Below are 72,089 nucleotides of genomic sequence, written 5' to 3' on the forward strand. Positions count from 1 at the left end.
AAAGCTGTTAGCTGTTTTTTGAGGTTTGAGCAGAGGGGAAAAAAAAGCTAACAAAACTAAAAGGGGGTGTGGAGGGAGGTGGTGGAAAAAACACATCGAGATGGCTGCATACAAGAATAACAAATTAGCTGATTCCACAAAGCCACCCATTTGGCTTATAATGATTGAGTTTGGTGTAACTAACCATGGGGAGAGGAGGGAATCCATCTTCTGAGAATATTTCTCACTTAGCTTAGTTGCTGAAATCTCCTATTGTGGCTCCCAGGGAATCAGGGAGTATGATAAGAAATGTGTAGCAATTTTACACTTCTCACACAATGCCACTGATTCCTGGCCTGGTATGCTTGCATATGTGTGTGTGTGTGTATGGGGGGGGGGAACGGGACACGCAAAGGAGATATGGAGGATAGAATCCAAACAAAGGATGTGTAAGCAATTTCATTTATTTTGATAAACCTCCTTCCTGCTCTGGAGCATTTTGCTGCCTTTGTCAAAGTGAATGACAACAATTTGGCCAACTCTCCCTAAGCCACACTCTACAGTGACAGGCAAATTATCAGAGGCCCTGCACTCCTTATTATCAGAGGAGAAGTCATCAGGAGGATGCGTGGAAGATCCCTCTCTCCTGTCACTATTTGTCAGTGGGACAAGGGCCACTGCTATGGGGAGCTGACAGGTAATTTCAACAATAACAATTACTCCTATTACTGGTGTCATAAATAATTCGCCCAAGGCATGACAATAGCAAAGCTTTATAATTCAATGCCATATAAATAAATGCCAGCAGGTAACAAGTAATTTAGCTCCAATCAAGCCATGGCCCCGGCAGTAATATTGTTATTGCAAGAAAATGGAAAATTGAAAAAAAATTCAATATGGTAATGAATTAAGAAAGGGTTCAAGGGCTGGAGAAAAGCATGAGCTTAAAGCATGGTTTATTTTAATTGAGGTGGTCTTCATGATAACTTATTTTACTATTGCATACAATACATAAAATCATGGCTTAGCAGACTTCTGTTTGGAATGTAGATCAACATGAATACCACTTTCATTTCATATAATTAAATCATTATAAAGAATATTTGAAAAAGCAGCAAGGGTCTGTGTACTTTCTAGTGGGTGTCTCTGCTAGTGGTGGTGGTGTTTTATTTTAATTACTAATACTATCTAAATGTAAGTCACTGCTGGATTCAGTGCCAATAATTCATCCTTACTGAGCTGTGGATGAGCGTAAAACATGCATTTTACATTCAGGATATGATATTTTTCCCCCTGAGTTCTGATTTGATGAGAGTAACTGAAATTTATGTTTACTGTGAAGATACATAATAAAATGATGCTCTTTCTTTCAAGATCCCATCCTTTTCATAAGCAGGCCAATCGCCTCAGAGTGCCAATATTAAAACAGAGCAATATGACTTAGGCATGTTTACTCACAACATCCACCCAATTCCTCCTTCATAAGAGAATCTGAGCTTGCGCTGAAGGGAAGCCCAGCTTCATTACCGCATGTTGATCCAACCAATTTGCAATTTTACTCTTTGACCACTAAGACAATGTGGCATCAGTTTGACAGGAGTAAAAGAATTTGAAAATCTCTAATTAGAAGAGCTGTGGAGCAATTAACGCATGTCAAATTTCACTTCATCAAGTGCCACTCTAATTTTCTCACTAAAAATTAATGGACTTTTTTTGTATCGCATGTCCCCTCAAGGCAATGTTGATTCAAATCTGCTCAAGATGCAGTGTTGCACAGCTAAGCATCTTCTTGATTACAATCCGACACACTTCTAACTGCTTTCATTCTCACTGCCAGAGATACTTTGTCAACAGTCAAATTACGCCATGCTGATAACAATGCATAATGGTGTTCCTCAAAGGAGGCACTTGTCATGAAACTGTGTTTCATAAATTACATCATTTTCTTTTATAAGATATAGCACTGCTTCAAAACAAACTTTTTAATGCTTCCTATAGCAATTGTTCCATATGTTTGCTGTTTGAATCAGTGACTTAATATTTAATGATGCAAAAAAGGTAGCTGTTCAAAGAACAAAATAAAAAAAATCAAGAAGGATTTTATATTTTTCATTCCCTCTCCAAGATAGATTAGATGTAATACCCTGTAATTATACAATGTTTATTGAGGAAAAGGTACAATTACCGTAGTGCTTAGAACAAGCTTCCCTGTTTTCTTGTGATGTCAGTGGCAAACCTTCTCTAAACAAATGGTGCAAATTTTGGTTAAAAACTATAAACATAGTAGAAATACTTCTTCCAATGGACACTATGTAGATTCCAAAACAAATTTGTTAAACAGGAACATTTACCAGTTTTCACAAAAAGAAAACAAAACCCCAGATGTAACTGACAGACTGTTAGCATGAGTGTGTGTATATTTGCATATTAGTATGGCAAGTGGAAAAAATAAATGCCTCAACTTTGTTTTTTAAAAGACAAGATATTTATGACTGAAATATAACTGAAGAAAAGATTTAGGAGGGGTAATTCTATTCTTTGACTAAAATTGATTCACAAAGGATTTAGAATATTTTCACAGTTATTTACACCCCCCCAATTAAAACATGTCTGTGTCAAACCAATAATTAGCAATTAATGCTATAATATACAGCTATATTGCAAATGTCAAACATTTTTTGCTTCTTGTAATTTTAACTATTTTATATTTTTATTATAGATGCATCTGAGTCTAAGTTTTATAGTGCTGGAACCTAATTAATCTGAATGAAAATGAACCACTAGATAAGAATTCACATTTTCCTCCCCCTTCAACCTTGCAAAATTAATAACATAGTGTGATTTTATTACATTGCTTTGCAATTCAATTCTGCTTTCAATTCTGCAATTCTGTTCAGACATTTTCAGACTTATGTGGATTCACCTAGATTTTCTTTTGTCCCATTTCTGGCATAGTACATTCACAGAAAGCAGATCTCAACACAAACTGCTGAAGCATTTAAAACTTCCCGAGGGAAGGAGAGGTGGAATAGTATCATAAAAAGTTAAGCAATCAAGCTCATAAGAAACATTGCCTTTTGATTTGATTGGTTTACCATATGCTTTAAAAATGTCTAAACTCCGGGATTACAGAAGAAATGCAATCAAAACTGCACATCAAAAGATGGTATCAGTAGAATACCACATGCATTTAAATAATAAGCATGTTTGCAAACTGCAAATAAAAGGGGAGGAGAACGCAAGGGGAAAAAAAGGGAAGATCACTGTGATGCAACCCAATTTTATCTTCAATATTTTGCTTTTGTTTTCAAAATGCTCAATAAACAATCCATAATGCATCCCTCATCAACCCCAAACCATGAGGGCTCGGCACTCAAAGAACAGGAAACATATTCCATTTTCCTAACAGAAGACAGTTCATTAAGCTGTGCCACATCAAATAAAACTTTAATTTCTCCAGCATCTGAGCTGCAATGAAAGCAATTGATGAAGATGAGCCATATGGTACTTCTATCAGCAAACACATATTGCTCATTCCCCAAAAGTTTTCTAATTCTGCTCCCCAGGCCTGTGTAATATAGATAATGTGCTCTGAGAGCAGTAAGCATGAGCTATCTGGTGTACACTTCTAATACTGTATTTAATGGGAAATAATGAATCATAAAAGCCTGCGGAAGATGGCTTTTGCTAACCTAAATCTCAGCTGTAATTTCATTGTTCTGTGCCTAAGATGCTGTTTGCCCTTTCCAAACAGCAACTGAACGTAATAATGCAGCGGCTTCAACCTGCAAAAGATCCTTCTTTGAACCAGGTTTCATTTAACTCTTGCAGCTCTCATGATAATAATGGAAGAGTGTGATTAATGCAAGAGGATTGCATACTATGAAAATATTATACACACATATATTTATACAGGTACTTTTTCATTTGTAGCTCTGTGATTAATATTTTTAAACATTCCCACTCCTCAAGAAGTAGATAATTAGAAGAAGAGAAAAAAACCATAGCAACTGATATTGCAAAAGCTAACATTTTTCTAACATAAACATACATTTTTGAAAAATGCCTGTTTAAAAAAAATATCCAGAAGATGAATTTAAGCCCCTGAACAAATTAATTAAGTTAAAATGAAATGATACACTGTTTATTCAATGATCAGCAAAATTAATTTAACATTTTAACTTAAAACCTAAACCCAAAACTTAAATACAGAACTTGTCTCTCAGCTGGTCTGAAATTAAAATATGATACAGGTAAAGATTGAGAAGATAAGGATTCCTAAGCAAAATTCCACTTAAAATAATAAACTTGGCATGGCTCAATAACGCCTAGAGTTATACTGAGGCTTCCTGAGAATTTTCTTTCAGGGATTTCCTGCAATATCCTCCGGCCAGCATTTCAGTCCTCTTAAGTGAACCCAGGACCAGAGGCAAGGGCCGTTCACGTTTGGAAAGACACCTTCATGGTTGAGCTTGGCGTTATCTGAACCTCAAACGGTTCAATTAGAAGGAGAGACTTTTAAAAGTTAGGGAATTGCCTCTTAAAAGCTTATTAAAATCAGCATGTTCCATGTCTGTTTTTGAATTAGCTTTACTGCCGTGATTGCCTTCATTAACACAGGCTGTTTTGGGCGCTGCTCTGTGAATGCTCAAGTCTCTGCTTCAACCTCCAGCTCCCTCCTACCCTCCCTCCTCATTCTCAGGAGTTGTCAACTTAGAGAGCCTGCAAAACCCAGCATCCTTAATCCTTCCACAACAACATTGACCCACAAATGAAATCCGCACACCAGAGCAGCAGTAGATTGCAATGGCTTCAGAAAAACGGGCAGAAATAAACTTGATACTCTCCAAAAAAAAAGAAAGAGAAAAACCATCTCAGGCCGCCCCATATATGTCCATGTCTCCCTCTCTCTAGCACATGGATGCTTTTTGTGAATCTGACAAACAAGGGTTGAAGCAGAGCCGGATGGGTTGCAATGACAATGGTCTACAGCAGTGTAAAACAAGTTGGTGGATAAAAAGGTGCTTTTTTTACCCTTTTATCAAAGCTGTTCATCTTCTAGCTGCAGGCAGCATTTCGCTGGAATTGCAGATATTTCTCTTCTTGTCCAGGCGCCTTTGTTTGTGCATCTCATTTGCATCTATTTATCTCCAGCTGAGGGTGCTTTCTGCTCATTAAGGCCTCCCCTCGCATTATTTCCTAAGCCAGCTGCTGAGGAGGGATTTCACCTGTGGTGCTTGAGAAAGAGGGGTGGGAAAGAGGGGAGGGGTGTTTTTTTTTTAAAAAAAGAAATCCACGCACAAAACAACAACAAACTGCAAATTCTCCAGGAAGGGGAGAGAGAGAGAGAGGGAGGGCCAAAAACAAACAAACAAGGAAATCTTCGGATTCTCTTCCCCTCCGGAATGGGCACCATTTGTGTTAAACAGCCTCTTGCAGTGATAAATGTCTCCTTGGGTCGGGGGTGAAAGTTGATCCGAAGGTCAGGCAGTAAAACAACAGGCAAAGCAGACGCCAACGCCGGTTCCTTAGCTGTCGGTGGCGGTGCGAGCAGGTCTCGAACCCTTCTCCACCTCAAATAAAACAGGGTAAAAACCTGAAGTGGAGCAAGCAGGCGCGCCCCCCGAGGAAAGCTGCCCCGAAAAGCACCCATCGTATCGATATCGTACCGGCAACAGGAAACAATCGGGGCAGCTCTCAGCCCAAACAAGGCGAGCTTCTATTGTTTCAAAGAGCCGGAGAATTAATCCTACTTATTTATTTAAGGCGTGTCAACTCGCTGCCTAAACCTGTTTCACTGTCAAAATGCATAAAACGTTTATGGCTCATAAAGTAGAGTAATTCATTTCCATGTTCTTTGTACTTTTCCTCCCCTTTTCTTATCCCCCCCCCCATCCCTCCCTTCCCCGGGCAGAATGAGATAGATAGACCTTGGCTTGAAATGGGTTGCAGCCAAATGGATGGTTGCATGTAGCCACACCATATGAGAGGGGGAGGGTGGCAAAATCATTGAATTGGCAAACTGAGCTCAGCACAAACAATAAAAAAAAAAGAATAGGGTGACTGCTAAATCATCTCCACTTTAGATTCATTCATGGAGACAGAGCCTTATGCCACTGGGTTTTTAGCCTGGTTTCCAGTAAGGAGCTGCACAATTTCCAGTAAGAAGCTGCAAGGGCTATCAGAAAATGTAAAATAAAAACCCATCTAGGTAGAATTTTTCTCCTACAATATTTTATTCAACCACTTTGTCCTATAGTAGTTACCCATTTGATCTTCAACTGGAAACTTCTCATTTTTTTGCAACTTATATTTCTAGCTATGTCCAAAAAAGTTTAATCTTGAATTATTTAGCTCAATTTTCAATGGAATTGGTTTGATTTTCCATGGAATCATGCCAATTTGAAATAAATAAGTACCTATTTAAGGTTTCTTGCTTTCACCTTAAAGTATATACAAATATGTTTAGAGGCATTGACATGAAATAAGTACATCCAGTTCAGCCTACTCTTTAGTTTGTTTAAAATAACGAAACAGTTTGGAATAAACAAACACGATTTTGTTTAGTATTTCATTCTAATTATTCATCAGGATATTGTAAGGCTTTCATTACATTATTGAGTTTTTTGTTTTGCATGTGATGAAAGTTTGCAGGCAAAAAAGAATACCTTTTCCCCTTATAAATAGTTTTAATAATTCTTTTGAGTATAATTAAGACACTGAGTTCTAGTCCTGTTTTAGGCATGAAAGTCTGGATGACTTTGGGCCATTCTCTTTTAGCCCAACTCACCTCACAGGTTTCTTGTTGTGGGGAAAATAGGAGGAGGAAAGAGTATGAGGTGTAAAATAATAAAGGTGGGAGACAAATAATAAAGTTACAGTGATGGATGAGAAGCAGATTACAGCTTTGTTGTCTCAAACATAAAACTCAGAACTGATTATCTGAGTGTGTAAATAGAGGACAAATTGTAAACAACTGATTTTCAATGCAATTGTACCAATTTGAAAGAATAAGTAACAATTCATTTAAATTTGCTTGCTTTTACCTTAAAGTATTGTATATACAAATAAGTTTGGTGTCATTGACATAAAATTAGTATATCTATTTAAAATTTGAAAAATGGAATAAGCAAACACCATTTATTCCTCATAATAGTGTAAAGCTTTCCTTACATTATTTGCAGTTCTCCAAATTAACAGTCCATTTCTGAATTCAAATTTTAGTCACTTTTCAGCTTTTGCCATTTACAGGATTAGCTTATTTCAGCCCATATTATCTTGAGTTCAATCTTGATTCACAAAGCATCTCAAACACTAAATATAAAATGTGCGGTGGTGATCAAACCACAGATCGTATAGAGTTTGCAATTGTACACTGTATTTCGACTGGCTTCCTTATCAAGAGGATCTGTTTTTAAGAGAAAGCTATGCATCTGAAATGCATTTGAAATTTATACTGTGATAAAGCTGCTTCTCTCTTTTTGAAGATGGCCTGAATAACTTTACTAAACTATTTTGGGTTTCATTTTCTGCTAACACAATGCACCCAAGATCCTGAGCAGATTTCTTTTCCCAATCTCTTTGTATTTCTCATTTTTCTTTGCCTCTAATCTAATCACTAATTCTTTTACTTGGTCAAGAAGTTAAAAATGTTAAGTGCTAGCAGTGCCTCCTTCCTCCCCCTCATATCTGTCTCTGTTTATGGAACAGGCCCCGGTTTCCTCCTTTCCTTGTTCAGCTCCAGGTCTTCAGGTCAGGAGACTGTAAATACACATAGCACTGCCCCAACCCATAAATCTGAGCAAAGGGCAGGCATATATATTCAGATAAGCAATGTGGAGGGGAAAGAAAGAAAAGACAGAACAAATAGTGTCTGTGGAACAGCAAGCACTATTCTAGAAACAAAATTAAAATGCCAACAATCCCCTTTGTACAACAGAGGAAAACAACTCTGGTTACTGAACATTGGCTTCTAAAAGATGCTCTTGGAATGATCACCTTTTCCCCTCCCGTGATTTATATACAAATCAGTAAAAAAAAATGCATTTTATTACCCTGGAGACAGTGAAAATAAACAAAGGCATTTCACTTACATTCTAGCATGCTGTTATGTTCTAGCGTTTCCATCTGCAACTGGAAGGTTTTGGCTTTCAGTTCCTCACCAATGCAAAGGGAAATAAAAGAGGCACATTTTCCCCCACTGTAAGATATCTACATTTACAAAGAATCAGGTTAAACTATTATGAAATTGATTTTATCAATTTCCCCCCCCTCCCATTAATTATAATGGCATCAAATATATTTCACATGAATTTTAGCAACATTGTACCATGGATCCCTAATACTACCTCTCAGAATGCATGGAATCTAATGATCCCGTTGCTGTGAAAATCTGTATGCTGCCAAAGGAATCAAAGATGATTCCTTTGGCAGCAGCTTCTACAGATACTGCATCCTGTAGTATCTGTAGTAGGCTATCCCCAGCCTTCACATCCAAGGAAGTATGCTTTCTTTGTTAGGATTGAACTCAAATTATGGACAGTGAATTAGGTTTGAATAAAAGCTGCAAACATTTTACAAATAAGAAATCTAACTACTAAGTAAAACCTATCTCTGTTACCATACGCTGTTGACTACTCTTCCTTGAGCAAAGAAAGAATGCGTAGTTTCCTCCCGCACAAATGTACAGAACTTCACAAAACCTTTCCTTTTTTCTTTCTTTCTTTTTTTGTTTACGCTGACATTTCCTCATTCTGTGCTGAGGATCACTTCTCCAGTTCTCAGATGTGTGGTGTAAATGGGACCTGATGTTAGGGGTCTTTCTTTTTTCACTTTTATTCAGGTGAGGTGTAACATACTGCAGATGTACCAGTAACAGAAGCCCTTACACAGAGGGCCATTCTCTTCTTGAGTTGAAAGTTTCAAGTACTCAACAAGCCTCTGCAAAAACTATAGCAGAAAGAATAATTATTTTAAAATTATTCTAAGGCCAATTCCCTCTCTTTCTCTGGTGCTGTTGCATGAAATAAATGTAAATCAACTGTCTTTAATGATGGCTGGCACTGGCAGATAGTTGAATTAAGGTTTTTTCAAGATTGATTCACTGATTAGATTTAGAAAAGCTTTTTCATCCCGCCATAATACTTCATGCAAAGTCAAATTCAACTGCTGGTTTTCTTAAAAGTATTACACTCTGTTTAATCGGGTTTGCTCCCAGGAAATTAAGAGTTTTATCTTAAAACAAGCTTTTGTAAAGGGAATTAGTATGAGTTTGGATTAATACTTTAAATGAAATCCTGTTTTCTTTCTGTCATCAATTCAGATAGGGAAATTTTATTTCAGTAACTCAATAATCTGAGATAATTAGCTAATTTTAAAACTTCTGAAACTCTTGAACTCTTTAAAACATTTGAAACTCCTAGGCTTAGTTTTGTTCCAACTGTAACATTAATTCCTCTGATTAAAAGCTTAAAGGTTTGCTTAAATGCTATGATAGCAAAATACCTAGAAGGGCAAACAGAGACAATGTAATAGCTTAGATAAGCATGTAAGATATATTTATAGGAAAGATCACACCAGGATCAACAAAGACACGGGACAATAAAGGGTCTTATGGTATCCTTCAGTCAAATAAAATATATTACAGGTAGTCCTCGGTTTACAACAGTTCATTTAGTGACCGTTCGAAGGTGCAACATCACTCAAACAAGTGACTTAGAACCGTTTTTCACACTTAACAACCGTTACAGCATCACCATGGCCAATTGATCAAAATTAAGATGCTTGGCAACTGACTCATATTTATGACCTGTCATCATGCCCTGAGGTCATGAGATCACCTTTTGCAAACTTCTGACAAGCAAAGTCAATGGGGAAGCCAGATTCACTTAACAACTGTGTTACTAATTGAACAAGTTTTTACATTCACTTAACAACTATGGCAAGTAAAATGGAGCAAGACTCGGTCCACTAGCAATGAATATTTTGGGCTCAATTCATTGCTCTTTTGACTTCTCTCCAGATTGCAAGACATTAACATTATTCTTGTAACAACTTTCAAGATAAATAAAGGGGATCAGATGGAAAAAGCCATGGCAAAGGCTATGATGAAAAGATAATAGCAAGAGATAACAAGCAGTAGGACTGCCTTATTGGAACCACTTTCAGCTTCTTCATTCAATCTCACAGTAATAGAAATTCATTTAATATGAATAGGCCAATGGGTTGAGACATGAAAGCTGTTACAGGGAAACCTTGACTTAGAACTCCTTTTTAAGTGATTGTTCAAAGTTACAATGACACTGAAAAAAAGTGTCTTATGACTGGTCCTTGCACTTACGACCATTGCAGCACCTTCAATAGTCATGTGATCAAAAAAATCTAAGGCCTTGGCAATTATTGCATGTTTACAATGGTTGCATTCTCCTGGGGTCATTTGATCACCATTTGTGACCTTCCCAACCATTTCTGACGAGTAAAGTCAATGGGGGAAGATGGGTTTGCTTAAAGCTGTATGACTCACTTAACAACTCAGTGATCTGCTTAACAACCATGGTGGACAAAAAGCTTGTGAAATTACCCCCCGACCCATTTTATGACCTGATACTAACTGTATTACCATAATAGTTGGGGACTACTTATATTCAACAACATCTGAAAGGTTACCATTTGCTCCTCCTGTGATAAGATTTTGCCCCAGCAAGCAAATTATAGTCAGGCATATGCAGGTCTTCGTGAGAACATCCCTTAGCCCTTCTGGCTGTTGGATGTTGTATTAAAGATACAGTGTTTGAGCAGGAAGAAATCCAGAACACATAATGCAGATGAACTAAAACTGATTCATCCCTTATGCATCTAGCCAGGGGTGGACTCCTCTAGGTTTGTCCAGGTTCGGGTGATCCTCTGCATGGTTCGATGAACCACCAAATCCCACTCTGGCTGGCCATGCCCACCCCTCCCCTCCCCTCCCAGGAGTCCCCATGCAGCCCATTTTGGATGCCAGGTAAGTGTAAGGTCCAAGCGGAGGCTCAGGGAGGGTGAATAATGGGCCTCCCGGAGGCTCCAGAAGGCCAGAAATGGGGCCATTTCCAGCCTCCGGAGAGCCTCTGGAGCCCAGGGAGGGCAAAAATGCCTCCCCCCCATGGTGCAGGAGGCCAACTAGGCTACGCCCACCATGGCCATGGACACCCCAACAACCAGTCAGAGAACCCGTTGCTAAAATTTTTGAAGCCCACCCCCGCATATGCTAGTTGCTAGACCTATAGCAACTGTTACAAATAATCAGAGATTTTACATTGGTAAAAATATCCATTTTTAAACACTTAACTTAGTAAGTGAGAGAATTTGGGTATTTAAAAAATATATACAGTCCTTGAATTATGACCATTAATTTAATAGCTGTTCAAAATTATAATGGCACAGAAAAATTGACTTATGACAGGTCCTCCCATTTATGACTGTTGCAGCATCTCTGTACTCGCATGATGAAAATTTGAGTACTTGGCAATCAGTATGTATTTATGACAGTTGCCATGTCATTGGATCACCTTTTGCAACCTTCCCAGGCGGCTTCCAACAAGCAACGTCAATGGGGAAAGACAGATTTGCTTAATGATATGATTCACTTATTGACCGTGGCAAAAAGAAAAAGTCATAAAATTGGACACAATTCACTTAACGTCTGCACAGCATAGCAATGGAAGCTCCGCTCTCCATCGCGGTGTGTGGACATGGTTCTTATATTGACAGATAATTTGTTACCATTTTTTAAAGGGAGTAACACAAATTGGCCTGTAACTATCAGATTCCTCTGAAACTGCCATAAGAGATTTCAGTGAAATGTAGAAGTTACAAAAGTTGACTGGATAGCCATAAAAATGTTCAGGGTTTATCAAACGCTCACTAAAACCTATCAGTACGATTTAAAAAGCCTGCACCTGGAGGGAGATCTGACTTGTGGGATATCTTTCCTTGTAAGATTATCACTACTTCTTGACTGAAACCAGGCTTGACAAAATACATTGAGGAATCACTTTATTTTGTGACATTTCAGCTTTTAAGGCTGCTCAGACCTGAGAAACAGAGAGGTTTTAAGCTGATTCTTAAAATCCCTTAGAAAGTATTTTCTCTAAGAAAGTAAGTTTCACAAAGGCCTGGTTTTCCCAAATCTCCTGGCAAGATGGAAAATCCTGTTTACGCCCACAGATGTCTGTTACAAAGAATGCTTTCCACAGTTAAATCCGACTTTGTCCTCTGAACCTCAATGGCTGTTCCTCTGGAAAAAAAAAGTACTGTTCTCATTTTAGCCAGACCAGGGGACATAAAATCCCAAGTCATAAATCTGCATGCTATCCCAAACTGCTGGATTTTCCATCTGCAATTTTGGAAAACAGAGAATAAAAAAGATTTACACTACTTCATATCTAGCCATAATCTCCCAGCTCCCCTTGATTCACTAGCTGAAGGGCATCTTCACATCATTGATTTGGAAACCAGATATTTTGAAAGCATTCTGTTGCTAATCCTAAACTTCACACTTTCTCATGACATAAAGCCTTTTGGGAAGATTAATTGTATTGTCTACCATCAACGGGTACTGACTCTTTTCTAAGATATCTGTGACATTCACATTAACTGTATAGAATATATAAATTTATCCTTATAATAATGAGATATCGTCTCTTGCTTTTACTAGCTTATATTAATGCAGAAAGGTCCATATCCACCTTGGTTTTACCTCCTCTTGGTATTAAAGGCAGGTATTCACTAAAGTGTTCACAACTTGCATTTGATAAGATGAATTCTGATCTACAAAATATTGTGCTACAATAAATATTCAGTCTTTTAAGTGTCATGAGATTGGATTACTGCTGTATCCTTGAGGAATTCAGACTCAGTTACTCACTTTTAGTCTGTTATGCTCCATACATGGGCCAAATGGGATGACATTGAACAAAATCACCTTGCCATTGATAAGAGCAGAAGTCTCTTTACACAATCCTTTGGCATTTTTTTCCAGGGTGGACAACTTCTGGATTAACTGGGATAGGCAACATGGGTGAAAATGGCAAGAAAAGAAATAAGCCACTGGTGGAAGGAGAGGGAATATTTTACATTGCTTTGTTCTGACCAAGGTACACCTATTGCTATGGGTCAATACTCAAATGGAAGTGCCCCATCATACATAGCTCAGTTCTCATTTAAAAAAAAGAAATTTTCATTGGGTACAATAGATATTGTAAAAATGAAGGACTCTACTTTCCAAGATAGTCAAGATTTTTATTTGTATTAAATCATAACAGGCAGATTGCCACTATTACAATCCTCTTCCATTAATATTACTTTTAGGAAAGAGCTAAATATCTTCCTAAGTGGGATGGATTCCAGACAGGCCAAGTATGTCAGACTTACCATAAATGTAATAGTAGAAGAGGAAGGAATGATTCAATATCTGTGTGTATATGTTTGTGTGTGCACATTTTTAGACATTCTACGGAGAAGAAATGAAGAAAGGGAGTGAGGATCCAAACTGGGACCTTCTTTGCTTTAGCTCTTTGGATAAATGGTTATTCTACCCGTGGTTTCAGAATCAGTCATTAGCTTTTAGGACCAATATAGGGTTCACACCCTTCCCCTTCATCCAACCTAGGATTTTCTTTCTAAATCTGAGTCGTTGAGATACACTTTGTTTATCTACAGATAGTATTTTCTCTAAGAAGAATTAGTTTGCACAGTTGTAATTTTTATTTTTCTTGGTGCATTGGCCCCACAAATTCATATGTACCAGCTAGTGTGTTTGTCTTTTCTCTGACAAGGTCTTTTTTTTTAACCAATAGCACAGCATGGGGGTAAGCATGAGTTCTTCTCAGACTGGGAATGGACCTCTACTCCTGATGTTCTCTCAAATGAAATTCATAAGCTCTTTCTGTGTGTGTTTTCTCTGTGCTTCACCAAACTTTGCAGAAGCTATCATTTCAGGGAGCTTTAAATATGAAATAACAAATTTTACTACTGAATGCTGTTCATAAGTAACATTGTTTATTGTTTGTAGCTAATAATTTTATGTTTTTGCTTTCTTCAACTATTGACTGTTCCTTGTTTCATTGTTATTTTAATATACTTCTTAAACCTCTGTGTTTTTTTTAAAACAACCCCATGGAGGCACCTCGTTAATTAAAAACACTGCAAAATGCAATTTAAAATAATTTAATTATATTAGATAATTCAGTCATTGTACAACTAATGTTAATACTGTGTTTCCCTGAAAATAAGACAGGGTCTTATTTTCTTTTGATCCCCTAAAATAAGCACTTGACCTTATTTTCAGGGGGTTCTTATTATTTTTGAGGTGCAGGAGGCAGCGAGCATGGTCACCTCATGGGTGCTGCTGTGTTGCAATATTTTCAGGGAGGGCTTATTTTCAGGGGAGGGCTTATTTTAGCACATGTGCTCAAAAGCCCGATTGGGTTTATTATCCAGGAAGGTCTTATTTTCAGGGAAACAGGGTATTTTTTAATATTTAGAAGGTTAAAAGATTCTGAAAAGTTGTTTGTAACTTAATGTTTTAAATTCAACATAATATGACACTAAACAGATATTGAAATGCTACGTAACAAAAAGCTTGAGTAAAGAGAGGTAATCTGGGCTAACACCAAAAGCTGAAAGAAAATTGTACAATCCATCATCATTAATATCAGAATTGGAAGAGACCTTGGAAGTCTTCTAGTCCAACCCCCTGCTCAAGTAGGAGAACCTATAACCTATGAACCATTTGTCCAGGCACACGAGGCATTGCCCTGTCAGCTGGCCAGTGCATGCATGACTTCGGCCTTCTTTTGAGGCCATTTTTCACACTTTCATGCTTCCCTGAAGCCTCCAGAGCACAAAAAAATGGCCCTATGAGGAAACTGGAAGTTTGGGAACATACTTCCGGTTTACTCGTAGGGTCGGTTTTAGCCCTCCGGAGCTTTCAGGAAAGCCTCCGGAAGGCCCTTGAAGGCTCTGGAGGACGAAAAACAATAGCAGTAGACTTATATACCGCTTCATAGGCCTTTCAGGCCTCTCTAAGCGGTTTACAGAGAGTCAGCATATTGCCCCCAACAATCTGGGTCCTCATTTTACCCACCTCGGAAGGATGGAAGGCTGAGTCAACCCTGAGCCGGTGAGATTTGAACCGCTGACCTGCTGATCTAGCAGTAGCCTGCAGTGCTGCATTTAACCACTGCGCCACCTTGGCTCTTGACATCCCTATGGATAAACTGGAAGTCACGCATGACTCTCTGCACTCCCCCCACTTTTGGCACGCGAGCCATAAAAGGTTCGCCATCACTAACCTATACTATTTCAGATAAATGGATGTCTGGTCTCTTCTTCAAAGCCTCCAGTGATGGAGCACCCACAACTTCTGGAGACAAGTCATTCCATTGATTGATTGTTCTCATTGTCAGGAAATTTCTCCTTAGTTCTAGGTTGCTTCTCTCCTTGGTTAGTTTCCATCCATTGCTTTTGGTTTTGCCTTCTGGTGCGCTGGAAAATAAATTGACCCCCTGTCCTTTGTGGCAGCTCCTCGAATATTGAAACATTGCTATCATGTCACTTCTAGTCCTGTTTTCACTAGATTAGACATAGTCTAGTTTTCACCTTCAGGCCTTTAATCATCTTTGTTGCTTTTCTCTCCACTCTTTCCAGAAACTCAATATAGCAGTAGACTTATATACCGCTTCATAGGCCTTTCAGGCCTCTCTAAGCGGTTTACAGAGAGTCAGCATATTGCCCCCAACAATCTGGGTCCTCATTTTACCCACCTCGGAAGGATGGAAGGCTGAGTCAACCCTGAGCCGGTGAGATTTGAACCGCTGACCTGCTGATCTAGCAGTAGCCTGCAGTGCTGCATTTAACCACTGTGCCACCTTACTGAACCATTACTGAATAGGGAAGACATTCTACAGACACTTTTAACTTTTGATTATTACATTAGATATCTTGTTTGTTCAAAATATTCACAGCATTTTGCATACTTTTAATAAAATATGATATTAAAAGTAGATGATGACAGTAGTGCTGATGGTGTTTGGTTTCAATGAAGGAATGGCTCTTGTTAAAAATAAGGGATTGCTAGAATTAGAAGAACACAACTTAGATTCAGGTGGCATAGTTTTTTATCTTTTCATTTTTTGTTTTTCCAATTCTTTACATTTCTATATTTTTAATCCTGTAAAATAGTCTCAATAAAAGTTGTACACATAGACATGCACAGAGCAATGCTGATGTTTTGATCTATCATCTTAACAAAAATTCCATACTTAGACTGTAACCAGCGGTAGCTTAATGTTGTTAACTCTGATTAATACTTTCCCAAGCTTCCAAGATAGATATTTATTTTTGTCCTATATTTGCTACCTGAGAATTTTTACATGAACATTATTCTTATCAAAAACTTCCATGCACAAGTTTTCTATAACAAAGAACTTTGCATTTCATGACATGGGATACATCTCCCAGAGTAGAAACACACACACACACACACACACACACACACACACACACACACACAAACAAACAAACAACCCCACACAGATGTTTGTCTGTCTAGGAACTGTCTGAAAGTTTATGGAAGAATTGCACTAAAATAAATTACTTACAATGCCAAGATTGCCTGCAATCCCAGATCATAATATTGTGATCTCCTTAAATCCCTCCATTGCATCAGCTTTCAGTATAATGGATTGAAGATCCATACCTTCATTTTGAGGTAACCCCCCCCCCCCCCTTCAATATTCTTAATATACTAGGATTAAAAATGAGGCTTCTAACCACCTAACCACCACTGGTGGGATTCAAAAAAAATTACTACCATTTCTGTGGGCGTGGCATGGCTTGGTGGGCATGGCTTGGTGGGCGTGGTCAGGGAAGGATACTGTAACATCTCCATTCCCTCCCCATTCAAGGGAAGGATACTGTAAAATCCCCATTCCCCCAGATCAGCTCTGACTCGGGAGGCAGAGAATAGATGGGGGCGGGGCCACACAGAAGTGGTATTTACCGGTTCTCCGAACTACTCAAAATTTCCTCTACTGGTTCTCAAGAACTGGTCAGAACCTGCTGAATACCAGCTCTGATACCCACATAACTCTCTACTCAGGCTTAACAGGAAAAGGGATAAATTACTGCCAGTTATGATATAACCTACTCCATTCTGCAGTTGTTCATTCTCTTTAATAATTTTACACACTATCCCATTTAATCCCCAAAGATTCCCCATTTAGATAGCAAGTATAATATAACCTTATTAGACTTTTTCAAAGAAGAACAAAAACTGTGGGAAGTAAATTGTGATTTTGATTGCTGACCAAGTTGTGGAGCAGTTGAGAGGAGGTTGGCTTGTTTTTAGGGATTACTGAGACTTTCTGTCGCCCTTTAGATGCTGCTTCCTTCTTTTATAATGGGAGAGAAGAGAAAATAAGTGAGAGCAAGAAGAGATCAAAAAGGAGTCAGGACAATATGAAACACTGGGAACAATAGGACTTCAGAAAAGTAGTATCTTTGTTGGTCATATTGTGAGAATAGACAGTGTAGCTAAATTGACCATAGGTGTTGAGTATGGTGGAACCCATTTTGAAGGTCACATCAGAGATTCAGATTTGTGCTTCATTCAGACAAATGAAACATGGAATGAATAATTAGAAGTGGCAATTAGGGGCCTAGTACTTTACAAATAATCTCAACTTGGTGTTTTAAGTACAGACAAAGTGGACTGTGTCCATGCATGCATTTTTAAACTTTCAAATGAAAACCTGATGTGAAATTTTAAACTCTTGAAGTAAGAAAAATCATTGTGGAAAATTGGTACACTTGAGAAAGTCTACAGATGCTTCTCGTACAGATAATGCATTGAAACATCTTTAAATATAAAATGGGATTAGGATTTCTTCCCTAAACCAGTTCAACCAAGGGTTACTTTTAAGAAAGTACTCTTTCTCTTATTAATAGCATCCACCATAAAGTTGTTTTGATCCTTTTATTACGTAGTACTAATTAAAAATGCCCGGCAAAAGCTAATATTGAGCTAATGAAAGACTAATAAAATGAATTTCCAAATAGCATAGCTCTGTAATCAATTATCAGTTTTCTCCTTCCTTTTTCTTAAAAGGCACATTCATTCAAAAGAATAAGATGGAGTCATCTGGCTATAAGCAAACTGAATCTCTAAATGTTAATCAGGCCCAGATTTATCACTTCTATAGTAAAGGGTTTAATGAGGTGCAAATCTAAATACAAAGCATCACTCTGGGCAGGTCTGTAGATTGAACCATTTGTTATTCTAAAACCAGCATCTGTAATATATAAAATTCCTGTGACTTCCCATATGCCAGTTTCTGAAGGATATTTCAGAAGATGGAAATGAAACTTGGGTGCGTTGTATAAGTCCACGGTTCTCCATGGCCAGATTAATTTAACTAGTCCTGAAATTAAATTATAATTACTTTTGTTGAATGTATTCTGAAAGCAGTTGCTGATCAAAAGTTCAGTTCAATTCAAATTAGATTTATTGTATGTATGTATGTATGTATGTATGTATGTATGTATGTATGTAATTTCTATAGCTGTTCAACTCTGGGTTGCTTACAATTCTAAAAGTTTATAAACAATTGAAAAGCATTTTAAACACAATACAAATATGTAAAATAAATATGCCCAGCAGCTAAGATATTAGTTAGCCAGTTAACAGTAAAGCCCAAATATGAGGTCCTTAACACATTCAGCATCCTAAATTCTGGAACACGGCCACATTTTTAAAGCCTTATGAAAAGTCAACAGGGTTGAGGTAATTCTAATCTCGGAGGGAAGATATTCCACAGGGCAGGGATACTGCAGAAAAAGTCCATCTTCTAGTCCCTGCCACTAACATTCCTTACTTGACAGGTTCTGTAACGTCCTTAATCTGCCAGATCAAATGCTTTTATGTTTTTAAGCTGATATTTATATGCTTCTAATCTATTTACTAAAAATACAGTCTTTTTAGCATTTACCAGTTTTATGTATAGATTGACCCATGAATGTACCAAGACTTTGGTGTAGTAATTAAAACTGCTGAATCAGAAGCTGGGAGACAGTGAATTGTAGTACTATTGTAAGCATGACAGACAGCTGGATGACTTTGAACCAGTCATTTTCTCTCAGATTTATATAGAAGACACTGCAATGCACTTCCAGAAATGTTCTTAAAAAAAAACTTTCATGAAGTTGTTCCCAAAGTTAGGAGTGACTCAATGTGCTATAATAGCAACTACAGTGAACCTTTTAATACTCTCCTTTATAAATGTATTCATATTTTTATACAATTTTCCTACAAAGAATGCCATATTAAAGCAGTACAGTATATTTTAATACATATACATTATATATTAAAATGACTAACGTAATAAAAATAACGATGAAATTAAAAATATTTAACCTTTTTTCCATACTTCGAGTCAAACAATAAGGTCTATATGAAGCAATAAATCAAACTGGTGTTCCAATTAGTGGTTCACCGACAAAAGGGTGAACGACAAAACCGCGGTGACAAAACCGCGTGTTCTAAAGCGCTCCGACGAATGAGCGCTGAATCGCACTGACAACAGCGCATTCATGGTTCAAAGTGCATTTTTTCACACACAGGTAACAATGAATTACAATACATAAGTAAGATAATCAAATAGAATCTGTTCCCAGATCCAGAGAATTTAAGGACTTGTATTACTTTTTTGAAATTCCAGACAGAGAAACTCAGAAATGAATCCTAATAATTTAAATTCTTTTTAAAAAAAATCAAGCTAAGCATTGGCATATCATGCCTAAAAGACTATGGCTTCCAAAATATAAAATTGGAAAGGGAAGATCAGGAAAATATCCGAAAGCAAGAGAATGTTTACAGATTAATGCTCAAACTTTTCCCAATCTAATTTTCCTCACAACGAGCTTTGATGTTTGACAATCTGAAGTCAGAAGCAGCATTTTGGTAATGTGGAGGCACAAAGTGTGGTAAAGTACAGAATACAGGTAGTCCTCAACTTGCAACAGTTCACTTAGTGACAACGGCACTGAAAAATGTGATTTATGACCATTTTTCATAATTACGACCTTTGCAGCATCCCCATGATCATGTGATCAAAATTCAGATGCTTGGCAAACTACTTCGTATTTATGAACCTTTCTGTGTCCCAGCATCCTGTGATTATCTTTTGCAATTTTCTGACAAGCAAAGTCAATTGTGAAGCCAGATTCAGTTAACAACCAGGTTGCTAACTTAACAACTGCTGTGATTCACTTAACAACTGTGGTAAGAAAAGTCGTGAAATGGGGCCAAACTCACTTAACAAATGACTCACTTAACAATAGAAATTTTGGGCTCAATTGTGGTTGTAAATTGAGGACTACCTGTATATGATACTTCCAGTGAACAGGTTTTATTACCTGTTTTGATTTTAAACAAGCACCAGGTGCTTCTTCAACATATATGTCTTTTTTAAAAAAATACCTTCCCTCTGAAATGAATTCATGATATTATTTTGTAAAAGTGAAATCAGAGTGTAAGTAATTTTTCCTGTCCTCACGGTGCAATTTTTGCCTGTTTTAAAAAAAAGAATTGTGGATATTGTATGGAATATACTAATATACAGCAGTTGCTACCATCAGAAACATTATTGCCCAGAATGTAGGTTCATGAATCAGAAGCAGTGGGATTGGTGTATTGCCAAAAGTAATAAAAAAGGACATTAGGTCCTGTGCTATACCTTCACTTGAAATTCAGATAGTTGTCTTGAATATAAGAAACTGGGTGGGGGGAGAGGAGGGGCTAGTTAATTTTAGAAATGATAATTTAGAGAAGCCAAAGCTTGATTTAGTCACATCTGGAGCCCCTTTTAGTAATAGTTTTACAATTTTACACATTATCTGGGCTTCATTATTGAAGTTTCAACTGAAGGAAAAACATGGTAAGATTACATAGTATTTGTCTCTTGAAATTTAGTGGATAATTGCAGAATTTTGGCAGCATGATATTGGTGTGTTTTTGGAAGAACATATGGAAAGCTCTGGTTTGCATCCCTACTTTAAAACCTGTCTTAATCCCAGCATCATGAGTAGCCTCCTACAGTTCTTCAGAAAATTGGCAGGTTGTTCTGTGATCCCAAAATCCTCACACATTGTTCCAGTCTGAGGCCACATGATAAACTTGTTGGTGAACATATTCTAAGTCCTAAGGCTTTTTTTTCACAGTGCAATAAACTAAACTTGCTGTAAAATATATTCTGTTGTACTGATACAATATTTGGATTGGGTCCAGATTGAGCCGAATTTTCTCAGCATTGAATTAGTATCTTCAGTTTAAAAAGTCTGATCTTTCTCACTAAAATATACAATGGGAACTACTGTAAATGCAACTAACAGTTTAAACCCAGCCTTTCAATTGCATACTATTTGCATTTTGTTTTCAGAATTATATTTGTAAAGTATAATTTACTTTGAAACCCATATATGTATACATTTGGAATATTCAGAACTAACAAATTATTGTTGCACAGTTGTTCCCCTCCAAAAGGCTTAGAGTATTTTGTTACACAATAACATACAGTATAATATGAATTGTTTAACAATCAAAATATTAAACCAACAAAAAAAAATGCATGTTTTAAAATATACAGATTAAAAGGAAATCCTTTCTCATTTCTAAACCAAAGGAAGAAAGAAAACTAGGAACAATTACTTTCATCTCATTCTATTACAGAAGTAGGGGTACTGTAGCCTAAATGAACATATTTAACCACACGTTTCTGGTTTTGGGCTTTCTGTAGATCACTGTTGCTTGAGACAGTTACTTTAACCAATAACAGCTACTCTAAAAAAGAAAAAGAAGAAGTAATTTTTCCATGCCAGGTTAAGTGGTTGTCAATTAGCTCTTAGTTACTAATTGTTTATCCTCCACATATAGCTTAAGCTTATTGTGTTTTTGTAGCACAGATTCAGCAGCATGTTCCTTTAGCATTATTTTATTTTTTATTGGAAAATTAGTATCCAGCTTAACATTGCAAATGTTAAGATTTGCCACTCCTAATCTGAATTTCTCCAGTTGACTTGGGTTATAAGGTCCAGAATTCCGCAGCCACATTCTTTCAACAGACCTAGAAGTAGCAAACTCCGAAAGGAGTATAGAATTAGAGTATTCCTCCTATGGAATGTAGCTAACAGTGTGACTCCACTGGATCTATTTTTGTAGATCTTCCCCTGCTTCCACAACTGACCAACACTAAATGTTGTATCATGAGCGAAAATGGTTCATTGGAAATGATTGATGGTAAATGTAGAGATAATGAGTTCTAAGTGTAATGATTACTTTCTTAACATTTGTCTTGTTATACTATCAAATAGATTCAAACCTGTATTTCTGGAAGATATAGAATTAAAAGAGGAAAGAATCTCCCTGGTAATTCTTGTTTATTATCAAAAAATTTTTGTACAGTATGTCAAAATATTTATTTTTCATTCTTTTCCCTTTCCGAATAGCATATGGCTTCATTTACTATCCTCAATTACAGAAGGTAGGATATGGAAGACATTAGTTTTAACCATTGTTCTTGTTACAGAATAACCTAGTGATACGTACCACATGCTCTGCAATATGAAACTGCTTTCAAAGGCCCACGAGGACAGTGAGGAACAAAAGAGATGATAACTGGGGGCTTTTCTCTATTGTGGCCATTGGAATGATTGCTTTTATAGTAGCTTCAACACATGAAAGTACTAAGCTATCCTTATGAACATTTTACCAAGTTGGATTTTGTTTTTTTTTAAATGTGTTTTACTCTAACTAGTTAGTTGTTTCACTGAATTTGTAAGAATTGTTGCTTCTTTGGAGAGGATCAGGTTTACAAAAGTAGAGGCAGATAAAATGCAGGGTGAAGAATTCTTGTGCAATAAGGCATTTGCTCAGCTCTGGAGTGATAATTTTTTTCTCTCTCTCTCCTATTGTTTGATAGGGAAAATAAGCAATTATTGAAGGATAAGAAATCTGCTTATCCGTTACAGATGGATAAACCAGGAACTTCTGTACTCCTTCAGCAGTATAGATTTTTAGCAGGGAGAAATTAGAGAATTTATATGATTTGATTCCTCACTGGTATTTGGATGGATAGTCTAACATAGCCTAAAAATGTATGAATTAGCTGTAAAATGGAAAAGGAAAGAATCAGGAAATTGGAACTCTAATAGGAACAATTTGTAATTTACACAACAGTGACAACTACTCCAAAATGGCTATGATATTCAACACCTAAGGCTTTGCAGCATGGAACCTGTGGCAACAGAACATGAAATAATCCAATTAATGAGGAATCCTATATGCACAGATTTAGTTCTCAGCTATTGTAATCTCTCCCACAGTGGAATCTAACAAGAAAGAAAGAGTGAAAGAGGGACAAGGGACTTGTCCAGGCAATCACCAAGAGTCAAGATTGACTTGAAGGTAAAGAAGGAAGAAATGAATGAAAGAAAGAAAAATCTAGTTAAAATAGTTAAAAAGAGCAGAATAATGTTTAAGTCCTATTGAGCTACTTGAAACACACTGATTATCTTTGTCAACTCATTCAAACCCAGCCCTAGTGCACATATAACTAATTTATCTCCATTGTCAAGGAAGGCTAAGAGTAATGGGAGTTGTAGTCCAAAAGATTCAGAGGATTTGGTGAAAGAAGGTTATAGTATTGTGAGGCCCTTCTTTAACTAAGTGAAAAGTAATCAGGTTTATGCTGAGTTAAGTTAACCCAATCAATGCATTCTATTAAGTGCTGGCTTTGAAAGTGATTCTTTCTCTTTAATAAGTGAACTCTATGGGAGAAGGCAAACAATTCAGTGTTTGTTTTTTGCTCTACTCCATAGCATCCTTGTCACTATTACAGCTAAATTACTTTTCTTTAGGTGGTCTTTAGCTTCAGTTCCTCAGCTGCTAGTCTGGAAGATCAGGAGATGTCACTGAACATTTGCTGAAGTTCCAAGAGAAAAGATTTGTGATTCTTCTGTCATCATAAACTTCTAGCTTGAATCACCTTAGCTTCAAGGCAGCCAACCTTCTTGATGCTACAACTCTGATACAAAGGCAAGTGAAAAAAAAGTTCATGGGGTATATTGTACCTCTAAATGAGGGTAGAATGAAAGGGGACTATATTAAAAAGCCATGCTTCTGGCCTTTAGCAGATCATGTTACTTTGTCATGATTCAGTTCCATTGCACCTTGATATTGGTGACATCCAACATGCACATCTATTTTCTTGCCCACTGTGTAGTACATGATAAAACATTGATTTATGCCATTGCCTTGATGAACTTGATCAGAACAACTTATGAGATCTTTGTGCTTGTGTAATGTGCATGTGCAGACATATGCCGTAAAATATTTAGTTAGAAATATATTTTTCTTGTTGTTTATATTTCCTCTCTATAAACCTATCCTGCTCTAGAGTTCATGTCCAAAGTTTCCCATTGTACTTCAGGGTGAAGTAGGTTTTGAAATTAGCATTGCATAATTACAGTATTTCACAAAGTCAGATGAAATCATATCATGAAACAATGCTCATGGTTGCATAAAATGCATTAACAAATCAAAACTTTGACCCCTGGGAACTCATAAAACTTCCGATATAAATAACTTTGAAGTAAACTTCAAACATCTGAAAGCTCAAACACAATCAGTACTATTACTGAGAGCAAAGCTGCATTTCCTATTCTCAGTGAAGATCAAAGCTATCCCATAAAAAAAAGAGAGATTATTCAGGCCTTTCTGCCAGGATTGCATATCTGTTTTCTAGGCATGAGGCAAACAGTTGAAGCTGTCAACAATATAGTAGTATCACTACAGCAATAGCCACTCCCAATTCAGAAATCAACATGCATCTAAATGGAATGAAGGCAGAACAAGAGGAATCTGAATCAATCTCAGCCTTTCTTTCAAACACCAAGGAACCTTCCTTTTTGTGAAAGATTCCAATGAAAGACTTGGAGAATCATTGTTATGTGGACTTGGTGCTCTAACAATTAGAATCAAGTTTTAAGAGGAAACATTCCATAGAATCATAGAGTTGGAATGGACCCAGGAGATCTTCTAGTCTAACCTCCTGCCAGTGGTTGGCTGCAACTGGTTTAATAATTGGTTTGGTGAGCACATGTGCGTGCAGCATTCAAAACTGTCCATTTTAAGCTCTAAAGCTGTTTTACTCTACTGCAGAGCTAGTGAGTAAAACAGCTAAGGCGCAGCAATTCACTGTGCCATGCGAATCAGCTGAGCTGAAAAACATGGAAATATAGGATAGGATAGGGCAGGGGAGGGGCGGGTGAGTGGTGCCAACTGCTCACCTGAATTGCCAGTTTGCCTGAACCGGTCCAAACCGGCAGCAGCCCGACACTGCCTCCTACCCTCATCCCATCCTGGAGAAATGGCTATCCAATCTTTTCTTGAAAACTTCCACTGATAGGCCACCCATGATTTCTGGAGGCATTCCTTAAGGGTTTTGCAGTTAGGAAATTTCTCCTTATTTCAAATATGAATCTCCCACTCAAGGTTTGGATTAGCTGCATTCAAATTTTAATTTTGTTTAAAAATATCTCAAAACAGTAATTGTTGTTTTTGTATATTTCTTTTAATTTGCTTTGTTTAAAGGGCAATTTCTCAAAATGAAAGTTTGCCCATGTGTACATTTTGTGAGCCTACATATTTGTTATACTCAATTTAGGCTCACATTTTAATTGTTTTCCTATATATGGTTCAGTATAGATTTCAGAATGTCAAGTGAAGTGATCCAGAATGTCAAGTGGAATGGTCCAGTTATATATGAATTTTAGTCATTTGATATTTGTGAATTAAAGGGGAAACTATTTTTTTTTGACATTCCTTCACAGCAAAGCTTTCACTGAAGTACAAAATTGTCATATGCTTTTTCATGTACAATGATTCACATCATTTTTTAAAAAAATCTCTTTTGGTTCCTTGTGGACTGCTTACCCTCTTAAATGTTTCTTCTTAAAGTGGAGTTTTTCTACAATAATAGCAAGGTTAAATTAATCAGCTAATGATGTCCCAACAGATCATTTGCTCCTTGTTCACATCTACACCTGTTTTTCTTATCTGTATTATTGCTTTATTCACTAAATTGCTTTCTCAAGCTGTTCCTCCCTTGTTTCCCACATTACTTGCATAACACTACATTAAGTGCCAAATTTAAAGGAAGATTAGATGAGCTGCCCCATTGCTACCATGGACACTATAGAGTTTTCTCTGCCTCTGTTACTTTTGAGATTTCTAATTTTACCCTGGGCATTATTGCCTGTCAGGTGCATACACAACCCCTGCCAAACCTCTTACCAAGAGTCCCAAAACAAGATGAGCATTGCACTGTAGCTAAGTAGTTGAATTTAATTTGTATTTTTCACAATTAACTCACTTTTTAGCTACCTTCAGTTCCCCATCTTTCACTGTAATGGGACTGGCTCACTAGCAAAAATTCAGACTATTTGTTGTTAGTTGTGAAGTTGTGTCCAACCCATCGCAACCCTAGGGACAACTTTTCTCCAGGCCTACCATCCCCCAGAGTCCATTTAAGTTCACGCCTACTGCTTCAGTGACTCCATCCAGCCACCTCATTCTCTGTCGTTCCCTTCTACTTTTGTCTTCAATCTTTCCCAGCATTAGGCTCTTCTCCAGTGAGTCTTTCCTTCTCATTAGGTGGCCAAAGTATTTGAGTTTCATCTTCAGGATCTGGCCGCCTAAAGAGCAGTCAGGGTTGATCTCCTCTGGGACTGACCCGTTCGATTGCCTTGCAGTGCAATGGACTTGCAGGAGTCTTCTTCAGCACCATAGTTCAAAGGCCTCAATGGCCTCATTAGCACTAGGACTGTCTCACTAGCAAAAATTCAGAATATAATTAAGTGAAAAGGCATCATAGTCAAACATTTCTTAAAAGACAAAAACAAAGACACTTTTACAAATGAATGGGAACTAAAACTCAGAACACATCCGGGTAACATGTTTAAGAAGTTGATTTATGTCTCCTGCTGAGTCTTACACCTGCAGTTCAAGCAAAACCTAAGTTTGGTGTCCCACAGTGTCTACTTTATTAGGTATGAAAGAGTCACAAGAAGCCATGTAATTAAAATTGTAATTAACTGGAAAGAGAGAGTGCCACCTGAGTTTTGAGAGGCTGTCAGTTTTATTTGCCTTACAGCTCTTCTTCTGGTCTCTGATATATGTGAGATACTTTTGTTTTTAATTCCAATCCTCTTTGCTCCTATTTCTTTCTCCCTTATTGCAAAATCTCTCATCAAAGTTTTTGCTATCTAAACTGGAGTTACGCAAAACTCAGACATCATCAGGCCTTTCATACTATGATTTTAAAAAACACCTTTTAACATACTTACCTATGTTTATCAGGGTGTATTTTATGTACATTGATTTAAAAAAAAGTGTGTTGGCACTGTAACTTCCAGAATTCAGAATGGTTATCATGGCAACAGTGGGAATTCTGGGAGCTACAAGTTGATTATTTATATTTGTATTTATTAGTTTGTCAAACATATACAAGATAGCAGGTATTAATATAAACATGGACATGAATGAAAGAAATGAATACAAACAAATGGGGACAGTAGGACAAGGATGGTAGGCACGCTGGTGCGCTTATGCATGCCCTCTTTATGGACCTCTTAGGAATGGGGTGAGGTCCACGGTAGACAGTTTAAGGTTGAAGCTGTGAGGGTTAGAGGATGTAACAATGGAGTCAGGTAGAGCATTCCAGGTGTTGATGTTATGTTTTATGTAATGTTATGTTAGGAAGGCACTGGGCTAATTGTGCTTCAATGTATGGACCAGTCTACATATCAAGAAAATGCTATGTATAATCATACAATAAATGTCTCCCATATTCAAAATAGTCCCAAATGCTGTCTATCAAGATTTGGATCTTGATCTATTTCTAAAATGTTGGAGTTTTCTTTAATTATGATTTCTGCCAGTTTGGATATTTTTGGATATGTCAGATATAGTATTGAATTGATTTCCAGGCAATGCCTTGTGAGACAATGAAATTATATTCGTGTTTTGCTAGCCAATTTTTTCAGAACACATATGAAACTGATCATAAACAATAGATTTCCTGCCTTGATATAATGTATTCAAGGAAGCAGGCAATAAAGTCCACAATGAATTACTAAATGCCATGTAGACAGCAGTTTATTATCTTCCACATTTTTATTTTATAAATGTATATATTTCTATTCTAATTTTGGGGAAATATCTGTTATGCCAGAATACCAGTAGTATTCCTTATTTCACAAAGTATTACCTGGAAATCATCCTGCTGATAAATAAGTCTGGAAAGATACAATCTACAATGGTCTTCTATTACTTAAAGTCAGAATAGTGACAATTTGAAGAACCAAAATATGAAAAGACTGTGCTGACTCAGTTTTTGGCAATCCATCCATCAGTAGCGTCTAAGGAGAATGGAAGAGGAAACTATTTCTAACACAAAAGCATATGACTGATAGTAATTGGGAGAGATCTATAGTTTAGACTTGGTAGCTTAGTTCCTTCTATTGCTTCCCAGGATGAATGAGCATCATCAGCTCCTTGGTATAACTGCTTTGCTTTAAGCTCATTGACAAATTGCATGCAGAAGACACATTCCTTTAGCCAGAGAATTTGTCGGTCAGAAGTAGGAAAGCAGACAATGGACTAGTTGGTGTAAATCAACATAGCTCTGAGAAAATGGAATCTGACATACCCCAGCTGGTGATCTGTAGCAAGACTGTCAGGAACATCATCACCGGGTAAGGCAAAAGGCATTCCTGCTGCTTATGACTTTGGCTGCCCATTTCCTCCAGTACGTTTGGTTCACCAGCAATGTTTTGTTTTTTGCTGAAAAGTAGAGAAGGAATGTCTGCACCATCCTAGGATGATGCAAACAGCCTCAAAGAGGTTTATTGTGGTGGTGTTTCTTAAAAAGCAAACAAGCCAATTTTTAAATAAATATATGTGAATATAAATGTGTTCTTAATGTGATTTATCTATATATTTCAGTTTTTCTGCTTTAATCTTCCCCCCACTATGAATTCACAGATAAATTTAGAATATCCCAAAGCTTTTTTTAAAAAAAATTCTGCCTTTAATGATTTCTATAGACCATTTAAGGTGGCAAACATATCTACTACATATTTTCCCGCACCCAATTTTGTGTGTGAAGAGAGTTGGGCTGAGTGATCGTGACTGGCCCACTCATCTAGCCAGCATTCATGCCTAAGACAGGACTAAAAGTTTGGTTTCTTGGTTTGTGGACTGATAACCTAACCACTAGGCTAGGTGTATCCAACCTGCAGCCTATGGGTGCATACAGCCCTGGAAAGGTAATAATGATTGTAAACTTGTAACATTATTGTGTGATTTATATACATTAGCTATATCATATATTCCTCTTCACTCAATGCAGCCCAGGCAATCCAAAAGGTTTGAAGGCCATGTACTAGACTAAATGTTAGACCAAAAAGTTTGGTGGAAATTTGTCATGGCTATTAAGTTGCTTCTAATTCCTTGTAATCTGGTGGCCATCATTTTGCTTCAGCTTTTCTGAGTTCTTGTCAGCTCCTGCTGCTATCAACAGTGATACTTTAAAGCCACTGTCTTATGTTTTGTAAAACATTTAAACCTCAGGTCATCATCAATGAGCATTTTGAATTTATTTTATCTAGCACCTAATTATTTTCTTGTGGTTCAAGGTATTCTCAAAATGTTATTTCAGCACCTCAGTTCAATGGTATTTATTTCTCTTGGTTAATATCTTACTGATGAAATAAGATGGGGATACTATAACCCAAAACAACCCTTTTGGTTATTTCATGTGCATCTTGTAAGATGTTATATGTGGTTCTCCCTGTATTTTATCACTGAAACAACTCTGTCAGCTAAGTTAGGCTAAGTAGAAAATTCGGTCAAATGCTCTAGTCATTTATGTGACTTTTCTGAAAAAAAGCAAAGAGAAGGTAGGCAAGGATATTTCAGTATTCAGTACTCAATATTTAAACAGTCAATATTGAAGTATTCAATATTCTTCCTAGTATAGTAAACCAACGATATGAAATTTCTGTTTCTTGGTAATTCTGTCCAATTTGTTTGTTAGGAAAAATAAAAATGCTAAACTGATCCAATCCCAGCCATCAGTGAAAAATGAGCTTTTAGATGAGCAAACAACCAGAATAGAAGAACATTTTGATTGAGATCATACATTTAGGCAGCTGTCCCACAATCCCCTATAATATTATGGTAAAAAAATAAATAGCAATAGCAGTAGCAGTTAGACTTATATACCGCTTCATAGGGCTTTCAGCCCTCTCTAAGCGGTTTACAGAGTCAGCATATTGCCCCCAACAACAATCCGGGTCCTCATTTTACCCACCTCGGAAGGATGGAAGGCTGAGTCAACTCTGAGCTGGTGAGATTTGAACAGACGAACTGCAGAACTGCAGTCAGCTGAAGTAGCCTGCAATGCTGCATTTAAGCACTGCGCCACCTCGGCTCTTCACTGTTGTAACATATGACAGTATGTGAGACAAAGTGGTTCTCTGGTTAGGCACCAGAATATCTGTAGATTTATCTGGTATGAATCCCTACAAAGTGGCACGAAGCTTGATTGGATTTTGAATAGCTGTATAGAAGTAGCCATGTTTACATTCCCATGCTTTACTCTGTTCCTGAAATTAATTTAGCCTAGAAATGTTTGCCATCAGTTGAACCTCAGAAACAAAAGCACTAAGTTCAGTTGAAACCAAATGCTAGTTTTGGAAGAATAATAGAGTTCTCCTTTGCTTCTGACTGATTTAACAGATGACAGAACCCCAGAGAAAGGAAAGAAAGGAAGCTATAATTCCTAAAATTCATTTTTCTTTCATGAAGTTCATTTGTATCTGCCTTGATTTGCACTTGCCCTCTTTTTCCAAGTAAGCCCTTTAAACTGCAAAACTGCTGGAATCTTTAACATTAGAAGAGATCTCTGTATCAGCATATAATGTTGCGAAATCAACCGGCAGCATCCCTAGCACATCACACTTGGGGCTTCATTTCTTATTGAGGTACAAGTCAGCAGAAGCAATCCCTGACCATCTGTGCTCTATAAATTACAGGAACACTGGCACATACTGCTACTAAATCACCAATGAACAGGCTTTACCTTATGACACACGACATGAACTCTGCTGGATATTCCAATAAACTCCCATAAAGCATGTGATATAAACTCAGGATTATGTTACCTTCAGGGATTGGGAAACTTAGATTTTTCCATCCTTCTGGGAACTTCTGGTAGTTATGTCAAAATGTGCACATTATCGCTTTTCAAATATGAGGGTCACATGTCAGACAGTTATCCACAAAAATGGTGAAATTGGGGCAATTCTGTTTCAGCCTACTGGTATGGGGATGCCTTTCTAATGGAAGTTTGATGGAATTTGTTCCCAAAGTACAAATGTGTTTACAGAGGGGAGGCTTTTCCTCCCCCCAGAAAAGTCTGAAATAATTAAATAGCCCCAGTGCAGGGAATTTGTGTTCATTTACTATTTGGACTGATTATTAAATGATCCAGGAAACCTTATATACCCAATTTATTTGGTCTCAGTTTAAACAACCACCAGGTTAATCATGTAAGCACAGAATGTTTTTTTTAAATCTGTATAAATTCATTTCAACTTGAAAAAGACACACGTGTGATTCAAGAGAAATGGAAAAACTATGGAACTGTTGAAACTATTGAAATGGGATGTCCATCTTCCTGTCCCCAAATATTGTCAGGCTCCCCAATTTATTTTTATAATAATAGATATGAGATATTTATATTGTTTTAATGGTAAGTGCAGAGATTGTGTCATATATCTGTATTCTGAGTATTATAACGGTTCTGGAAGATAAGGCAGTATTAATTTTATTTTGCAGATGCGGAGTAATAATGTAGTGATGTTGAGGACTGGTTTAACAACTAAGGAAACATTCCTAGATTTGACCAAAGATCTCCATCTAAACCAGGGCTGTCAAACTCGTGGCCTGAAAGCCATGTCCACGCTCACCTAGTGAAGGGGGGAAAGTCCCGATATGTCATGTGATGCTGCCATGACAACACAAGTTTGACACCTCTGATCTAAACTATGGTTGTGTTTCTCATGTGAGGTAAATAGCATTTGCATTTACCTCCTATCTCTGGTTCTTAAGATAATATATAGCTATCATGATCAGAAACAGAGGTGGTATTCAGCTGGTTTGGACTGGTTTGGGTGAACAAATACCCCACCTGCCCTGGTGATATGCTATCCTATTTAGCCCTGGCGATATGCTATCCTATTTTGAGGTCGAGTGCATGTATGGAAGGTCCGCGTGCACACAAAGTGACTGTGCACATGCGGGGCAAACCAATGGTAAAAATAAGTGAAATCCACCACTGATTAGAAACCACTAATAACCTTATCTTGCATAGATTTGCTACTCCCCTTTAAAATATTCTCACATTCTACTTGTTGTACAGTGAAGTGCAAAACAGCGAATAAGATATTTAAAACTGAAGTAAAATTATAAGACTTTGAAATACTTTGAAAAATACTACTAGTGCACCACCACCACCACCTTCAGTCACAAGATTTGCTAAGAAAGACACCTGGATCAAATATATATATATATATATATATATATATATATATATATATATATATATATATATATATATATATATATATATATATATATATATATATATATACACACACACATACATACATACATACATACATACATACACACACACACACACACACACACACACACACACCAATTGGTCAAAAAGTGAATGAAGGGAATTGTAATTCATTAATCTCTTGCCTGACAGATAAGTTCCTGCCCTGAGCCATGAGACTGCTTCTTAGTGCACTGTGGGGAATGTATACTCTGAAAAGGCTAAACAGACAGTGGTAAACAAGAACTATTTGTCACATCAATAAAGTGAGTATATAAAAAATAAATTGTCTAACAGGTGGAACGATAAAATGAGAAATACTTCATGGCTCAACATATTATAATAGTACCTTCATTTACAACAGTAGCTTGTGCTTCTTGAATATTAAAAATATTACTAGAAGCATATGTTGACTTGATGTTATATTTTTTTGAAAGAGGCAACTATTTGCTTCTTGCATGAGAAACAAGGATATTTTTTCTATAATATATGATGCTGTGTATTGTATTACTTACCTTGTGATGCAAGAGATTTGAATTTTTTTATTTCCTATACAAAGAGCTATATAAACCTTCTCCAACCATGTGAAAGGCTAACTTGGTTCCAAGGTTTTGTTTTTAGTATTTACAAGACAACCCATGATTCCATTGGTTCATGCTTTCAGAAATATTTCCTTACCAGATTCCACAATGCTTTCAATCCTGACAGAACGTTTAATGTACTACCTTCACTGGAAAGTTGGGGTACGTTCAGAGATGTATCTGCCTTGAACATAACTTATGTTGAATTATATAGTCAAACATCAGCATAGGAAATGTGTTATGACATTTTGTATTACGTCATAAACTTTTTTATGATCATGTGATGTCATGAAACATTTTTTAAAATTGCCATATTTCAATTTCATGGGAGTTACGATTCCCAGATTTACTGTAAATTAGCCCACTGTAACTTTGTTCAAAAATGGTTGTCCTGTGATGCAGTGTTTCATCCAATTAAAGGTTACAGGAACAAAAGTTTTATATAAATAGTTTTAATAGTTTTAATATGCTGTTTTATTATGGATATTGCATTAAAATTCCTGATAGAGAAAAAAGCTAGATTTTGTTATAAGATGAACAACTCTATAAATGTTTGAAATAAAATAAAAAGTGCTTATTTTCAGATTTCTGGAATTTCTAAACAAGCTTTAGCTCTTTTTGAGATATACTACTTCACGATAGACACAAATTGGAACTGGTGCTTTGGTGTTCATCAAGTGGAACTTTATAGTTGTGAAAGCCAAGTATACCACCAAGTAGTAAGAAACCAAGTGCTATATAGATTCCAGAATTCTCAGTTATGCCCTTGTGACTGGGAAAATCTAGAGTTGAAATATATCCATGGGAATGATACTTAAGTTGATAAAACCTACTTCAGCTCAAATTCTCCCTGCTCAGGATAAACCTATAAAAAGAAGGCAGAGTACTAGGTTTCTCCACACCACTTGGCAGTATGCATACAGCAAACCCTAAAAAAATTATATCAAGAGATGAGATGAGTGACTGACCAGCTGGAAAGGACTTGGATATGCTGTATTGCAACATTCACACTTGCAAATACTATCAAGAATAATTTTGCTTCCAAATGTGGAGCAGTGTACAACTCTACAGAAGGGATATTTTTTCTTCCCCAGGTAAAATGTTATCTTCTTCTCTATGAGCTACTAGAAAAATCAATAGGCACAGTTTTTTTGCAATTCTGATTGCCAGTCCTAATATCTGTCAGGGTTCCAAGTAACACCCCCAACAAAAGAAGATTCCAAGGCTTGCATTTCCTCAAAATTCCATTTTATTAGAGGTGTCATATTGGCACATCTGAGAAAATCTTAATCTGAAAGCTTCCAGGTCCATCCCCCCCACCCAAAAGAAAGTTTAAGTCCCTGTCCAGCACTCATGTGTCCATCACATGATCCAATCAGGCACCGTCCAAAACTGGAGATGCCTCCCAGTCACACCATCGCAGCTGCAGGGCAAGGTGTCCTTGATTCTCTGAGAAAGGAATGTTATTATGACTATATATCTCCCATACTCCATATAATCCCCCCTCCCATTTTCCCACAGTAGAAATTGTGACAGGCCTGAAGGCCCAATGTAAAAGATGGCTTCCAGGTCTGACAATATCCTTTGTGAACAATAGCAATAGCTGTTCATAGGCATGGGTTTGAAGGGAGGGAGAGTACACTGTAAAATAACCAAGAGAGAGAAATCTCTTTATCTCCCTCCTTACTAGATAATCCACTGTCATCATCATTGGTTGGCCATCATTTGAACTATGTGAATTTCACCTTGAGTGAAAACACTCAAATAAACTGGGATTAACCCCAGACAAACAAGCAGAAACAGTACCCTAATTAAGGAACTTCCAAGGAAAAAACCACATCCCTACCAATACTGGCAGGGAAAGCTACTGTATATAAATAGAGAAAAACTCATACTCCATAGCACTGTTGATGTTACCTAGTTGGGTAATGAAATGTCTGCAAGCAAACAACCAAGCTCAGAGAGCACTAGTTCAACTCTGAACTATGTATATTCTTTTTAATGAGGAGCTTTCATGCACAGAGACTTTCTGAATCTTGTCTGCTATGGAAAAAAGACATATTTATCAGCTTCATAATTGCAAAGTAGTCATCATCATTACCATCATTACCATCTACCCTAAAGAGTTGGTATAAATATTAGATCAATATCTGTGAAGTCTGAGCTTTCTAAATTGTCTGTATAAGTGCTAGGGCTTATGAAATGTGACAGCACTAATGTTTTTGCTGAAGTCCCATATTTATTTATCTATTTAAATGTATTGGCTCAACTCTAGTGGCATTTCATGTATATTTGACCAAAAGTTATTACAATCCTTCACAGAAAACCTCTTTTGCTATCAAATTTTGCTTTGGTAGCAAAAGAAAATCACTGGCATTTTCAAAAAGGTTAGGAGAATGAAGGTCAGGTAAGTTCCTCCTTTTCTACAAGTGATTTACACACACACACACACACACACACACACACACACACACACACACACACACATCAGTGGTGGGATTCAATTTCTTTTTACTACTGGTTCTGTGGGTGTGGCTTGGTGGGCGTAGCTTGGTGGGCGTGGCAGGGGAAGGATGCTGTAAAATCTCCATTCCCTTCCCACTACAGGGGAAGGTTACTGTAAAATCCCCATTCCCTCCCAATCAGCTGGGACTCGGGAGGCAGAGAATAAATGGGGGCAGGGCCAGTGAGAGGTGGTATTTACCGGTTTTCTGAACTATTCAAAATTTCCGCTACCAGTTCTCCAGAACCGGTCAGAACATGCTGAATACCACCTCTGACACACATATATGTATATATATGTATATTTATATCATCATCATCATCATCATCATCATCATCATCATCATCATCATCATCATCATCATCATCATCATTTTAGCCATTGCCTATCCATACATAGACATAAACAGTCGCTTACAAACAGAATATATGGAAATATTAAATCCAATATCCTATAAAGCAAAATTACAAGACAAATGTGATTAATCAAACATCTGAAAAGCTATTGCTACTAGTTTGGATATCTGCTTGTTAAAATACCAAATATTTCATTTTGAACTTACATTTCAGGCATAATCGATTGCACATATAACTTTCAGCAATTTGAAAACACCTAATCCAGTTCTTTAATTAATACAGCCTATTCTGAAAGTTGAAAGATTTATTAGTGCTGGCAGAAACATTTGAAAATAACTTCAGGAAGTTCATGTCATACCATGTATCTCAAGGGGAATTCATTTTCCTACATATTTTTTCTTTGCCATCACCAATAAATTCATTCAGAGAATTTAATATACTAAGCTAGACAGTAGTTAAAAGGTTGTTAAACAATTTCAATAGAAGGAATTATGGAAACATAAATATGAGCAAAGAGACCTACTATAATTCTTATTTGCTTTATTTATACCTAAATACATCTAATAATATGAAGAGCATTTAAGGTCTACTACAGAGAACAAAAACTGGAGATAGTAAATTCTAAAAAGTATATTTTACAATATTCATTTAGAAATATGCAAAAGTAATTAATTTTAAGGTTCTGGGACTATGTAATGCTATGTGGGAATGACCTTCAGTGACAGGAGGAAGCTTAGACAACATCCAATAAATGAAATGTGAGTCTGAAAGAGAAAGGTTGGCAAAAGCATCTGAGAAAGGGCCCTCTCTAACTTTGGGGAGAGTAAAAGTGTGGGACAGAAGGGACACTTTCAGACTGGGTACTCGAGAGACCGCTTCCTGCCAATTACCTCCCATAGACCCATTAGATCCCACAGATTAGGCCTCCTCCGAATTCCATCTGCCGGCCAATGCCGGCTGTCGACCACCCGGAGGAGGGCCTTCTCTGTGGCTGCTCCGGCCCTTTAGAATGAGCTCCCCGTGGAGATTCGGACCCTCGCCACCCTTCAGGCCTTCCGGACAGCCGTTAAGGCCTGGCTGTCCCAGCAAGCCTGGGGTTGAGTCCCCCCCCCCTACTCGAACTTGTTGTGCTTGCTGTGCTTTTTTAAATTGTTGTATCACTGTCCTGTTTGTCTTACTTTCTGTATTTGTTTTTCCCCTTCCCCTGGTTTTTTGTTCAGCCGCCCTGAGTCCCTTCGGGGAATAGGGCAGCTTACAAATCGAATAAATACCAATACCAAATACCAATACCAATACTTGCAAAATTATCTTAATGTAACCCTACAATAAAGATAAAGCTAGTACACCTGGTTGTGCTTCTGGCTGGACTGCCTCACAAGGCTAAGAGACTGGCTTGCTACTGTGACAAAGCTATGCCATATCTATACATATAAAAGGCAAATACCACTCACTCATCACGAAATCTCCAGGTAAAGGGTAAAGCTTACAAACTTGAAATTTGGCATGTATGATCCCCTTGGCTTCTAGGTGCTTGCTAAGAAAGGATTTTTTGAAATGACCATTAGATCATTAGTATTTCTTATACAGTAAATAACACGCTCTGATGCTAAGAAGTTCTACTCCCCCTCCCCACCTGAAAAGAACTCTGTTTCAACTGCCAGTTGCCTCACATTCTGTTACGTCAGTTCAAACTGGCAGACATTCCACTCCTTCACTCAGGAGTGGTCTGGGGTTCCTTACAGTACTAAACATTGGTACCTGACCAAAATATCTACGCCTTCCATCTATGTAACTGCTTCTGGACTCAAGGCAGCAGGAACAATATTCCCTTATGTGTTTCAATCACTGACCACCACTGAACCAATTTCTCCTGCATAGCCCGATCACATTGTTTTGTCGCGAAGCACGGTTATCCAGCTAGTACTGCATAATACATACAAAATTCTACAGGTAACCCTCGGCTTACAACAGTTCATTTAGTGACCATTCAATGTTACAATGCCACTGGGAAAAAAGTGACTTTTGATCATTTTTCACACTTAAGACCATTGCAGCATCCCCATGGTCACATGACCAAAATTTTGAATGCTTGGCAATTAGTTCATATTTATGACAGTTGCAGTGTCTCTGAATCACGTGGACACCTTTTAAGAACTTCTGACAAGTCAGCGGGGAAGCCAGATACACTTCACAACTTGGTTATTAACAATGGCAATGATTCACTTAGCAACTGTGGTAAGAGAAGTTCATGAAATGGGGAAAAATCACTTTACAAATGTCTCACTTAGCAATTTTGGGGATAATTATGGTGGTGAGTCATGGAGTACTTGTATTAATACTATTATATTACCAAGGTGACATTGCGTGTATTTAGATTAAGTGAAAAGAGTAAAGTGGGAAAAGGTTCATTTTTGTTTTTACTAAAAGTATTTCTGTGCCGTTTCTCATCCTATACATGTCTCCTCAAAAGTAAGTTCTTCTGCATTCAGTGAAGTTCATTTTCAGGTAATTATATTATAAGCTGATAGCTGCATTGGACTGAGTAAGACAGTCAGACCAAATCAAAGGAGAGATTGTTAAATGTACAGAACCTGTGATTAAGGTAATAGTACTGTCATCATTTCACTCACTGACCTTTTTGGCACAGATGTACTGTTCCCTTTGGCTATAAGAAAGTCTTATGCACCCATTGTGCACATGTGCGCATGCACACCCACACAATTTTGCACTCCTATGTTATAGATAGAAGTTAAGTGCAAACACTAATAACAATTCTCTGAATCATCACAAGCCATTGTAAAGATAAGATGCACATTTAAAGCTGATGTAACTACTTGCTTTGTGAAACATTTGCTTTTTAAAAATTAATTGCCTAAGCCCCAGTTGCACCAGGAAAGCAACTGATTCGCAAACCTGATATTTTATGATACATACTAAGACTGCATGATAGCGTTTTATGGACTCATGTGAGAAGAAGCATAAAAAGTAACAGTCCTTTTTGTTTTTTCATTTTATGTCTTGGTAGCTTAGCATAGTGGAAAAAGATGGAGAAGATAGCTTCACTTTTATGGAGAAGCAGTATCTTCAAAAGAAACACACTTTATAGAAAAATAATGTCACAGATATTAAGTGTTCTCTGTTGAACACTGATTCTTGTCTATGTCTGCTATTTGCATGAATAAGTTGCAACAAGCACCAAAACAACTAATTCCCTAAAACTGAAGCATAAAGTACTTTCTAACAGAACTAAGAATAGAATAGAATAGAATCCATCACCCATCACCTATTCCAATCTATCATCTAGCTATGGAATAAATTTACATGCTTTATTCACCAATTTTGTAATAGAAAAATGCAGTATATCTTTACGGGATGCTTTTAGCTCATATTCCTTCATAACTGCTTTGCAAAAAAATAATAATCATGTCTTTCCTTCTCACATTCTTCTAAAAAACACAGTAAAACTGTCACACTATTTTCTGTAGTTTCTAAGATCTTCTCCACCATGTCCAGTCATTAGAAAGACTTCTGTTTGTCTCCATTATACCAATCACCTCATCAAAGTAAAATTCGTCTCCTTGTCAGAACTCCTATTTATGTGAAGTCTGAATAAATGAATTAACTTAGTTTTTTTAAATACTTGCAAATTACCAGAATATAGGCTATTCACTAAAGGCTATTCAGTAAATATTCAGTAAAGTTTTACATTTTTAAATCATTTTTTCCTCCATTTTATTGTTGTAAGCTGTCCAGAGTAGCCCCGTAGTGAGTTGGGCAGCAAATAACTAACCAATTAATTAAATGGCAGAAAAAGAAGAAATCTCAGTGGTAAACAGAAGGCTTTATGGACTTTCCCTGTGATGAGGTTGACAATTTTATTTAGTGGTGTCAGCAAGAAGCTAGTAGACCAATTTCTTCTGTGTACTTTAATCAACTTCAACCTGTTTTCTTTCATGATATGAGGATGGCAGTAGATGATTTTAGATCACAGATCCTCTAGAGTCTATTCCCTCTTGGCTGAAAGGGAGTTGATAATTGTTAATATTTTCCTCTGCACGTGAAGAGGTCCTCCTTTCTTATGCAACTGTTGACTCTTCCTTTTTTTTTGCCAAAGTGTTTGATATGGCAGTGGTGAAAAATTTCCAAGTTCTCTCAGATGAAACAGAATATCTAGATACCATTGGCTGCCTTAATGGATCATCTGTTAAGAGATGCAATACAGAAATTGTGTCCCTGCTTTCCTCCTGGATAGCTTAGTGGCTTTGGATAGTATCAGGTATGGAATGCTTCTCTTTACCTTTGAGAATTTGTGTTGGGGATATTGTTTTGTTGTGGTTCCACTCCAACCTGGAAGTTTTAGATAGTAGTCTGAGGAATGTTTTCATTCTATAGTTCTTAGATTTTGAGGCACCTCAAGGCTTGATTATGTTCCCATGCTATTTGGCTTTTTATGAGGCCACCAGGAGGAACTATCAGGGGTGGCTTTGCTGCTTGCCTTCCTTGTGACAACCTTCTCTTTTCCATCATCAAACTGTTCCAGCTTCCCAGAATTAATCATAGAAGTGAAATTGAAAAGGACAACAAGCATAATCTTGCATTAATAGCTGGACTGATCAATTCTTGCTGGAATCCCATATTGTGTGAACCCCACAAAAGTTGAATCTTCATTCTAGAAATTGTAGAAATGGTTGGCATAGGCAAATATTCCAGTTTTTATTTTGAATTTATACTTGAATGGTCTTCACAGACTGTGAGTTCAAGATATAATAGCAAACCACATTTAATAAAAATCATTAGTGATGCTGTTTATATATGGGTGCTTAATGCAAATGATGACTTGCAAAGTTTTAATAGCCTGGTTCAATGCTCCTCACAAACAATAGCTAGAAATCTGGTAAAAACTCAAGCCTAATGCCAATTCATGTTTCAGTGTGATATCTGAACGCAACATTTGTCTTTTGGTGACTTTTAAGAAAATAAGCCCAAAGAAAAAGAAGACTCATACAATAAAAACATAACCAAAGAGGAACAGGGAATTGGCTGTTGGAACAACATAATGAAAAGAACACCTGTCCTCCATAAAACCTTCAAATGCAGAGGTTTTAAAATTATATTTCTATTTCAGCTTTATGTTCAAGGAGATGTACTACTTTCAGAGTACCTTGGTTATTGATGCTTCCCAGTGAAACAAAATTGGCCCTGAATGAACCTAAAATGCTATCAGAAATGAAGAAGAATAGTGAAAATGAAACAACTCAGTGGAGCAGCCTTACTCTGAACTTTTTACTGATAGAAAACATCAAATTCAAGCAGCAAATTGTATCTGGAAAAAAATCAGCCTAGCTGTGCAACCATCCAGATTCAGCAACCAAAGGAATAGTGTTTCCAAAAGCTGGGTCCAATTTTTGGTGGTACTAAAAATATATATATATATTGGCCCACTTGCCATTTTTTCATTTCTGTCTTCTGCAATCCACAAATCTGCTGGGGTATTGATTTTTTTTAAAGTTAATATACCATTGCATATGTTTTATAACTTTTGTGCTACAGAAACCTTGGAAAAAACTGAATTATTCATTGTTGATAAGGAGGCATGTACTGCACAGCTCCTTATAGTACTTTGTATGTTCTCCATATAGCTTTTATTCCATTAGAATGACTGCTACACTAGTAGCCTGTATAGAAAAAAATGTTATGAATTCTCATCTGACATCTCAGCCTCAAGTTCTGAATTTTGAACCTTTAGACCTACAACCAAATGTGCAATGTGTTATATGTGCTAGAGAGCCATGGTGGCGCAGTAGTTATAATGCAGTATTGCAGGCTAATTTTGCTCACTGCCCGCAATTCAATTCTCACTGGCTCAAGGTTGACTCAGCCTTCTATTCTTCGGAGTTTGATAAAATGAGGACCCAGATTGTTGGGGAAAATATGCTGACTCTATAAACCACTTAGGGAGGGCTATAAAACACTATGAAGCGGTATATAAGTCTAAGTGCTATTGCTATATGAAGCCTTATTCAGTATGCTCTATATCACCTCATGGCTCTTCTCTCTGTTCTTGCCTAGGGGTAATATAATATCACATATTCTGTGCCTTTATTTGTTTCTGCTTTTGAGGCTGTAGGCTGACTACATTACTAGGATAACCATTTTCCAAACTTTTAAAATGCTTACAAATGCTTTATTGACGGCTGATCTCCGCTGATTTTCACAGCTCTATGATAATGAATATTTCTATGTTTTTATGAGTCACAAATTTGTAGAGAGTATGAGCAAGGAATTGTATCCTTCCTTCCTTCCTTCCTTCCTTCCTTCCTTCCTTCCTTCCTTCCTTCCTTCCTTCCTTCCTTCCTTCTTCCTCCCTCCCTCCCTCCCTCCCTCCCTCCCTCCTTTCTTCCTTTTTTCCCTCCGTCCCTATCAACCTTTCCAAAAAATCTTCCATAATAAAAGTCCTTGAGAGAACTGAAGGGATTTTTGTTAGCTACCAACCTTGCACATTTGTGGTGGCTTCAAAAAACCCTTGGCTATTGACTAAATTAAGATACTATGGGGACGTTTTGATTGGTTGACATCATAGGGGTCTATTAACAAAACATTATGAAAAAATAACAGCACCTGCATTTTGATATCACAATGTGCTTTTTGACATCTCATCATTTTGGTATGTAATAGATGCCTATCATCTTGCAGTAACCCGGCATAAAGAAGCCAAAATAAGTGGCCTAGCAGCACTGTGATGTTCAATTCTAGGCAACATCTAGAGGGCAGCAAATGGCTCTAAAAATCAATTTCTTTGTTGCCATCTTGAGGTGTTTCTTTATTTTTGCAGCCAGAACTGCTAGCCTTTGTCACATTTATTAAACTTGCATTACAAAATTGCTTTTGAATAGACAGGAAGGAGCGAACAAAACATACATTAATAGGAAACTGAAAGCCTCAGGAATTTAAAAAAAACTATGGAGGAAGAATGTTATTGGCAGATTGTATAACAAATTACATTAAAAACACTAAGCTGGATAGAGTTTGTAGGTGTAGTAGAACTGGGCTGCAAATAACCTGATGACCACCAGACAGCAACAAAGAGATTCAGAAAACGTTTAACTTTTCACTGCCATCTAATAGTCATCTGGATTTTTCCAGCTCTCATTTGGTAAGCTGACAGGACCAGAGATTCCTCCTACAGAAAAGTGAATGCTCCTATGGGTTAAAGAAGTATGGCAGAAGTTTCCATTGAATAATTAGGATCATAATATATATTTCAAAGACAAAAAGAGATTTCCATAGCTTGGGAAAATGCCAAGGGAGGCATAAAGATACATCAAGTTACATATGGGAAAGGTTTTATCATTGAAACCCCCAGTAGGTGGGATATACATAAGACATCTGCAACTTCTCTTTGTCTGCATCTCTTTTACAGTTCTTACATTGTCTCTCATGCAGGAAACTAAGCAGGTGGTGATTTTCATAACAAGGCGACAAGGAAGAGGACCATCTACTGAATTTGAACATACAAGGTTGAAATCCCAGGAAGAAGCCTTATGAAATGTGGTCACTCTACCTGTACAGAGAGAGGCAGACATACCGTGCATGCAGATATTCACCAAGCTGCTTATCTACAAGCCATATCAAATCATAATCGCGGAGTTAGAAATGCCTGGAATTATATTGATCCAGGTTTCTGTATTTGGGGTAAAATGTATTCTTCAGAACCACAAAGGTATTTTTTCACTTTGTATTTTGCCTGAAGAGCTTAAGGCTAGATTATCCAGAAAGAATATCTATGAAGTAGTTAAATTGAAATCGTTAGATTTAATTCTGCTCATATAATTCCACTGACTTCAGCAGAACCATAATTGATTTAAACCCAAATTTTACAATCGGAAAAAAGAACAGGATAAGATTGTACACGCTTGTGTACACACACACACAGAGAGAGAGAGAGAGAGAGAGAGAGAGAGAGACAGACAGACAGACAGACAGACAGACAGACAGACATAGACCTGCCTCTTCTTTCTGTTATAACACATGTACCCCGATGATATACCCTTCATTCTCACTTAAGATCCTTTGACAAGAGGGGGAGGGGGATAATATTCTGAAAGTATATTACTGATCAATCTACAAAATTTTACAGCCATCAGGTTTCTGCTGACTCCACATCACTCACTGTTTATATTTCTCTTTTTGAGAAAGATAGAATGAAGCCAGAAAAAGAGCATACAGCCAAAGTGTACTGGGGTATTAGTAAATGGCATTGATTTCAGCCTTAATATATCAAGACAAAATAAATAGAGATTAGTTCAAAAGTTGAAGTTTTTATTATGTGAGGCTGTCAATGGGCCACTAGGAAAGTTTTTGAGATAAAGAGAGTACCAAGCAAATAAGAAAGTTACTTGTTTTGTCAAGCTGTTTTAATCCCCTTCCCTTGTTTACTTTTAAGCCAGTGCTGTGATGAACGTTAATAAATTTGATCACCTATGGCCCTCTGGAGTGATGAAGGACATTTGCATGCTTTCTGCAAAGGACACAAACCCTGCTTTACTAGCAGTGGAATTCAAAGCATTGATTTATTTGTAAGACCTTGGAGCACAGTGGCGCCCTTCCACATGGGCTACCCACATTCCAGATCCCTTATTTGACACAGCACACAGCTGGCACAGAATGTTTCTGTGGCTGCAAGCAGTTGGCAACCTATGCAACAATATATCAGTTTAAATTATTTTATTTCAATTTCTTTTTAAATCATATTTGATTCCGATTTCATTTAAATTGTATTTTATCAAATTCCATTTTAAATTGCTTTTATCAAATTTTAGAAATAATTTGTTTCTGGAACTTTGCACTTTGATATGGCCCAAGGACTAATCAATAAAGACTCAATGTCAATGTCAGTTTAAATTGCAGAGCTGTAGAAAGGAACCTGGAGATTATCTAGCTCAACCATCTAGTCAATGTAGACTTCACAGTGTAGGCTGCTGTTTACAGTTCCTAACTCAAGGTTTTCATGTCTCATCTTAACTACTGTATTTTTTGAACTATAAGATGCATTTTAACACCCACCCCGTAAAGTGGGTGGAAATGTCTGTGTGTCTTAAAGAACAGATGTTGCCGAAGCCACGCCCACCCATCAGCCCCCACCCTTTGGCCTCTGCCTCTCAACAATTTGCCTCCTTGCAGCAGACAGCAAACAGCCTGTTCAGTTTCAGCACAGACTGATTTAGCACGAGCAGCTGATTGGCAGGTGGATCTGCCTCCTGGAATACCTCCAATCAGCTGTTCCAGGCTGTGGGGATTGCCACTGCTCATCGGTGCCATCAGAGCCAATCGCTACCACCACCTATCGCCACCTCCATGCACCCGATATTCGGCCTCTGCATGTCCCATTTTTATTCTCTGCGTGCCCTTTTTTCAGCCTCTATGCATCCCATTTTTGGCCAGTTCCAGGCAGTGGTAATCCCCACAGCCTGGAACAGCTGATTGGAAGTATTCCAGGAGGCCAATTCAACTGCCAATCAGCTGCTCATGCTAAATCAAGCTGTGCTGAAGCTGACCAGGGTGTTTGCTGTTTGCTGCAAGGAGGCTGGCAAATTGCTGGGAGACGGAGGCAGATTTTTTCTTTTTCTTTTCTGCTCCAAAAACTAGGTGCATTTTATAGTCTGGAGTGTCTTATAGTCTGAAAAATATGGTGTATCTGATGAAGGAGAGCCAGCCATCTTTTGAGAAAACTGTTCCTTTCTCAGAAAAACTCTAAACCATTACATATTGATCCTAACATTTAGCTGGGCATTCAATTTCCACCTCTCAATTCTAGCTCTGCTATTTGACACAATATAGAACAAGAAGTCTGGTTGTTTTTTGTTTTTTTTTGCAGCCTGTCAACTATTCCTTTCAGTGCATTTGTTATGGATTTGAGAACTGTGGACTGGAAGTTCTGCAGGCACTTATATTTAAGACTAGGCATTTCATGGAGATTTTGCTGAACTACAACTCCCAGCACCTCCAAAAAAATTACAGAAAGGCTGCTGGAAAGTTGTAACTTAGTAACTTCTCCAATGCTACAGGTGGCCATCTTTGCTAATTTTAGTTGCTTAATAGTTTAAGGCAGAACTGAGCAATTTTAGCCTGCAAGCACAACTCTTCTTTCTGTTTGGGGCCATGACCAATTTTTAAATATCACAGGAATTGATGAAATTGCTGAAGTTTCAGATTTGCTTTTTCTTGTTTGGGGCTTTGGGAGGTTTTAAGAGACAATCTGGATGGCTCGATTCTTATAGGTTCTTATAATATTCAGGTTACCTCTTAAATCTCTTCCAAAACAGGTAAACAAAAATCTGATTTGGAGGTGGATGAATCCAATAACAGCCTGAAACCACTTTGAAGACATTACTTCCAACTCTCTATCCTTTCCCTTGAACAAATCTAACAATTTCAGTTCTATCTATTGTGGAATTTTCTGTACAGAAGAACTCTAGAGTTTAAATGGGCTAGATTCATTTATGGCACATGTTAGCCTGGGGTCACTGAGGTGGCTGCCTGCCTGTGAAAGGAATTTTTTGGGCAGTGTTATCTTACCTGCAGGATGCCTGAATGCCAGTAGACAATTGGGGGAGGCTCCTTTCCTATCCCTACATGGTTTATTTGCTCACAGGAATCAAGCTGCCAAGCTGCCAACCTCAGTGGAGCACAGGCTCAGCACCTTACCATGTGAGCCACCGTGGCCCCCCTAATGGGCTAGAAGCTTGGTGCTTTTGCTCAAGAGGCTGAAGGTTGCCCACTCTGGCTTTAGAGGCTCCAACAGTCCAAAATCTAGAGCCTCTCCATATTGAAGAAAAGCTAAAAAAAATGTATCAGATTTTTTGTGGGATTTCTCCACTCTGAATATTATCCACCCATTTTTGACTTGACAGAAAACTATAACGTCTCTGTTCTCTGTCTCTGTAGATTTCTGACTTCCTTCCAAGGGCCTAACAAGTTGTTCACGTCTCATAGCTTTCACACAGCTAAGGACAACTTAAGCCTGTTTTACTGGGCATGAGATGAAGGCTATATAATGAAGTCATGATTGAAGAAACAGTTGTTTGTCCCATATTTAATGCAATGGTGGGAAATCCCATTGAGACTACTGTAACACAGGAAGCAAGAGTATGATAGAATCATGGTGATCTTCTCTTACAGGAGAACATGAAAGTTTTCAGTGTTTCATAAATATATGATAAGTAATAATGGCTATATATTAACTCTGCTAATAGAGGCCCTTAACCTCCCTTATGCTTTTTCAGGGGGAATCAAGTTGGAGGGAATGAATGAAATTGCATCCTGCTGATTGACTTCTAGTTGACTTTGGAATGGCCACCATGATAATGGAATGCTGGATCTAGTGTTCAGGGCTGATTTGATCCAGAAGATTTTAACTCTGGTCTTGATGAAATCAATGAGATTTTTTTTTCCAGAATACAAGAAAAGAAAATACTTCTGTTCAGATCACGCTTATTTTATTTACAAACTCCTCTATTGTTACAGGTGGCTTAGACAGCTTTACAAGGTTGCTTAATTTATTTATTTGGAAAATATTATTATTGGCTTTTCCTTAAAGATAACCCATGAGTAGGAAAAAAACCAGCCACATATAATGGACAAAAGTGAAACCCATAGTGAAAGTCAGTAGCAACACACACTGTCACAATTAGGAAATGTCCATCATGAACTAATAAACCTTCAGTTTATGCATGGAAATTCCACAGTCTTTCTGAATACATGCAAAATGCCTTTGGTGCTATAATCTAGGGATGTTCAGGGAAGGGACTTTATATGGTAGGCCTCTCTAAAGCTACCATTTGAAACCGTCAGGATGACCAGTGTTTTTCACTGAAGGTAGTAAAACAAATCAGTTGAAATATAATCCCATACCTTTTTGGTTTTGATATTTGGGGGTTTCCACTCATTCTTCTTTACTGAGCCATTAATTTCAGTGGAGAAAAAAAAATGATACTGGTATAGAGAAATTAGTAAAAAAAAAGGCGCGGGGGGGGGGAGAGTTCATTTTGTTTCTAAATCTCTTAAGAGTTTTAAGAAGATTCCATACTAAGCCACTTTGATTGACATAAGTATTGTATCAACTCAGTCAATATATTTCTTTCAGGTAATTGGAAATTTACAGCACACCAAAATTTTAAACAGATACAAACTTAGAGACAAGTTCTACTGATTTCTGTGTATATGTTTTTTAGTTTGCCGTTTAGCTTGTCCTCAGTCTCCCCTTTTAAAAGGAATAAATGACTGTTGCTACTTTGAAACTCAATTCTCCATCTTCCCTTCTTCCTAATCATACTAGGATAAAAATGCTGACATTTAATTTCAAATGTTTTCTTTCCAGAAAAGAAATGATATACCCTAACTCCTGCTAAAAATAAATGCTACATTGCTAGTGATTGGAAGGCCGGCAAGATTGGATCATGTGGTTTGTATTATAGAGCTCTCCTCCCCCGGTGCCTATGGCTAATCCTTATCTGCAAAACTAAAATATTTCTGCTGTTAAGCATATTCCCACAGCAGCGGCAGCCTTCTCTTTTCCAGTGGCCAGCTGGATGCCAGTTTGGATTTTGCACCGCACCAAGATCACTTTAATCTAATTCTATTTCCATTCCAAGAAGACCATTTGTACATTGTCCAGCTTGGAAATGTTAACTTGACACTACTGGCCATGATGTGTCATTTCTTTTCAAGTGGCAAATTTCCAATAACCTGCCAGTGAAGCATTTACGCTGGAATGTTTCTGCACACACCAAAAATATACTATTTGTTCTTTTGTAAAAGGTCATGCCAAAATGTGAACATTTGCTAGGTAATGGCTGGGCTGATAGTTGGCTGGTTCCAGCCACTTTATACCGGGCTAGGCCAGTTTTGTTTCATTTCTCAAAGAGACACATTGCTTCAGAAACTGAGACTCTGCTGTCTCTTTTTTCATTCTTTTACATTCTTTCCCCCCTCTTTCTGACATTCTCATATCTTACTCTTGTCCTGAACATCATACAGCAGGAATGGGACAGCTAACTCTTAGAAGAAGTCTGAAGAAATCTATTTTGAATTAAATCATGGGCTGTGTAATATTAAGCTGAAGGCTGCAATGTATGCATCCATATTTTATACAGCTATCACAGGTTCAGATATGGAGACAGCCTAAATAATATAGTATAGGCATATGTTCCAAGTTCAAAATGTTCCAAGCTATCAGAACAAACCTCATATTTCAGATGAAAATGTTGCTGCTCCCAGTGGTGCTGTGTCAAGTATTTTAGCTATCCTGAGCACTGCAGCTGAACTTCTATTTTATGACTTGTGATTAGGTTGGGGATATATATATATACATACATTCCCCTAGCTTAGTATGTTGAGACACAGAATCTGTCCCTGTTGTTATAAGCCTAGCCTGGATGGGATGATGTGAGAAATGGAAAGCTGAGGGAAAGCAGCAGTTTATAACCACATGCCTCATGTCAATAGTAACTCTGCTCTTTCCTATTTCTTCAGTAAGGACTCAAGACTCCTGGCAGCTGCCTGGAAGTAAGTTCCACTACTGATTATTCTTAAACGACTTGTTTTGTGGAAGTTAGAATTCATGTGGATGGATTGTATATGGGATGTATTTTGTTTCTGGTGTATGGAGGTAACAGGCAAATGAAAGAAAGTCGATGAGCATGTCCAAGGCCTGTTCTGTTTCAGACACAATTCTTTGCTAATATTGTTGAGGTTGTATGTTTTTTGCTGTGCATTAATAGTTTGCACTAGTTTGTTGAGTTCTGGTTCAATCTTGTGCTGTTTTGTATCATGTGTACAGCCATATTGAGATTCAGAAAACATTTATAGCTCAAATGGCCTGTGCTTTTATTTGGGTTGATTTCTTGAGCCTTGGAGCATTTTTCAAAGTGAGTATATGCTGTAGGGTCTGTTGTATTAGTAGTTGTTATTCTTTCTTTCTTTCTTTCTTTCTTTCTTTCTTTCTTTCTTTCTTTCTTTCTTTCTTTCTTTTTCTCCTTCCTCTCCTCCTCCTTCCTCTTCCTCCTCCTCCTCTTGGAATATGAAACTTTTATTTAATTGAAGCAAAGCCAATTTGAGCATTCTAATGGAACATTCCTGAAACAAAACATCTTCTCCATTTTGTTCACATCCCTAGTATAATTCCTTCATTCATTTATGTCCAGGCTGCCTGTGGAGTTGTATGTTTTAATTGCATATGTTGTTTGTATTTATATTTGTAAGCTGCTCAGTCTATAGGAGTGGGCAGCTATAATACATTTAAATAAATAATAAATAATTATAGTGCTGATGACACCAAACTCCACATCTTTGGATGACCTCAGCCAGAAATTTTATGTAAAGTTGAAAGAGCGTTGAACACTCCTACAAAGGAGGGACCTAGGTAATGTCCTCTGTCCTCAGCCAATACTGATAGCAACTGGTCCTTTCCTTGATTGCCATGATGGAAAACAGTGCCACCAATTCCCAACCTCTGGAACCAATCTAGAAGGATACTACAGTCAAGAGCATTGAAAGCTGTATTAAAAGAGAGATCAAGAAGTCTACATCCAATGTCTATAATCTCTAATTGGTCTCAATCTTTTGCACTCTTTCAAAGCACATTCTAAACACATATGTTCCCTATTTTCACAATAGAGCAATGTATTTGCACAAAGAAATTAATTTAAGTACAAATTCATTCCTACTATCAGTAGATACACCTAGTACTTCTGATAGCTTCTCTATCTATTCTGCCACCTTCATGACCAAGATCGAAAAGATTAATGACATGCATACGAGTACACCCCAAAGAGGGGAAATTAAGGTAAAATAATAAACTATTTACATCTTGAAGTCAAGATAAATAGTTTACCAAGTGTTCTGTAAAGACTGTATGATGACCTGTAATTTTAGACTTACTATTTGGAAGAGAAATTGAATTTGCGTCATGAAGAAAATGTAGGGAAGCTTTATAGCCTAAATAGGTGTACAATAGCATTTGCCATAGGATGCTAGAAGATAGAATCAACTCTTTGACTGATAAATGGGAGACTGTGTTCCACTTTATGAACCTTCAGGCTTTGCCACACATTAGTATATTTACAACCTAGTTTGGTATGGAAGGTTCTTTCTGCCACAACAACTGGTGCAGTGGTGAAGATGTTGGTCTAGAAACTAGGAGACTGAGTTCTAGTCCTAACTTAGGCATGAAGGCCAGCTGGATGACCTTGGGATACTCACTCTCAATCCAACCCACCTCACAAGGTTGTTGTTATGGGAAAAAAGAGGAGGAGGAAGAAATATTATGTATGCTTGCTGTTTCGAATTACTTATAGAGTAATAAAGATGAGATAAAAATCAAATAAATAAGTAAATAAATAAAAGTTCATACTACCCAGCTACGGAGACTGCATGTTCATCTGGAAATCCTTAGAATTCATCATCTGTATGGGTCTAATTCTAAGTGGATGTGTGTTAGGGGATGGGATATGAGATGTTTGATTCAGTTCCAAAGAAAAGAGTGAAGAAGCATTCCACAAAACATATGGAAACATTATTTTCAAGAATCAAAGTTAACTTGGTTGTTAAGGCCTAGTCTTCTCCTGCTGTTAATTGTCACATTGAATTTAATTTCCCAAACCCAAATTAGATGATTCCCACATTTTCCTACTTACAAGAATTACAGAAATATGAACGAGATGTTTAAATATTATTTGTTTAGACATATTATCCAATGGTCTAAACAGAGATGGGGAACTGGGAACTACATTTTCAAAACTCCAGGCAATATATCCAAGGATCTGGGATGCTAGGAGTGGTTTGTATGGACAAATATTGGGAAAGTTATAGCTATCACATCTTGGTCTAGAATACACATGATACACATGAATACACATTAAAAAAAGGGAAAAAAACTATTGGTGGAATATGCTGTTCTTTGAAAAGATGTTAAGAAATATGCTAAGTTGTTTCTTTTCTTTTGTTAAAATTAATATATGGGAAACATGACATTGCATTTACAGAAGTGACATATGCTTACAGTTATATACACATGTAAGAAGAGAGCCCCAAATTCTAATAACAATTCACTTCCTCCAAAGTCAGAATTGCTACCCATAGCATGAACAATCAAGCTGCTTTTTAAAATTTTGTCCACTCTCAATAGTTGGTGTTAGGATGCTGCAATAGAATAAAGCACAAATATTACAGCCTTATGAATGCAAATCCATGACCAAAGAAGCAAAGAAGTATCCTCAGGGGTTTAAGATTGCTATTACTTCCAGCAATACAATTTATGGTTCTGAAATAATATATATTTGGGCTGTCTTCCATAATTGAAATAAGAAGTTTTGCTCTGTGATTTGGCATCAGGGATGTTTTGAAACAGGAAATGACATTTTTTTTTGTGCTTCATTCAAGTAATTTCAAATTTTCAGATTTTTTTACTTGAGCTTCCTTTAGGAGCAAAAGAAAAAATGAGTTGAGGAAAAGAGCTTATGGCATCCCATAAATATATAAAGAAGCTCCTCCTGTTCCATAACCTTTTTGAATGAAACACAACTTGAAAGAATTTGGAGAAAATTCTGGGAAAAAAGGAAAAAGCATGTTTATCTTCCTCATCTCATCAGATCTGATCTCCTTAAACCAACAAAAGTGTTCATAAATCTGGAAATTCTCAGGTTCCCATTTTAATTGCAGTGGATTTCATAGGATTTAGTTGTGCAAATTTTCAAGAATTCGGTATCATGTTCCTGCTGCTTTCCATTTTGATATGAAAATCCAAATTGTTTTAATTTGGATTCATGATACGTGTGTGTGTGTGTGTGTGTGTGTGTGTGAATTTTTTTTACTACTTTATGAACAGAATATAAACACTTCATCTAAGATTAGAAATTGAAGAGGCGATATATCTCTGAAACAATTTTCTCCAATCTGGAGAAATTTTTTAAAATTACAGTATTATATTTTCTATTCTGTTTGATTCTATTGTATTCCACCCAGAATCAGTTTGGAGTTAGATGGTGCCTAAATTGAACAAATTATATAAATTAAATTATAACTGATGGGGAATTCTGGGAATAGCATGATTTTGTGTGTATGTGTGTGTGTGTGTGTGTGTGTGTGTGTGTGTGTTTGGGGGGGTGGCTTCAGATTGAGGAAGACCAGTCTACTGATATCTATCTGGATACTTCTCTGAGATTCATCTGGATAACTATTTATCCAGAAAGGTGTAGGGTCTCCTGCTTCAATGGGAAGTTGGATTAGAAAACTGCCCAGACTCTATTATAGTGTTACTGTTACTGATTCTGTTTTAACAACAACAAAGTCTGATTTGGCAAATTATTATAATTAAAACATCTCTATTATTTCTACTGTGGTAAGGAGAGCCTGCAGAAGCTGCATTCCCAACTCAAATACAGTTCTCCAGCCAAACCTGATGCTTGATGCTACCAGGTGCTTGATAAACTTCTAACTTTGGGCTGTGAGCTCATGACTACAAAAGAAAGGGCTGTTTCAATCAGTCAGCAGACAAGTGAAGAGCCCAGGGTTCCCGGGGCCATGTGCTCTGCAATAGAGATATTGTCTCTGAGAGAACAGCAGCATGCACCAGTCTTCTTTCAAACGCTCAAGTATTTGTTATTACAATTCAGAGGAAAAATCCAGTGCAGTAAACTTGACATGGTGCATGTGGAAGAACAACAAGGGAGAATTCTTTCTTCTTTCTGGTCCAGCTATGCTCAGAATTGGTCCTTGAGGAAATGATATGGTGCAACCTGTCAAACAGGCTTTGCTACAAAAGTAAAACAGCTTATTTAGTTCATTCACATCTAATTTATTTATTTTTGATGCTTATTATGCTTGGCAAGGCTAAGGGAAGGGGAAGGTAGATGGATGAGTTCAAAGAGACGAGTGGAATGTCCCTGGAAGAGCAATGAATTATCACTAAAGGAGGTCAGGATGGCAAGCATTTGTCTATGTAGTCACTTGGAAGCCAACTAGATTTGAAGATAACTAATTAATTACATCACACCCAATTCCATGAAAGGGAACTCAAGGCAACAAAGCTTACCGTGATTAAAAATCTTTGAAATCTGAACTAGAAATAAAATTCTTTTAAACAATCAGGAAAACTCCAAGAATAATAGCATTTATCAAGATAATAAGAAAACATAAAAGCCAAGGTACATTCAGAGGCTATGAATTTTTAAACAAGGGCCTTCTCGAAAATCCATGTTTTTATGGACAGCCTTAAGCAATACAAGGTTGCAGTCTAATAAATCTGTATCAACAGAGCATTCCTCAAGGGAATAGCCTCCAGGAAGAATTTAGATCTTATGTATGCATGCCTAGCTTCAGAAGGCTGGAGCTGATGATGGAGAAGACCACAGGAGAAGAACTGCGGGCACCCAAGTTGTGAGACATTGAACACTAGCATTTTGCATTTAGCCTAGAAAATCTACTAATCTACCAATCTACTATATTTAAAGGGTCATCTGAATTAACTAAATATAAAAATCAACAAATACTGAGCTGGTTCTACAGCATCTACATTAGCTTGTACATCAGCAAGTGAAACATAAATAGTTGTGCTTTTGGCAAGAGGGACATTTAGATTCCAAGGATTTAGGAAATAAAACCCTTTGGGGATGAGGGAATCTAGTCCTTGGAGGAAACCATAAGGGACTGTGGGGAAGATAAAGGACCTTAAAACGGTGATTGCGAAATAAAGTCAGACTTTTTGCTGAGAGCCAAGACAAATGTCTTTTGGTTGAACATCTTTAAACTGCAAGACTAATGCTCATCTTTTGCTTATTTCTCCAGCATTGTTTTAATTGCTATTCGGTCAAATGTTTGAAGAGTTGTAAGGTATAATGCCAGTATTCCCCAAGTGCATGCATATGGATAACTCCAATTTAGCAGACTGTTCATCTCATGACTGCAAAATTAATTTGGTATTTAACTGAATGCAGTCTGTCAAATTATATATGTCTGTGTGCATGCGTACGTGCTGTTCTTAAGTCACTTTGTCAAAATACTGACTTATTTTTGGTGCTAAGTAGAGAGTCTTTGCATTTGTAGCATCCTGAATGTGAATACTCTTCTTGTATTCTTTCCTTGGCTAAAGTGAAAACTCTTTTTTAAAAAATGCTTCCAGGCTTTTCAAAAGTTTGTAATGGCTTTTGAGGTTCTCTTTTGTTTGTTGAAATTTCAAGAGCTGTTTCTCTGTGTTTGTAATTGTTTATCTCTGTGGTGATACTATAATTGCATACTTACTGTTTTGTATTATATTCAAAATATTTTTACATATGTGACTCAAAGAACTTGGCTTGAAAGTTGGCACAGAGATATTGCTAGGTAAACAATCAAATGACTAATAGGCACAGTTGTCCATGCCCAAGACTCCCCCCAAAAGATGAATATTTGTATTCAATTCCTATTAATCAACAAAACTTTATATTCACACAATATAGGGGAAGCCAGGCTGATGGATAGCTTTTCAACCCACAGCTCCCAAAAGCCATAAACATTATCCAAGCTCTTTCGGGATGCAACATTCCAATCCAATCAAACCAGACCCTGTTCTAAATTATCTTAACACAGAGACATACACATCAATCAGATTGGAGTAATAAATAGATAGGATGAAAGCTTGAATTTGGAAGGATGGCTTTAATTAATAAAATGACCAGGACCTTCACAGACTTCAATACAAGCCTTTGCCTTCACAAAAGGGAAATTTCTCTTGCAATCTCACTTCTGGGATTTAGAGCACTTTCATAGACTGGAGACAAGATTATTATTTCTTTAAAAGGAAGTAAAAAGACTTTCAGGGACCATCATGCTGAGTTAATTTAGGGGGTCAATTTCAGAAGGAAGGACAGAAGGAAGGAGAAGGAAGAAAGGAAGAAGTAAGTAAGTAAGTAAGTAAGTCAGTCAGTCAGTCAGTCAGTCAGTCAGTAAGTAAGTAAGTAAGTCATGGTTCAAAGAAGAATTTGTGCATCTTGAGATTTTATGGCCAAACCAAGCTTTGTTTTGCTGATTTAACATTCAAGGTATATTTGAATTAACAAAATCTCTGTGAAAGTTAAGGACCTTAGGGAAGAAAGGTGGTATATTTTTAAAAATAAATTCAGTAAACAAACACTTTAGTACCAGTGAAGCATTCTTGCCTAGAATCAACCTCAACCAATGATCAGTGTAGCTGCTCTGCTTTTCAATTCTGGTTTAAAACTTAATAAAACCTGTAGTTCAACTAAGAACTACATAAAAATGCAAAAACATGTTGCCTTCCAGACGAGTCCTAGAAATAAAATGCTTGATTACTGAATTGGTTTGAGGTGTGCTGAAGAAATGACAATTTATACTTACAACTAAACCCATTGCAGATGTTTCTTTTTTTTTTTACCCTTTCAAATTATGCAGAATATTTATGATGCTGCCAATTCATTCCTGGGTTAACAAAGACAACTGCATAGCCCTGCAATAATTCTATCAGCAGCCACCAAGCAGCATCAGACTGGGCTTTCTCCAAAGCAAAGGGGTGAAATGGTTGGGGTTAGTGATCTAGATTTAAGTTAAAAGCATTTCAATATCTAATTTTTACTGATGGACACTGACTACTACAGCATTTCAGGATGTGGCAGCTGCTATCATATTAAAGCAGACATGTCTCTATGTCCCCACATAGAATTCTTATTGGTGTTATTTAACGTATTCATTACAGAACCATCCATAATATATAATATAGTCATTGGTAACACCATCTAAGGAAGTCAATCTCTCTCTCCCTCCCTCCCTCCCTCTCTCTCTCTTTCTCTCCCACCCCCCTCTCTCTGGCAGATAATTTCTATTACTGCTCAGGACTGTATGACCTGAAAACATACAAAATATGGCAACTGAGATAGAGTCACAAGACAAATAGGATCTGTCTGAGTACAAATACAAAGATTGTCATGATGTAGGTGCTGAGTTATGGAGAGGCCAATATTACAACGAAGAGTGGTTTGTGGGGAAGTAGATGCCACCGGTTATTGTTTTCTTTTCAGGCATGTAGATAATTGTTCACAATGGCAATCTGGAAGGACTGTGAATTCTACACTGGTGCTTTAATTCTGCACTTTAATGTAATTGATAGATTTCAATGGTCCGCCTTTAATCTGCTGGATTGCAATCATTATTACTTTTTGCCCCACAGTCAGCCAGGTGTTTAGACTGGATTTGGCATTTTTGTCAACCTAATGAGTCCTTCCCTAGGGATATGTTGATGTTGTTGCTTGATGGTGTTAAAGGTTTTGTTGCAGAATATAAGCTAAGTAAAGTTGCTTTTTGCAACTGACTGATGGTAACTTTGTGAGTGGGGATGCTATTCAAGTGGTGCATTGGGATTGCACCTAAAGTGTCTGCTACTATTGGTACTGACCTTGCTTTCTTTTTTCTTCTATTTATGGGCCTTTGTATGTCATGATTTTCTCCAGTTTTTCTATTCTTTTCTCTCCAGAGATCAGAAAGTCTAACTTTGTCTTTCTATCGACAATTGTTAAATCTGAGGTGTTGCATGGCCGAATGCTTGTTTGTTTGAATTCTAAAGACCCAAAGCACTTTAGCGTCTGCGTTTTCAATTACTTTGTCTATTTTGTGGTCCCACTAGTTCTTAGTTCAAATGGTATTTCATGGGAATGAATGAAAGAAAGAAAGAAAGAAAGAAAGAAAGAAAGAAAGAAAGAAAGAAAAGGAGAAAAAATGACATCAGTCATTCTCTCCAAAGGCATGGGCAAAGAGTCATACCTTCAGTGCTCTTTAAAATACCTGTAGGGTGGAACATTTAAATTTGGGGGGGGGGGACTTCATTCCAAAGGGCAGGCTTTTTCAAGAGCCGAGGTGGCGCAGTGGTTAAATGCAGCACTGCAGGCTATTTCAGCTGACTGCAATTCTGCAGTTCGGCTGTTCAAATCTCACCGGCTCAGGGTTGACTCAGCCTTCCATCCTTCCGAGGTGGGTAAAATGAGGACCCGGATTGTTGTTGGGGGCAATATGCTGACTCTGTAAACCGCTTAGAGAGGGCTGAAAGCCCTATGAAGCGGTATATAAGTAACTGCTATTGCTATTGCTATGCTACATTTAAAGTGTGCTTCCAGGGTCCTAATGTTTAACTGATAGAATCCAAAGTGTGTCAGCCCTGTCAGAGCAAACCAACTGGGCAAAATGGGAGACAACTGGTCCCACAGGTAACCAGTCCCTATGCCACAGGTGTCAAACTCACCATGTCTTGATGTATTAGGACTTTTTTCCCTCTGTGGAGCTGAGGTGTGCATAACGCATCCGGCCCACAGGCCGCCAGTTTACATCTCTCCCCTATGTCATGTAGGCTTCGTAATTTTGAACAGTCAGAATTGTGGCAATAATTATGTGGTTCTACTTGTCTCTTCAGGGATTGGTGGGAGTGTGTCACGTGTCATCTATCATGCACCTACTTGTATTTCTTCCCCAGGTACCAGTGATAATGATCAATGTTGATACTAAATGTAAGAGAATAATATAAGCATAGTTAATCAGGATCAAATAAAGGCACATAAGATCCCACAATGACCAATGCAATGTTTCTGAGAAGATCACAGGTCAGGCAATGGTACAGCAGGAGGTCTTCCATTTACACGGTGATTATATTTTCTTGGAAAAAGATAAAGGATAAACCAGAAAATGTGACAAATTAGAAAGGGTTCATAAGAATTCTTTATGTTCTTAACTTTGCTTTACACAGGGAAATTTAATATCAAAACCTAGAAAACTTTTTTAAAACACATATTCCAATAATAATATCTAAAATCAAATCGTGTACATTTACTTTAAAAGGACAATTCAATTTCCATATTTTCCACTTGAATGTGAAAGACTTTGCATTAAGTGATACAATTGGCATGGTAAAAGTCAAATGATCAAAATAAAGGACAAAAGTGAGTTTTTGATAAAAATGAATAAATCTAAAGGACAGCTTTCTGAAATAAAGAACTATCCTTTAAAGGATGCATAGCCACTGTATCCATTTGTATTCTCTAGCCGCTGGTATTGAAAGTCTAATGCCTTTGACATTGTGGTTAATGTAACCAGTGTACCTAGCAAGCATGTACAGTTTTATCAATAGCATTATTTAAACCCCTCTTTTCAGCCGCTCAAGCATATTATGCTAGTTATCCCACAGATTGATTGCGGGTGGTGTGATATTTTTTCACCATTTATGAAACCCTCTCGCTCCAACTTGATTTTGGCTCTTTGTTGTTTATCAGTGCCTTATTCTGCATTTACATTATTCTTTAACTTTTTTTATACTAGCCTTGATCTTTTTGTTACCCACTCACAGTTCATGAAAAATGTTATAGAGGTGGGATGTGAATATTGCAAATGAATGAATGAATAAATCAATAATATTTATTTTTTGTCTATGTTGAATTGCTTTGATTGGTCAAGTCTGGCATCTAATATTGTAAGACAGAGTTTCTCCATTTGTTGTATAATTTTATGTACTTCTATACTATCACTACTTCTTTGTGCTTTCCTCCAAAGCCCAACCATCCCAAAGTATGTTTTTCCAAACATGTTCTGATTATTCCCCAGCATTTCCATCTATGCTTCCTTTTTAGATGCCAAGAAGCAGCACTTGTGGGTTACTGGAATGAAGAGAGGACCAGAAGGCCTTTTTGGAATTCCTAAGTTACTATGAGGAGCATTTCTCAGCACAATATCAAAACACAAACTATTTCCAGTCACATCTGCATCTGTTCCACAGCTCCTTACTTGCTCAAACCCAAAACTATTAGAGCAATTTGTGGTTCTACTGTTAGTGCCTCAAAGGATTTAGTTTAAAGAGCCTGTTTAAGAATGCAATATATGTTGTATCAAACAAAATTCTTGTATGTTTTCCCTGTAAAGGGTACTACGTTTCTACAGCAGTTCTTGCAATGGAAATAACCATTTCATCAGAGTAAAATTGAAAGCATGCACATACCACACACAGGCTGTGAAGCTTTATCCCCTAACTTGAAAGCAAATTCCAAGGAAACAGTTTCAGGGAAATTCATTTTAGGTAAGAACAATCATATGTGTCAGTGAAGAGTTTCTATCCCTATTTCTATTCATGGGATCAAAGTCTAACTTTATAGTTATTTGTGAACATTGTCCAATATAGCGAAAACAGCCTACACACACAGAGAGAGAGACACAGACACAGACACAGACACACACAGACACAGACACAGACACAGACACAGACACACACACACACACACACACACACACACACACATTCTTAGGCTAACATATAAGCATTTTTTTTCTATTGGAAAACTCTTTTCAATAGGGCAATTTGTGATTTTGCATATTGTCATGGTGGGCTCAGATTTGGAATCAGAGAAAGGGACGGACAAGGAGTAGCCAGTGCCAGAGCCAGCTTCAGAAGTGCTGACAGACAATGAACAGTCAACTCCAGCACCACCAAACGGACTACTGTCTGAGTAGATGGAAGAGTTGAGGCAAACCAGCACCCAGCAAACACAGCTGCTGTCACACTCTGAAGATGAGGACATGGATTTCTCACCCTCCCTTCCAATGCAAGAGCTCAGTGGGCTGCAAAGAGAATAGAGCAAAGGCACTTTGTGAGACTACTCGCATGGAAAGAGTCTTGTCCTGCTAAATGAACTACACTGGGGTTGCTTCTGTTAAAGTGGAGCAGCAAGCACAACCTATCCATTTATGACAACTGTCCCACTCTATGTGCTTTGCCTTGTGAACTTCACAACCTTGACTTTGAACCTGGACCAACTTGGACCAGCTGATGAATCTGCTACAAACTCTGACCCTTGGACTCTGCATGACTATTCTCTTGCATGCGGTTTTGACTAGGAACTCTTGTAAGCTAAACTTCCTGAACTATGGGGGGAATTTTTTTCCATACTGCAAAGTGAGTGTGTTTACAAGCCTCATTTAGTAAAGAAAAATAAGGCACTCGTGCATTTGTGTGTGCTTGGCTTGGGACAGGACAGATAAAAAGATAATATTTATAAATACAGAATAGAATAACAGAGTCTATTTGAATGAATGAATGAATGAATGAAAGAATGAATTAATGAATGACCGAATGAAATGAAAGCGTGAGCTTAGTTCTGTTCTGTTTGCTTTTAATCAAGGATTGAAACATAAAATAATATAATACCAACACTGTTAGCTAACAAGATTTCCGGGGAAGAAATGAAAGATGGAGAGCAGAACTAATGGCTGTAGTAAACTAAAAAGTTGGCAAATGGACCTGCTTTTCAGGATTCCTCTCTGGACAAGGAGAAAACTTGGGATCACCCACAAGTCTTCCACACAGTTGCTCCTCACAAGAAAGTGCAAGACAGTGTTCAGTAGTTTTAGAACTTTAAGAGATGAAGGAATGCCATCTTAGCCGAAACTATGATTGGCATATATTGTTGCTTTGGATAGTTAATGTAGCATGGGACTTTGAAGGATGGACACTAAATGAAACTAAACGGAAGTAAAGATTACAATTAAAAGAGAAGAACACATACATTTGACTTACTAATATAGAATGGAGCAAAATCATTTTATCATTAAAATATCAATGTATTTTGATATATTGAGGGATATTTATGAACCTAGAAGTTTATTTTAAGAGTGCCTGTCATTATAGACAGTCTGCCCTTAAAATATGTTATGGAAGAGGAAAATGTTTTACTGGATAATAGTGAGATTGAATTTAAACATCACAGGTTACAAGAATGGCATGGAAAAGAGAAGCTACACTAAAAATACACATGAAACCTGCTGATATTTCACTAATTAAAAGGATATTCTTACCAAAAGAGTGACCTGTATAAATTTCCAATATTAAATTTACAAAATAGATTTATTAACATTTAGAAAAATCTCATGAGAAAAGGCAAAAAAAGAAAAAGAAGAAATCAAGTTTAAAAGATTACTTAAAGTGTTTAAGAGCAGGACTGTTAAAAGTAAAAGGAAGGAATTTAAAATTTGTTTACTTGATCAAGGTTGATCAAATACATATATTATTATCTCTGGCAACCCTCTTGTAACTGATCAGAGCTGAATGATGAGGCTTTAGGGTTTTTTTCTAGATACAAAATGGGATATGGAAGAAAAATATCATTTGTTGTATTTTAAGAAAATATGATAACATTAAAATATTTAATACTTTTTGAGTTAAGGGGGAAGTCAGGCTTTTATTCTTTTTCTTTACTATATCATTTTTGTTTTCTATTTTTTTATTTTCTGCACTTCTTTTTTTCTTTTCTTTTTCTTAGTTCATAATAATTCTATTTTTAAAAATTGTAATGCTTAATGATATTAAACTGTTAGTTAGCAATGACTACCAAAGGAAATAGTACTTTCCTAGTATATTTTCTCCCTCCCACACACACTTTCTGTTCAATTGTGTCCAATTCAAATCCTTGCACACCTTGGCAAATTTTTCATAAGTGATTTGCCATTTCCTCTTTCTCCAGGCTGAAAGAAAGTGATTGGCCCAAACTCACCCATCTGGCTTTGTGCCCATTTCAAAAGACAAAACAAAAACTTATACTCATATTTTTTTTTTGCCTAATGTCTTAATCACTGCACCAAAGTATAAAGTGTAGCAACAGGTAAATGTTGAGGTATGTTTTGTTTATCTTAGCAAAAGTCATTCAGTTTAAGGATCTTTAAAAAGCTCTCTTGAAGTTAAATCAGTGGCCCTAGTAAGATCTAACTCCAGAACTCCATCATATAGGAAAGTCTATAAATGATCCCCATCGCCCATTGCAGTGATGGTGGTACCCAGTATTAAAGAAAGGGGTGCTGCAGAGGTGGGTTCCTACCAGTTCGCACCTATTCGGTAAAACCGGTTCGTCAAATTTACCGAACCGGTTAGAAGTGGTTCCACCAGTGGACCCAGAAAGCAGGCCACACCTACAGAAGAGGTTCCAAACTTTTTTGAAACCCACCACTGGTCCTTGAATATGATTATTCTACACTATCATGCTCATATTTATAAAACTCAGTGCCTCTGTGAAAGGTAAGGATGACTACTGTGTTTGTGGTGCAATCAGAACATTGCGTGTGTTGAAACTGTTTTAATGCAAACCAAAGATGCCTTTTAAAAAACAAGTTTACATCATATTCTTATACATGCCAGTGCTGTGTGTGAGGTAACTTAAGGTGGTTCTGACAAGTGTCATCGTCATCTTCATATCCGGTCACATGGATGGCAAGCCACTCCCATCCGGTCACATGGACGGCAAGCCACTCCCACAAAGGTGGCCACACCCACAGAATAGGTTCGAACAATTTTTGAAACCCACCACTGGGGTGCTGTGTTAATCAACTGGTTAAGGCTGCTGAGGAACTTTGGAATTTACCAGCCTGGAAGCAAGCTAAATCCAACTAAACACTGCATTTGAGGGCATACAATCAATGGAAGAATGAGAGGATCTCTTGCAATTAGATCATCAACCATCCCTTTTGAAAAATATAGTCCCAAAGGACTATTATTCATTAATATTCCTTCCCAGCTTTGTCTTCCATAGAATACATCAACACACCACACCCTAATTTTTTTTAGAAAAAGATTTTTCCACCTGTCCTGTTTCCACCATCATGTTTTGCATTCAGACAATTCACTCTCTGCGATGCAGATCAGCCCTACAGGTGACAAATCCCCCCCCCCCCAAATTGTTGAAAACTCTGAACGTGAGCTACCCATTTGGGAGGAATGCCCTGAGATAAATGCAGAGCTGTAAGGCTGTATTGCATGGCTTATAGCAAGGCTAAATTTTAATTTTTTCTTCTCCCCCCTCTCTTTATAATAAATGAAATTCCTATGAGCACAACGAATAAACAGTCTACACTGCATGCAGACAGGATGGGTTGTGAAGATCTGACGCAGCCCAGTCAAGGCCAAAGAAGCATTTTCATTATGACATTGGCTAATCTGGACTTGAATTTCCAACAGGGTTTCGTGAAGCCTTGATATATAATCTGCTGGCCATCAGATAAGTTACAAACAGGGTTTTTGAAAGGTTATACTTGAACAGACAACAAGAAAGGGTGCCCTGTTCCGTCTGCTAATCAGGCCCAGTTACAAAAGGAGTTTTCATCCAGGTAGAGCCTCAAAGAGCCTGGGACAGGAGCCTAACTCTGTTGGCCATATCTGCCTGTCACTCACAACCTTAATGTAGACAGTCTGATGACTCTGAAGACATGACTAAGGGGAACAAGGAACATTGGCCAAGAACTTCCAAAACTTCATAGTAAGAGACTTTTAATCTATCAGGCAAAATCACACAAATAAGAGGTCAGCTCTTATCTTTCTATTCATATTTCCTGATAGGCTTTCATCATGGATTGGACAGCCTCATAAACACTTCCTGTAGTACCTTCTTCAACCTCAACCCATTCAGTGCTAGATGTTTTTTAGGTCTCAGTCCTTAGCATTTTGTGGGGCAGCAACTGATTTAATCTATTTAAGAAGGATGTTAAAACAGAAAGGTCTGGGTGATTTGACCTATTTAAATTGCCACTCTTTCTTTTTCAAAATAAATAGATTCATGTAAATATAATGTTGCATTTCCTTCTTTATTATCAGATCTTTGTCATTCCTTAGGCTTGAACTGTCATATGTAGACAGTACTTGAAAGAGAAATATGGGATCTCTTATGAGAGAAGGCATGAATCTCAATAAAATTTAAAAAATAACTTTTTTTCTACTGGTGAGAAAAAAACATTACACTATAAAAGCACTGACCAAACTTAAACTGCTCTCTCCCCCCCCTCTCCCCGCCCCCCTCCCTCCCTCCCTCCCTCTGCCCTGTTAGAAAAAAAATCCAAATAAACATTGCACTGAAAAAAAACAAAAAACTAAAAGAATAATCATCAAGACATGAGCAACCATTACTTGAAAATACATTTCTCCTGAGGTAATTATTCAGGCTTTTTATAATATTAAAAAGCACAATTCCTTGCCCTGAATTTGCATTTGTTTTGTGACAGTCGTTGATTAATGAATCAAAATTAAATTAATTAAAATGCCAGTATCTCTTACACAAAGTTTTATATAATTTCAGTTTAAGAAGGTGTGGCTATCTCAGTAATATACATTGAAAATCTAATTTTAGTTCCTTCTTTTTCTTCTTGCTGTGTGAGCAATCCCGTTGTTATAAGAGTCAGCAAAACAATGCAAGACCTGGAGCACTCAATGAAATATTAATATGAATAATTAAAAATAGGTCCAATCAACATTCCCATTCTATTAATATCGCCAGCATAAGCATTTTGTTTAAGTTAATGGTGAAAGGGTGTCCACTAGTCTTCCAAGGGATTTCTTTGAGGCTGATTTATTACCTTGCTGGAGCACATTAGCCCTTTATTTTTAAACAACACAGTATGGTTGAGGGGATTCAGAACATTCCAGACGAGTGTCTGCAAAAACATCTCTGGATCAGTGGCTGTGATCACGGGCTGGGTAATTGCTTTGATTAGAGCATCCGTCTAAGACAAAGAAAGTGGACTGGAGCAAGGCAGGCTCTGGTCTCATTTACAGGTCTGGAGATGCATGTAGAAGCTATTACGAGTGGCCTCTGACCCTGGCCACCCTCAGGTGAAACTGCTTTGCCCAGTCACCTCCTGTTAGCTTCAGTCAAATGACATACTTTGGGGAGCTGTAGCCGCAATGGCGACTCGGTGGCTGTTAATCAACCAGACAATATCAGAACCACAGGCCCAGCCTGGAGCTACACAGATGCAAAAGCAGACGAATTGGAACAATAATGGATTTTCAAACTTATTACAATGATAGTGTTACTTACAACAAATCTGTCTGCAGATCTATGGCTATAGAGATAAAAGCCTTTGGGATGGAAATGTCAGAGCCTCGAGTTTATTTATGTATAAGGTAACCATAAATAACAGTGGCACATCACTAATTATAGGGCATATTTATTCTGCATAAGTGGCTTCCCACATAGTAGAGTTGTTAAAATGCAGAGGTTTGCTTCTGAAACCTTCTGCTTTTATTTGCTGCAACCAGAATGAGTGCATGGGTCTGGTTCTATGAATTGGAAGAAAAAAGGAAAAGAAAATAGAAACAGACACTTTTAGTTTTGTTTCCAAATTATATGGAATCATATTGATTTAAAGGATGGACATAGCTACAGCTCCAAAAAAATTCCGAGTTCAGATGCAAAAAACCTACTCTTACTTTTCAGCAATTTGAAATGTACATATCTCAATTCATTTACAATGTTTAGTTTTTCTTCTTGGCATTGTAGAATAAATGCATATACTATTTTGTGTATATTTGTGTAATTGGGCATGTGTAAGACAAAGCAACTTTGGTAAACTGATGTAAAATTTAAAACAAAACACTAGAATTTGACAAGAAACAAAAAAAGTCAGAATTTCCAGTGAAATAGTTTGTTATAGCATGATAGCCAGGTGCCTTCTGATACATCAAAAGCAAAGAGATTTATTATGAACTGAACCATATTTTTTCTGACATTTGAATGATTATTCTCATTATATAAATGTAAAAAGGAGGATCATAAAATACTAAAATACTTTCTCTTTAAATGAGGAAAGCATTCTCAGAAAGCATTGTGAAAACCTAAGTTCATTTTGAAGAATGAATATGTGAGATTTAAATTTTACAGACAAAAAACATTATCAGATTAAATTGATTTTTTTAATCCTTAAAAATTGGATTGCATAGAAACAGCAAATATTCTAATGCCGGCCCTAAGAAAATATGCAGTAAAATAAATGAGAATTAAAAAAAAATGATGACAAATGGAAGATTTTGCATTCAGGGATAGTTATTATAAGACAAAGTCAGAGGGAACGGTGTAATCCCAACAAATGTTTTTGTCAGTTACTTAAGGGTTTGACCTCATATTTTTGATAGAACAAAAAGGAAATCCAGTTCCCAAAGTAGTTCAAAAGTTCTGCTAAATTCTCTTTTCATAATGCGGAAAAGAATCAACTATAATCAAGTTGAAGGTTAAGAAAAATGGGCAGTCACATACATGATCTAACAGCAAACAAAGCCATCCTGATTTGGATTTCACAGGAGAAGCAGGCTAGAATAATTTTGAAAGAGACCTTCAACTCACAGGATAGTGCTATTTATTTATTTATTTTGTTTGTTTGTTTATATACCACCTTTATTATTTTTGTAAATAACTCAAGGTGATGAACTCACCTAAAACTCCTCCCTCCTCCTATTTTCCCCACAACAACCCTGTAAGGTGAGTTTGGCTGAGGGAGAGTGACCGGGCCAAAGTCAACTAGCTGTCTTTTGTGGCTAAGACACGATTAGAACTCAGTCTTCCATTTTCTAGCTTGGTGCTTAAACCAGTAGATCAAATTGGCTCCCATATGGCTCTATGGCTGTGACATTCTTACCTGGGGAAGGGGAAAGTGTTTGTGCATGGACTTTCTCCTGATTACTCTTTAGGGGGTGATTTATGGCAGAAAGAACTGCACCATTAATGTAAATCGGTTATTCAGCTCTTATGCCTTCTCCAGTTTGGATTTCCATATTATCCCAATCCTCAGACAGCTTCTGAACAGTTATTTCATTCAGTTCTATAAATGCATTTTAAAAAGTTTGCATGAATTAAAGAATTAAAATAACTTCTGTCATAAAATAAAAAAACCCAGCCAAAGTAGCAACAAAACAGGCATAAAAACAAAGATTTTTTGCAGGTTATTTATTTTCTTGGATAAATACACATTATATTTTAAAAACCTCAGAACTGGCTTTTAATTTCTCTGCTGTTTTGTGGATCACATTTGCTTCTTATTTAGCGAAAGGTGTTTGTTTTTACATAATCAAGAACATCCTCAAGAGCTCCAGAAATGGTTTAATTATATGACACACCAAAAGAGAGCTGGGTAGTTCTGTTAGCATCCAATTCCAGATTTCCATAGCTTAATCTGGAGTTTGAGATAGTAATATTTAAATTATTTGTTAAACAGAGTGGTCCAACATTTCATTTTGTTTCAAATTCATAGGAAAGTATCTGCGATGATAATGAAACATTCCAGTTAATAAAAATGCTTCCTTGTCTCATTGATTCTTAACCCTGAAATCATATAAATTCCTACAAGTCTAGATGAAACAGCCATTATTTTGTTAGCATTCACACTGCCATTTAAAAAAATATATATTCTGAAATATATCGTAATTACAAAACAAAATAAAATTAAGTCTGTTTTTCACTCCATTGCTGGAGACTGAACATTTACTTTGAATCTATATTCATAGCAATAGCAATAGCAATAGCAGTAGACTTATATACCGCTTCATAGGCCTTTCAGGCCTCTCTAAGCGGTTTACAGAGAGTCAGCATATTGCCCCCAACAATCTGGGTCCTCATTTTACCCACCTCGGAAGGATGGAAGGCTGAGTCAACCCTGAGCCGGTGAGATTTGAACCGCTGACCTGCTGATCTAGCAGTAGCCTGCAGTGCTGCATTTAACCACTGCGCCACCTTGGCTCTTGGCTCATAGAGACACTACAAACAAAGCAATAGATTGCCATCAGTTTCCACCAAAAACATGCAAAAGAAAGACAGTCTCTACAATGTCAGCCGTAGATTTAAGTAAAGTATAAATGTATACTAAAACTAAAATAGGTCAATTTGGACATAAAACACATTTATCAAAAACAAACTTTCCTGAATCTGAGTTTATCCAAAACTGGAAAATATATAGTAGGGATCATTGAATCTGTCAAATTTAATTTAGGACAGATTCATATGCTGCCCAGCCCTCAGTTTTAAATTTTGTAAGTTTGTGAATATCTTTTTCTTTTTTTAAAAAAAAGTATGATATTATTTGGAGAATATGCCTGAACATTTTTTCTAACCCACGTGCTCCTTTCCTCAGATGCTATTTGCAAATAGTTTCCTTTAATGTTATTTTTGATGATAATTTTCACCTCCTAATCATATCAGATGATCAAAATCCCATAATTGGAAAACCCAGGGAAGGATGAACACTAAAGGATATTGCGTTGCAAGTTTTGCTTTTGCTTCTAGTTTATAACAGTGTAATCTAAAGATAATGACAGATTATTTTGAGGAATTATTTAGTGTTGTGATTTATTCATTATACATGGGTGTAGACCCCAGAATCTCTGCCTCCCCCACATTTTTCTGTGACCTGAGAGCACCAGCATGTTGGCTTAATTTGCAATTGTCACCTGATGCATAATTCTTTGCAGATGCTTGATTTGTCAATAGAGGTAATAGCACACTTGTTAGTCTTTTCTCAGTAATAGTAAGGGAGCAGTGATTTAAAAAAACCCAAAACAACACAACTAACACTACATTTGGTTCATGCATCAGAACTCCCGCTTCTCAAACGCAGTGTGATGATGAATCACACTTCTGGGTGCTGAGAATGCATTCTATTAACAGGTTTGCTTTTCCATCACATTAAGCAGTCTCCGATTAAAATAGCTTCTTTCCTGCTAGTATCATGGAGGTAGAATTGCTACTACAGGAGTGGCAATGCTCCAAATTGCTATCTAGTTAAAAAAAAACAAACCAACCAACCACAACAATGCTAGAAAGGCTTTGGGGTTTTCTGCTTATTGCAGCTCTAAAAATATGTTAATTTATGTTGCAGCACATAAAATCAAATCATTTTAAAGCTTATGTTTACCTATTCTACTTGTTGCAGTGTTTTTATTTATTTTTTGCTGGTAAAGCAGATCTTTGCTGCAGTGATGCTGTAGTTTCCTGATTTATGTTTAATTCTGGTGTCTGTTACCAATTTACTGATTTTGCTTCTTGTGTAAAAATTAGTTCTGTTTTAAGCAAGAGATTCATGGTACAGCAAACCTCACTTTCAAATTGTGCAATTTTTTTATGTTTCTGATTAATTTGTGTCACGTTTACAGTGTTTCAATGATATGAAAAATCTGATTTGATTAGAAATCCATTTGATTAGAACTATTATCAGGAAAAGAACCACCTAAGAAAAAAGTTGAATAATTGTAAGTAGATTAAACTTGGACCACCACATTGTTCCTTACAACTCTGGAATTGTGAACCACAGCATTTATAATATCGCTCCCACATTCCACCCCCCACCCTAACAAATGATATTTATTTAAAGAATCCAAGTCTGACAAAATTCCAATTTCATATGAAGAAAGCAATAAAAAAGCCCTATATTAAATGTAAATGGCTATTCTTTACAAAGAATTCCCAAAATATATCCTGATTATTAATATAGCTATTATTTCCATGTACATGTTCCATGTTCCATAACTGAATGTACATAGGGCGGATCAGGCTCATGATGGGTCCAGGGGTTGTAAAGTGCCCATCAGTCTATCACCAACTGTGAAGTCAAATATACATACATTATTAAAAACATTTTTCTATATAAATAACAGAGGAAAAAAATCTTCTATGTGTTCTAGGAGCAAAAACTTAAATAAGTCATTCATACTTAGAAAACTCAAATAAATCACTAAAATCCCATGGTTCTCCATTTTTTAGCATCTTCGGCCAGAGTTGCTCTGTAAGTGAGATAGGTGGTCTCTAAAATTGATATACAAGTAGTCCTTGACTTATGATGACAACTGAGCCCAACATTCCTGTTACTAAGCAGGACATTTGTTAAGCAAGTTTTGCCCCATTTTATGACCTTTCTTGCCACAGTGGTTAAATGAATCACTGCAGCTCTTAAGTTAGTAACATGGCTGTTAAGTGAATCTGACCTCCTCATTAACTTTGCTTGTCAGAAGGTCGCAAAAGGGGGTCACGTCACATATGAGTCAGTTGCCAACCATCCAAATTTTGATCATGTGGGGGATGCTGCAGCAGTCATAAGTGTGAAAAATAGTCACGTCAGTTTTTCAAAGACTTTGTAACTTTGAACGGTCACTAAACGAACTGTTGTAAGTCAAGGATTATGTGTATAAATAAAATAAACAAAAGCTACTTACACAAGAAACATCCACACATACAGACATGCTCAATGAAGGAATTATTGCTTCAGATACCAGAACCAAAAACAAAGGGTGTGGGGGGAGAGAGAGGAGGAGCAGGGTTAACCCAAGATGCTGCTTCTTTAGGGCAAATAGCTGATGGTATCTATTTCTCCCTGGGCTGACCATTAAGAGCCGAGGTGGCGCAGTGGTTAGGGTGCAGTACTGCAGGCCACTTCAGCTGACTGTTATCTGCAGTTCAGCGGTTCAAATCTCACCGGCTCAAGGTTGACTCAGCCTTCCATCCTTCCGAGGTGGGTGAAATGAGGACCCAGACTGTGGGGGCAATATGCTGACTCTGTAAACCGCTTAGAGAGGGCTGAAAGCCCTATGAAGCGGTATATAAGTCTAACTGCTATTGCTATTGCTATTGCTAACATCCATCATAAGCTATCTCAATAAGATAACAAGACTTGAAAGCATGGGTGTTCAACTTTTTGGCTCGCCTGGGATGCATTAAGTGAAGAGGAATAGCCTTGGGCTGCATATAAAATATATAATATAATTAATGTATGCAAGTCACATAATATAGTGTTAAAGGTTTACAATTAGGTGGAACCACATTAGTAGGTATCTAGAGCTGCCTGCCTCCATAGGGCGTGGATTGGACATGGTTGCTTTAGAACAGAGGAGTCAAACTTGATTTCATTGAGGTCCATATCAGGTTGTGTGGGATTTTGGGGACCAGGGTGGGTGTGATCAGAATGGGCCTGGCCAGCTTGACATCACACATCAGGGCCACCTGTGGAGGCTAAGAGCTCTGCCAGAGAAAACGGGCTCCTGAGCTCCATGTTTGGCTGCAACGGCTTCCTGCAA

General features: G+C 37.2%; 1 long non-coding RNA gene across 1 annotated transcript; it reads left to right on the forward strand.

Annotated features, from left to right (window-relative positions):
- Nucleotides 1-363: 363 nt before the first annotated feature.
- LOC148045629 (uncharacterized) lies at nt 364-44,096 on the forward strand. The gene is made up of 3 exons (XR_015696804.1): nt 364-676; nt 32,919-33,031; nt 43,649-44,096. It is a non-coding gene; the product is annotated as an uncharacterized LOC148045629 (long non-coding RNA).
- The last annotated feature ends 27,993 nt before the right edge of the window (nt 44,097-72,089 follow it).

This window comes from Thamnophis sirtalis, unplaced genomic scaffold (assembly GCF_051295495.1).
Source record: "Thamnophis sirtalis isolate CommonGarterSnake01/CBP01778 unplaced genomic scaffold, rThaSir2_p1.2 scaffold_5, whole genome shotgun sequence".
In the NCBI taxonomy this organism is placed as follows: domain Eukaryota; kingdom Metazoa; phylum Chordata; class Lepidosauria; order Squamata; family Natricidae; genus Thamnophis; species Thamnophis sirtalis.